The 72089-nt window shown below is 33.9% G+C and overlaps 3 protein-coding genes across 4 annotated transcripts in view; 2 read left to right on the forward strand and 1 right to left on the reverse strand.

Moving 5' to 3' along the window:
* The first annotated feature begins 10593 nt into the window (after window positions 1-10593).
* Window positions 10594-39101, forward strand: LOC138321015 (neurofilament medium polypeptide-like). 2 transcript variants are annotated; one of them, XM_069264392.1, is made up of 12 exons: window positions 10594-10751; window positions 11707-12296; window positions 23533-23719; window positions 28852-28947; window positions 31279-31440; window positions 31701-31826; window positions 32099-32319; window positions 32975-34959; window positions 36660-36811; window positions 37256-37360; window positions 37560-37676; window positions 37965-39101. In XM_069264392.1, exons 2-12 carry the CDS (start codon window positions 11725-11727, stop codon window positions 38001-38003), a joined length of 3762 nt encoding a protein of 1253 aa, XP_069120493.1. In that variant the 5' UTR covers window positions 10594-10751; window positions 11707-11724; the 3' UTR covers window positions 38004-39101. The 2 variants fall into 2 exon arrangements, with proteins under 2 accessions (XP_069120493.1, XP_069120492.1); XM_069264391.1 differs by lacking the exon at window positions 10594-10751 and adding an exon at window positions 10812-10967.
* Window positions 39102-48787: 9686 nt separating this feature from the next.
* Window positions 48788-51174, reverse strand: LOC138321018 (multifunctional methyltransferase subunit TRM112-like protein). Its single transcript, XM_069264398.1, has 4 exons — window positions 51019-51174; window positions 50459-50560; window positions 49908-50000; window positions 48788-49565 (listed from the first exon to the last, which is right to left on the reverse strand). Exons 1-4 carry the CDS (start codon window positions 51136-51138, stop codon window positions 49464-49466), a joined length of 417 nt encoding a protein of 138 aa, XP_069120499.1. The 5' UTR covers window positions 51139-51174; the 3' UTR covers window positions 48788-49463.
* Window positions 51175-51366: 192 nt separating this feature from the next.
* LOC138321019 (DNA-directed RNA polymerase I subunit RPA12-like) overlaps window positions 51367-72089 on the forward strand; it is a 36024-nt gene continuing 15301 nt past the window's right edge. The window contains exon 1 of the mRNA XM_069264399.1: window positions 51367-51599. Coding sequence (XP_069120500.1) covers window positions 51467-51599 — 133 coding nt within the window. The 5' untranslated portion in view covers window positions 51367-51466. The remainder of the gene's footprint in view (window positions 51600-72089) is intronic.

Genomic DNA, 72089 nt, shown 5'->3' on the forward strand with positions numbered 1-72089 from the left:
TCACTAAAGACATAATCATACAAAATATATTACTTTACATATATATTTTGTGAGAGTGTATTACAATATGGTGGTTGTGCTAGGATATATTCATGCATTACGGAATAGAAGACACGAAAAAAACCACCAAACAAACAAACAAAATTAAAACTGAAGTTGAATTTAATCTTCATTTTAAATTAATGGCTTACATTATCTTTGAGGAAAACTCAACAAAATCGGTCACTACCCTTTGGTAGGAAATTCACGTTAACTGGGAAAATGTTTTTATTATCACACTAAAGTCAATGTTATTTTTAATGTGTCAAATGCATGGAGCAATATGCTTCACAGACCTGCAGCCTTTTGCGAATTTCTCTTGATAAACGAATGTGTAGCACGCCACAGAGACATATAGAACTTCTGCGACCGGAAGTAAGGGCAGGTTACTCGATCGTTTTTCGGCATACATAGAATAAAACATATAAAAACAGGAAGTGCATGTTTTTTCAACATCAATAATGAATTGTGAATATGAATTATTACGTTAAGTAATTATAATATGATATTTTTCGGCATTGCATTCAAATGGAGATTTATCAAAAGAAATACAATCACAATGACATAGAAAATGAATACGAGAAAATAAAAGAGAAAAGCATGACCAATGTGGAACCAGTGAATGCGTTGTTCAAGATATTCTATTAACTGAATATGATGTTCCTACTACTGTTTGACAATATAAACAAATTCCGTTTTCAGTATGGTGTTATTTACCGCAGCTTTAAACGCAACAAACTATAGCCGGCCATATACGTGCATCGGACGTGTCGTTTATCTTCTAAGATAGAAGCTAGACATCAGCTGTCAAACGTTGTATTATCATATATATTTAAAACTCGGTTATGAGATCCAGACCTTAAGTAACTTGATGGGTTCTGTCCTCTTCATAGACAAAATGTGCGTATCAAAGGCCGGCTGTCCTGTCACAGTTCGACAGTAACTCTGGCATGAGGCGCACGATAACACAACTCTCCAACAGACGCTGGACAAATTAGTGAAATCAAAACATCAGCTTTCACCGGGATAAGTGCTTCCTAGTGTTTTTAGCTCCATGGAGATGGACATATTAGTCTTTTATACTCTCAGCTGAAAAAACAACAACATGTTTTTGATAATTCCATGGTTAACAACATTAGCTCTTTTTTTTGCAGAAAACGTTGAGAAGCATATTCTTATCGTTGTGTAGGAGTGGCGGACCTATTATACAACTGTGATAACAATCTACGCAAGTGTGTGTCATTTTGAAAATCAAGTTATCAAAAATAGAATTAGAGGTCATGTATGTAAGAGTGATAATCCCAAAGTATCCACATTGGCCGATAACAACATATTCAGCCTACATGATTTATATATCAACACAAACAAAAGGTTATGGTCGTTTACCACAGACGAATATTGGCAGGTCAGAACGTGGAAATGCATTAAATACATATTTAGAGACCTAGCATCAGACAGTTTTTATTTACACAGGAAAGGAAGAAACCATTCTGGCAATTCGATTTAAATAAGACATCATGACAAAGGATAGCCTACCCTATATAAAATTGGTTGTTTGTGTGTGGGAATGTTTATTCACTACAGCGTGGGATAACGAACACGAGAGTAACAACTGGCACACCAGTCGTCCCACTTCATTACGCTGAATTCCAAGCAGAAGCAGACAGTTTAACTTGATTAAGCTTACATCCATAAATGTAACACTGAAGAAATACGCCAAATCCCAGATGTTTGTCATACTGTTTTTATTCCTTCTTGTTAAGAGCTATACAATTTAGCATTTGGTCTGCAAAAATACAAAAAGCATATCCAGTTGCAGAACAACAAATATAATTAAATTACACAGATAAAACTAAATAGGGAATAATTAACAATTAACTGATAACATATTCAGTTATATATAATAGAATTATAAATTATCTATTATAGTTCACACATTTACTTTATACTATATACATTTGTCATATAACACAGAAGAACAGTATGTTTTATAGACAAGTGAATAGTACTCACAAATATACAAACTACAAATGTAGAATGATAACTCACACTAAGCAAGGATTATGGAGTTTCACATTACATGTTGACGTTCAATATAACAGATGTTGCCTGTGAACAAATACAAGCATTCTGTAATGTACACAGATATACGAATAAAAAATACAATACAATAAAAATCTTCACATTATCGGATTCGAACTCACTACGTACACAGCTAGTTCAACACAATCGTCTACCACTCTATCGACTACGCTATCGAATACGTTATCCTTATAGTTTACAAATAAATATACTGATAGGCATTTACAAAAAGCTACATGTCTATAAATATGATTAAACAAAGAAACGCATATAGTACGTATTCAAATGTCGAATCGATCGTGTTTCAAATACATGTATAAATGATCTGATAATTACATACATGTATATATATACGATCAAATATGAATATATCTAAAGTACTTACATGATTCAGAAGCGGTAAATTGTAACTTTGTTCATTATTAAAGGTCTATTTAAGTGCGTGCTAGCTGTCTTCTAGACGATCTGGAACTGACCAGCTCTTACCAAGGAAATATGGTTTGAACTGACCAGTCGATCTGATTGGCCGAAATCTATCGTTACTTTCCGTTGTGTTTAATTTTCTTTAATCTGCTGATTATTTATAATCGTATAAAACTTAAATGTTTACAATTAAAAAAAACCATAGGCTATTATATAAAATAACTTATAACTCATATAGTTTTTGACTGAATCTCACTTGACTATCACGTGACCTTGATAGTCTATATTTAAAATACATATAACAAGTGAATACAAAGTATGTACAATTCACATTGTTACATTTGTAATTAAAGATCTTGATTGAGGTCGCGATTCACTATAGCCTATAGAGACAACATATTTTGTTTAAATCCATCGGTCAATACAACATTTCGTAAAAATGACGTTTTTGCTCCCGATATGAAAAAAAAATCCTTTTGAGTTTTTATCATACATTTGTGTATATACCGAAAGCATATAGGATTATGATACATAAATATATATATATATATATCAAACATTGTATGTAATATTGTTATCGACTGGAGTCCCGAAAAAAGAATGTTATCCGAAAGAATTGTAGATGCATAATTCAGAAGTTGGCAAAACCACGAGGCGAATGATTTCCCCATAGTGTGATATTCTGAGTTGGAGAGGAGCAAAGTTTTTTTATTTACGGTTATAACGTAATTCGATCAATAACTAAACTATTTGATAGGCCGACCCGGGACCTCTGCTGGGCTCCATTGGGATGTGAGAGTTCCAGAATTACTTGACCTCCTTTGTTTCAAACCAAATATTGATTCATTTATTGTTAATTATTCTCCAGCCAATAATAATGTAACGATTTACTTTAACTTGATCGATCAGAGCATGAATCTTCTTATAATAGTATTCTTTTATGGGTTTTGGTTGAAAGTTATGAGCAAAATGGGTTGATACCTGGACAAGTTCGAAAGATGCATACAGGTTATGTAATCCTTCCAATCTTCATATAGATTAGCAAATACGAAATATACAAATATTGCCAGCAAAGCAATTCTTTTATTGATGTTTAGGTTGTCTTTCCTTCAACAATACCATTTTAGTTATCACCAAGCTCTGTATTCATACTCATTGTTTTTCTCCTGTCGTAACTTTATTGTTTTTATTTATTAATCTATATATTTATTTCAGTTGATGATTTTTTTATTTTGTATTACTCATTGTGCACAATAACGTGGCTTTGAGCACATAAACATAGAATGGTCAGGAGCTGATACAGACATCAAATGTGGCTGTCTTGTAGGTAAGGGTGATAGAATTGTGCCTGCTGTTCCCATTGCATGTTCGTAAAAATCGATAAAATTTGAGATCTTATTTTTTTCTCTTCTTGAAAACTGATTCTCTTTTTTTTCCCCGTCTACCTTGACACCGCCTTACTTTTGACCTTGACTTCAGCACTATAAGTCATGTGAGGAAAGCTCAGTTCTATCAGGACCAGGAATCGCCATCTAAAGGTGTTATGGTTGTATTTATGTTTGTGTGAATTTCATTTTAATTGAAATAAAAATATGGACATAGGCTGCTGGCCTCAATTTTCATAACATAAGACATATTACACAGATTAAATGTTGTCAGTGGTAAAATACATTTGAGTTCTAAACTATTGTCAGTAATTACTACATATACCTTGGCTTTTATATGGTTGCCTAGCAGGATTCAGAATCTTGTGTTATTTTCTCGTTCACGGCCGATTTTGACAAAATGTTTCCGATATCAACTACTTTAAATGTAAACGATTTTTCCTGTGGTCTCCAAAACGTTAATTAAATCGCCTCTATTTTTTCTGTGTTTAATTTTAGATAATGTTAATTTTGTTATACCACTTCATGGGTGAAATATGTTAATCCAGGTAACAACTTAAAAGCTATTGGCTGTACATTCTAGAACATCTGAATATACTAAAGTGTGTATGGGCTCCATACACTAACTGCATAGTCTAAATGCAGTCTCAGAAGAGCCTTAAATAACTGTTCAAACACCCATTCGTCCGGGAAGTCAAATTAACTTTTGATAATCCCAATAGCTAAACCAGCTCTCAAATTGGAATAGCACTTATTTCAAGGAAACACAACACGAATAAATTACAGTACTTTTGTACTTTTGTAATACTTGCACATTAATTCAAGTCAACATGAAAATATTTGAGTTTTACAATGTACAAGTTTGCAAATTAAACAATGTACAATGCTTTTGTTATTTCAACAGCGTTTACCATATGTATATAGTTCTATGTTCCATAGGAATTACTAGAATGTTACGTACACGCATAACATTCCTAACAAAGACATAAAATACCTAAAATTGCGGTAAACGAGGCAGAGGGAATAATGTAAACAACGGAAGTGCGATATTACACATAACATTATACCGGAAATTATTTCATGAATAAAACAGTTTATCGGTCGCTGCGCGAATGCTTTTGATTCTCGTCAGCAGCAAACTTAATGTTGTGTTTATAGTAACACATTTGTACTCGTTTTAGAAATATACTGGTACCACTGCATAACATTTAGGTACAACTAGTTTAATTAAACTGGTGAAATGATAATAGACACGAGAAGTTGTCATGCGATTGAAAAAGTATAGATATACTAGCAGAAAGCATAACAACGTAATTACACAATTATAACACACTTTTAACGAAAATACATTCAGTGAATGATGACCATTTTACATTTCTTATAATTAATTCGATTTCGTATTTCAATATTTTTTTTTTATTAATAAATTTGATTTAAGTTGTATTTGATTTAATTGTATATGTTTTACTTCTACCTTGATGAAGATTTTATTTTTTGTATTGTTTTTTGTTGTGGTTTATATTGCTACCGTGTGATATGCATGCGCAAAACCTTTGAAAGGTGTAGTAAGTATTAAAATCATATCGTGTCTTGATGTGATAGCGAAAACGCATGCACATGCCAATTGTTAGTGTTTGGTTGTTATCAATAAACAGATACCTTTTCATGTAACATTAAATTAATAACGGACTAACTATGTGTCATATTATATATGTTATATATGAAAAGAGCGCTAAGTAAGAGCTATTACTACACTTTATACACTGTGTGGTGTCTCGGCCTGGAAACTCATGCCAATACCATCCCCATTGGGGAACATGATAAATTGACCAAATATGAAGGCATGTGATGAAAAGAGATAACAAAATTTGATATAGGATTTTTAGTCGCCTCTTCGAATTATGCCATTGGGATGGCAGCAGGAATATTTTCCAGTCGGAGCAGGGCTTTTCGAAAGTTTGTGTGATCCATTTCATGTGGTCTTATGAAAATCGTCATAAGGATTATATTATATAGATATATAGACTATATTTGTGATAGAGACATTTGTACTGTTTGAGTTATATTTGAAGGTTTTATATTGCTTAACATCCTATCAAGTTATGTTGATATACATGTAGGCATATGTGTTGAAAGTTTTGTTGAGTTTTCGAAGACCTTGGTACCGTAGTACTTTGTGTTACAGTATTATTTCACTGGCGATATGGAGCGGCTTATATCAGATATCCACATTTTACTGACAGCTTGTTGACCCTACTCGGACAGGGTACAAATTCTAGTACCTTCAAAAACTATTTTTTTCAGTGGAAAAATAAACATTTGCATACTGCTTTGACACATCGACGAAGGACCGATGGATTCAATACAGAAAACCTGTAAAATCCAACGCATTTTTCTTTATTTTACTCAATGTATTATTGCATCACTGTGCTTCCATACCATTTTGTACGGCATTTTACAAAGATGATTACAAAGTAAATTATTTGAGGCAAACGCTCGTTTTCTACATGTACTTTACCCACATTATTCATGATGTAATGCTAAAATCGTTGTAAAATATAACAGACTATAATTATTTCCAACAATGATTATGCCAATGTGATGAGGTCTACAATTATCTACAGACGCAGCAACCCGTCTACATGTATTGATTTAGGTGATGGAAGTGGGCTTGATTATGATGGAGACTTCATCTACTAAATGGCTAAAGGAGACACTTCCAGCTGGATTACCACACTTTTCTGGGCAATCAAATCACTGACCACCAGGCCCAAGGTGGACATAATATAAGTAGACACCTGTGTACATACCTATTAATATTTCAGAGGTGGCATATGTTTTAGGTTTATGGATTTATTAATGAACATATCGTCAATACTCTATTCCATTCAAGATATTAATCAAAATTAGAAATATGCTGAGGGAGCATTCATGTTTTTCGATTTATTTATTCTATGGGATTACTCTTGGTTCTGTCCCCTGTTCTAGCGACATAAAAGTCCATAAATAATACTCGGCCCAGATGGTAGGATGCTAGAATTTGTACATGCTGCCTCCATTACCAGTTGTAAAAGGCAACTTAATGTGGTATCCTATTCCTCTCCGTAACTGACATTCCTTTTTCCTACAATTTCCCTTGACACTGCCTCCTTTTGGCCTGAGGTGAGCGTACGACGTCCCTGTTAGGCATGCTCCGAGGATCTCTGTCATCGTTGTTTTATTATTGTTTGAAAAATATCGTTCCCGTTTAGAATACAAAATTGCGAAGAAGGTATGTTTTAATATGAAAGTCACATTTTCATTCTCTCTACGTTGTTTAAGTATATTAAATGAAGCCAGTAGACATGCGAGTTTAGACGTCGATTGAGGGATTTTAATGGCTATAAATGTCAAAGCGTCCTTCATTTCCTAACGCGGGAAAAAGTATTCAGAGTGAAACTACATACTCTCTTTCTCATTTCATGGGAATGCACTCAGAAAGTTGTGGCGTTGTATCATCTTGGGACTGTACCGAAAATTATCTTTAAAACATAGTGACAACCACCAAAGTCTAATACACCCGTCCATCGATTTTCTGTTCTCTGCTAACAACTCTGGTCTGGGTATAAAGGTGTTCCCACCACTGCATTCAGAATTGCGTTAGTAGGAATAGCAATACTATAGAAATTATTGCACACCAATGGTTTGATCGATGTTAAACAAGTCTGTTGAGTAAAAGAGTTGGCGAAGTTTGCCTCTCACGAATGCACTAGTTAATCTTTGATGATAATACCCTTATTTTGCACATAAATATTTTATTTTGCAGCATGTGTTACTGTCTTTAAGGGGGCAATAAGTTAGATTTAAGACTTTATACCCCATTGAAAATGATATATTTCGTTCTAAATTCCTCGTGATTGATAGCTTGGATTCAGTATATTTATACAGGGACGATATGCGAATAATGATTAACCTTGATAACGTCAATTGGCTCGAAGAGGAGATGAAATTTTTGTACAAAACAAATACATAACTTACTTCTTGACACCTAAACAACAGCTTGGTCTTGAAAGTTTATTTTAACATTATTTATGTAATTTTGACACATGCTTTTGTCTAAGTATTAGAAATAACGGCAGGTAGTCGTACCGAAGAGTAAAGATAACACTCTTATCTATAGGACACGTTTGTTAGCTATTACTCATGCAGATGCATGGTCACTTCTAAGAGAAACACTACAGATCACCTCACATACTTAATGTAGTAAACGTATTTTAATGTCTATGTTTTAGCTCATTTAAAAAACTTAAAATTGTCATCGTTAAAGTATCGTATGTAGAGAAGGAAAACAATTCAAACTAGTGTTAATAACTATCAATACAAACATATATTCTTGTTGACAACTTCATCTCTTTATTGTATACATAATCAGAAGCTATATTGAGTTTCGTGAAATAGTCTACTACAAATGGGGAGTTTAACTATTACTACACTATTTCAAACATCCGCAAAATAAGCTAAGTATAGTGCTTTTCGGAAAAAATAGTAATTGATTAATCAGTCAATTTCACTGATACGATAAATTTCTTTTTGTGTATATATATTTCGCGTCTTCAGTTTTGTCAGTAATTCACTAAATCTTGATTTCGTGATCAACAATAACTCTCAAAAATCATTGTTTTACGAAATGTTAATGCATGACAATGCATTTTTCAAGTCGTCGTAACGACGCCACAGTGCAAAAAGACAATAAAAAAACCGTAAAGTTAAAGTGTCAATAATTGTTGTCTCATCAAAACTTAAACATTACAACAGGTTGTGTAATAAATTTAAAAAATTACATTTTATATTATTAGTATATTTTTTTTAATTTAAAAAAAAATCTCTCAGTAATAGCGAAATACGTTAGCTCCACAAAATGTTATATTCGGTAATAGATGTGGGGATATTTTATAAGTGTAAAAACGCAGAGTTGTCTTATTTGTTCTTTATTGAAAGTGAGTCCAAAGTTATTACTCAGCATTCAACATGGTAGCATTGGTATTTCACTTGTATTATTTGATAAAATCAAAGCATGGAATACAATTTATTGAAATAATCAGTTAAATCAATAGCATTCATGGAGTAAGTGACATCATTATAAAATATCCTCAATATAGCTCAAAACATACGTTAGTATTGGATATGTAAAACAATATAGGTTTGCATTGCGACACATTTGAATGCATAAAAAAGCAGAACCATTGGCTCCAAAATACGCATTATCAGCGTTATTGATGAGAATTGCTATATACCTACAGGCCAAACATAAAAACCAGCGGGAAAGGTCATTAAGAACCAAGAATAAGTGTAAATTAAAAACGCATCTAACAGGGTGTTGAAAAACTCGGTAATTATTTCAGTATTATATTATTGAATCCTGGTCCCGATATAGAATAGTTTATTGAACAAAAACAAAACTTGAGTATGATACATGGGCATACACGTTGTTAAAATATCTATGACATTTCAACGCGTTAATGCATTATTTAAAAAAAATTATTACACATGGAACCCAATGAACTGTGACAATATATTCAAGCATATAAACAATAACACGAAAAGAAATAACAATGAAGAGACAAATGCAAACCAATCAATGCTTTATCAAATGCGATTCGTCACTTCCTATTTCTGTTTTTCCTGTCAAAAATTTGGTATATTTTTTCAATTGTCATTCAGATTTGTATACAAAATACATGTTTAAATTGAACATTCTTTATACCTAATTGCTAAATATATTTATTTAACTTATGTTGGTCAAAAGAAAACTCATTCAATTTTATGGTTGAATGGATTAGCAGTATTGATTATTCGATACTTTGAGCTATATGTAGGTAAAGCATAGACTCTTTCCTGACCACTCCATTGAAATTAAAACATCTGCGTATATTCAGCTGAAAACTGTAGTATATCACATGTGGTTATGATAGTTGCAAAAGATCAAATAAATCAATTGTAATATAATAATGAGTTATCCTGCGAACAAAATAACTAAGCAAGTTAAAACAGTCGTTATGTTTTGTATGAATTAATATCCAAAGCCAAACCACAGTTATGACGTTTGACAGAGAAATCGATATCAGAAAATGTCCGCGTCGCGATATATAACCGCTCTTAAAACTTTTACTATATGTTTTTGTTGAAAAATGGTTTTGACCAGAGTGCAGTTAGGTGTTTGTACTACTTTAAGAGTATTGAAATATGAATGGAATCTTATTTCTAGCAACAAACAAATGCCATGATAATATTATCACTTATTTACAAAAACATGTGACAAAGAGCTTAAACGCGTGAGAACAAGTCAGTCCATACACGCGAATACTGTCATGAGCATTTGTTAAATCCTCATCATTCAAACACTGCACACATCGAATGTTTAGATCTCCATATATGGCTGCGTCTGACTCACATAAACTGTTTACAACAGTTAAAACACTTAAGTATACATATACGATTATTCTAGATAGAAATGACCAACACAAGAATAGCCAGACTATTCACTAGTTGTCCCTCCCACCGAGTCCGCGGGCCAGGGAGTTGGTCACTACGGTGAAAGTATGTGTATGATTAAACTTTCTGATCAATGACATGAATTGTCGCTTGTGACATTCCAAATGCAAACAACCGCAACGTAAGCGACATAGTAGTAATGTTGTTGTGTGCACACTACCGTGTCGTCTGCTCTTAAGTGGTGAGTAGTACACCTTACTGACAGACAAACGACAGTGAGTGTATATCTACGAGGGTGGGAGTTTGCCAGGGATTCAGAAGACCCCGGGGAGTTATGTGCTGACCTGTTCGGTAATTAATTGCACTACTATAATCCTACAGCTGAATAAGCGCTGGCTTCACCGTTTGATGTGATGTTTTGCGGGTTTGGAGTGTGAATCACGTGATATTTACAACCAATCCTGATACATTTGATAAATTACTCTCTGTATCCAGCATAATATATATTAGGAGGATTCAGGTGGTTCGGTCACTCTATTTCGATTCTCGAACTGAAAGCTTGGCAGTGTAAGTTCATATTTGGCTTCATGCTAAATTTGGTAGTGCGGAGCCTCTGAATATATGTATATGTAGGCAGTGTGTGTTCGGTGGCCGGTGGATTTCCTCGGTGTATGGTAGCGTGCAGTGAAAACCTTCTACTGTCGATTTTCGTCTGCAAATATTAGTGATACCTTTTACTGGTATAGTGCTTGAGATAAAATTGTCACTTTAAAGTTTACCTTTGGGAAATTATTTACAGGTGGTTTGAGATATACACAAGATGCCGTTGACTTTGTGATAGTTGGTATATTGTTGAATGATGCATCGTCTGTTATGTGTTATGTTCTTTCACTTTAATTCACAGGTTATGGAGATACGTATGAGAAGCATTTTATGTCTATAAAATTCATTTTTGACTATGTAATTTTACTTCTTTGTTTTAACCTTACATAGTCATATATCAGGATAGGCAGCACACCTGTTTTATCATTGAAGGTGGTTTGGATAATTCATTGAATACTTTAAAGCCCACGCTTGTTCACAAAATATTTTTTCTCCAATAGGATGATGCATGTATATGTAAACGTTCACTAGTTTAGCATGTAAGTTGTAAGGGTGACAGGTGTTGTATAATTTTTATTTGTAATTTTAAGCAGATAAAATGATATCTTAGTCAGCATTACTATTAAAATTAATATATATTATTTTTTTATTCTGTTAGACTTGAATATAAACACATGTTTAACTTTATGTTTATTTCCTATAGGCTTTCTGACAAGGCAAGATGTCAAAGTCACGCGAAACCGTTACGGAGAAGAGGACAGTCATAACATCTTCTTCCTCCTCCAACTATGATGATGCTGGGGATACATCCACCACCTCCTCCTTCAAGTCCACCATCTCCCCCAGGAACACAGTATTAGCTCGTTCCCCCGGACTCCCGGGACTTAGGAGCGGGGACTCGGGTACCGTCATCACCCGAACCGTTGAGTATGGATACGGAAACAAACATATGGGTGGCCTCCCATCGGGTGGATACGAACAACGTACGAACACAGGTGTCAACGAAATGAAGCATAATCGTGAAAAGGAAAAGAAAGACATGCAAGACTTGAATGAAAGGTTCGCCAGCTATATAGAAAAAGTGAGGTTTCTTGAAGCCCAAAACCGTAAACTAGGATCAGAATTAGAACATTTAAAATCAAAATGGGGAAAGGAAACAAGTCAAGTGAAACAGATGTATGAGACCGAGTTAGCTGAAGCCAGGAAGTTAATAGATGACCTTACACGAGAAAAAGCCAACCTAGAAATCAAGAACAATAGTCTACAGGAACAGATGTCTGATATGCAGAGACAGTAAGTAATGCATGTTATGTATTTATCTTGTTATTATTTATGTCTACAAATATCACAAACATATGTATAACATGTTAAGTAATTCTACTTTCGTTTTCATTTCTGTGATGCAATCGTGCATCAACACAAGATTTACATTTTAGGAATTAGGTCATTCAATTTCCATTAGCTAATTCGTATTATATAAACATATTTGATTTCGTTTGCGATTAAGATTGTCCGTACTATATCGGTATTCGATCGGACAGCTTTTAAACAATCAGTCGACCTACCTGTCATCCACTGACCTTATTAGCCGTGATTGATTCATTGATATATGTCTGATTGTATGCTCTGTCGATCACAGGTAGGCGGCGCTGTAGACCACTGTATTATATGTCTTGGAGGTTTTAAAGAATGCTAAGAGTTAATGAATGCGAATATCTCTAACGCAATCTACGATTTCGTGATAATGTAAAATTCGTTTATAGCTTAAAAGTAACAGGTACAATACAGTGTATTGCTGTCAGTTGATGCAGAAATTACAAATATTGATATGCATAGAATATCTCGCCTATGTAAGGTACACTTGGTAATTGAATAATATAATTAATTCCTCGCCGTACTTTAAATGAATAATCCTGTGATTGGCTTGAATTTCCTAGTGTTGCACGCTTACAATTTACTACAATATACATGTTTGAGAGATTACAAGTTACAGTATCAATACAATTTTCCATTCATGTAAGTTTCTTGCTGCTGTAATCACATAAAAGAGGATTAATACTGTACCTAATGTTAGAGCTCGCCACTCATGCTTTAGTAAAGGACAACGTCCATGACTCTTGGTAAATACACTAGTAATGATTAAGGGATCAGTATAGTATTTAGTTTAGTTAATCAAGTTAATCATATAACATAAGACAGGGTTCTACCAAACCTAGCATTGACCATTTAATTTACTCAACAATTTATTCATCAGCATTTTAATGATTCATAAGACAAGGTCGACTCTGCCTAGAGCTATATGATTCAAAGCTTTTAAAACACCAAACATGAGCTGCGTCCTGTATTAATTAGCTGTCTTTGAATTTTGAATATCTATTAAAGCTAAACGCGTTGGTCGTCTAATGATAGATACTTAATATAGCAAATGAGGATTAGTGTTGGTATAATACAATTATAAATCATCTAATTCAGATGTAAATTCTAATTCTGTTGTGGCGTTAATGTTTATAACATACTTAGAACTCAATCGTTGTTACACTTATTTTGTAGATGCTTAACTTACATAATGACATAACAACATACAATTTAGTTCCGCTACCGAATGTTTGCGGTTCGTTTATACTTAACAATGATATGTACTAGGTGTATCGCAAACCATGCGTTAAGTATAGCCCGGGTTATCTCTTCTTAATGTCCAACTAACTTCTTTGAAAATTAAGTGGGATCATCACTGCATATTTCATTAATATTTTACCGGAAGAGTATGGTTAATATAAAATACTGAATTTAATTTTCTAATTCTAGTGTTCTCCATGATACGGATAGTGATAAAGCGTGGGGATAAAGCGTATTATCATATCCATCAAACAGATAATAAACATTCTTTTAAAATCTTTTACAAATACAGAGTGGGAGTATGTATGTCATAAATGCAATAGTCTCAGCTAACACACACCTGTATTTACAAATTTAGCATTACAGCAGTTTTTAACATTCAGATCGTGAGTCGTATTAGAGTCGACAAGTAAGGCAATACCACAGTCGCCGAGTACACTGTTTACATTCCGTGCACAAAGAAATGATCCCAATAACCTGATATACCGAACTGATTTCGACCATAACTTCATATTTTTCACCACTCCCAAACGTGGTCTTAACAGTGGTGCAGTGATTATATAGATATATACTTTTATATATGAAGCTAAAACGGTATTGGCGGTCAAGCATAACGCTGCATAAGTGATTAACGCCAGAATTTGCATTGTAGGAGATTCTGTTTTTCGATAAGCTATATAATTTTTCTTTGAGTATCGTCTACTATTTTCTATGTTTTGCATGGTTGCGTATTATACAATTTGTGCTAATATGAATTACTTTAAAAAAGCTCCATTGTAAAAAAATAATCAATAATATTCTGATAGCTTATCACTACGAATAGTTTTTATCACTTCACTTATTACCCTTCTGATGACTAGCGCAATTTAAAAAAACAGTTTGTATTGTCTTTTTTGCCTGTCGAGTCTGCATATAAGATTCGTCAAGCTTTGCAATGCGCAAAAGATCATATATTGAGTAATTATTTGATGATAATAGCCATTGATGCTCCATTAGCTCGGGATCAGGATGACCTCATCAAAAAGGTATATAGATACGGCGTTACGGTTGATTTGCTCGGGTACAGAATCTGCATTGCAGTAGAATGTGTATATAGGATCGACCCAGACATCGGCTTGTTCTATCGTCTGTAATTGCCGAGTCGGATCAATAACTGATCTGCCCTGTTATGCTCAAAACGGCTGATAAATGTACAACAAACGACTTTGTACGCGCCATACTTCCGATACCGCTGATCCCGGCGTAGGATTTCCACATGGTTTTACAGCAAATTTCAAATGTTTAAAAATATTAGATCGGTTTATAAAATAGCTGAAATAGGAAATTCACTAGCGTAGCTACACCATTGATTTAATGCGGGTAATATCCCGTTATCTGTCTGTCCCATAAACCGCCCGATGTCGATAAAACAACACGATTCCTTGTCTTAAAGTCAGCCTAACGTTTAATTTCTGGTCATGTTTACCGTCCGGTTATTTATTGATTAAACATTTAAGTCTGGGCCGGACTTTATTGGGCTCGTCCGGGAATTACAACTCCGTCTATACCAGCGAGGCGTCTCCGGACAGATATCCAAGTACCGGAAACATTATGTAAACTGTAAGGTTTTATATAGCATAGATATCATGTATAGTAATGAAAAAATAATAAAATACTCATTCAGCAGTGCCATAGTATGCGAAATTTTCTGATAAGAAAATAGCAAAACAACGAAACATTTTTTTATAAATTTGTTTTCTGTATAGTGATAAAAAATGCGTAATTGAACGGAAATTTCTTTAACCTATATTTACAAACCTATGCCCCACCTACTTATTGAATTACCAATTTCATATTTGACTTGAATAGTATAATTTGTGTACCTATAAAATAGGTTAATGTACATTTGATTTGTTACAGTTGATTTCAGTATGAATGAACTTAGACGTTACTTGTTTATAGGAAAACGGACTACAGTTATGTCATTTTACGGGTACTAATAAAACATCAGCCTATACAAATGAGAAAGAAATAAAATTTGGGAGGATGGTTTATTTGGATGCGTGTTTAAAGTATACACATCTAATGTTAATAAATAGTAAAGTTATGAAACCATCTTAAGTTACCCTCACTGGGAAGTTAGTGGAAGAAAAAATATATCCTTTCTCTGACCTAGTGTTATTTAAAAACAAAATTCTATATTCTACACAATATTAACTAAATGCGTAGGAGCGTTTGCGTATATAAATTGTTATCTTACCTATGAATGGGATACCTTGCTAAACAGGTTTGGTTTGCCTTAATGTTCAGCCAAGTATGATAGGGTCGCAGTTAAAGCTGAAAGTAACCCACAAGTCTTCACTCCTGTCGAATACAAAACAAAGGTAAATAAAACAGAAACTTATTTTGGTTTAGAAAAAACAATGAATTTGAAAATAACATAAATATAAAATACACTTTTTCTACATGTTCAACCTTCAAACCAATTATATTTCAATCAAAACGCCAAGACTGTCATGCTTGAGTGCACATGTTCTATTTGTATTACACGGGCATTACATTTCGTTCACAGCTGTATGAAAGTGTTGATCGCAAATTTACATATACTGACACCATATCATGGTAATTTATGTAAGTACATCATCATATATATAAACGTGAAATGTTGTCAAGTATTTACACCTTATCGCTTGTAAACATGCTAAGTCAGTCTGCATTATCATCATTCATAAAAGTTTTCTTTTGAATTTTGACATGTGTATGTCCTCTTCCGAATAGTTCATTTCGCAAACGTTTGATAAGATTATTAGAAAAAAAAGAAATATCTAATGTATGTCTGCCTTGTTATTTCTTATACGAATTTGATAGTGATAGCATTTTGCTTGACATATCCAAAAGGCCGCTTATGTGTACGGTAATGCAAACTGCATTGTTTTGAAATAACTAATTTTCTCACAGATATTTTAATATTTTTTTGTGTGTAATTTAAACTTAATCTTTCTGGACGAGTTAAACCTTACTCACCGAAACCGCCATGTGTTGCCTTGTGTAATTTATATTGGCTATTGTTATTACTCCATAAAACTAGTATGATATAGGAATGTGTTCTCTTTAGTGTAAATATACGAGATGACAGAATACCGTCATCATACGGAGCTCTGACCTCAGCATAGCTTTTTATGGTCTCTCCTTTCAAGTGGCTTCCCAGTAAACATTATTTTTTTATATATATGTAACTCTGTCTACGTTGAACGCTTCGTTTATCTAGTCTTTTGCTTGCGTGGTTATCAGATAACACTAAAACATAAGTTGATTGTGAAGAAATCAGGCATGTGATGCTGTCAAGTTTGACAAACATGGTCGATTTTTCTTTCATTTAGAAAATAAAGTGTTTTAACCAAAAGTTAAACATAGGGAAATTAGTAAAACCCCAGACGGTATTTTTCGACAATCTAAACAAGTTAACATTACGTTAGAATGTCATTTGAGATCTTGTTGACCAACGAACCGATGGTGTAAAAGTGGAAATCCAGAGGAGACTGAACAAATATCTTCTTTGATATAAACCACACGTGTTAACGATATATTTTATTCTGATACAAACAGCTATCGATACGGCTTAACCTCCTACACACTGACCTAGGAAAAATCAATAGAACAAGCCTCTTTTTAGCTATCGTGCCGTAGACAGGGAAATGTGCAGAAATCGCATAGTCAGCAGTTTTCATTGAAGCTTTAGATGATACCTCTCGTGTTGCGTTTCCCTAAATTTTCTCAATGGTAAAACATTCATTAATTCTTTGCCAATTGAAGTGTTATATTGAAATGATTTTGTCGAATTATGTACGAGCCAATGTAGGACAACCAAAACAAATAAGAATCTACGATAGGATTGGTAGCACTTCCACTAGGTGATGACTTTGATTAATATCAATTAATCAGTGAGATGGAGTGATGAGTGACGATAGGAGAGATGTGTTGGAATGAATAATGATATTACAGGCTTGGGTCGGTAACTTGTCACGTGCTGATGAAGATATTCCTGCGCCTGTCAGGTCAAAGGTCACAAATGCTGCGCACACCTTCCCGAAGTGTCCGCTTGTGACTTACGCGGGCATCAAAGTGTAGCTTCCGGCAGTATGAAGAGGATTATAAATGGAAGTATAATCGGCTGGTCATAACTTACATTTAACAAGCGAGTACGCCCAGAATGTATGACTGTCCCGTCCAGTTATTAATTGGACAGATTTTTCAACCCGAGAATGTATGGTGACGGCAAACATTGGAAAACATTTGATAGACACTGCTATTGTTAACGTAATGAAGTTACTAATTTAGTTATAAAATCATGTAATGTCAACGCTCTCATCAATCGACTATAATCTAATAATTTTATCTTTTCAATTCACAAAACAAATTTGTGAGATGAAATTGTCAGTCTTTTTATTTTCATGGGGAAATATTTGATCGCAACAAGATTAATTAATTAATTACTCTAAGCATTATTTTGTTCGGTGCAACAAATGGCATTACCCCGTGAATAATTCTCACTCGAATTGCTACCTTTACTCTATAGGTATGGGACGTATGCATTTTCAGTTCATACTTGAGATTTAATATACCTGTATGGTGAACATACATTTTGAATACGTAAATCAATATTGACAATAATTAACCTCTGATCAGAATTACTCAAATATTGATATAGAAATAAGCTGATAATATTTGAAGTGTTTAGCCTACCATTTACCATCCGTGTTAGTTTTCGAAAGGTAAGGTGAATTTGATAATGAAATGTCAAAATTGATTTGCATTGCTATCAGCTATACGTAATACAAACGCACATTTGTTTTACCTGTAGTAGGTCATGCGTGACCTGTTTGAAGTCGGTATGACCTGTTTACAAAGCAGATACAGAATTACAGCAAAGTTCACTACGATACCTCCAGGGACATTGAACGTAAATCTTTTGAGAGGATGGGTTTGCAAATATCTAATACGTTAACGATTTTCTTCATTCCTCTGCCCTATTTTGCGAACAGAAACACCATTAAAGCACATTTTAATTGAATCTTATTGAACGCTATAAATGCCTCTTGCTTTCCTGCTGTCTCTGATCGCCCATTAGATCTTTGCATTGAACATTGATAACATTTTCAGTTTGATATCTAAACGGAATAAAGCAATGCACGGGGGATATTTCAAAATGAAATAGAGTTAAACTAAATTAGGCCAATAAGGTTTCAATTACCATAAAACCCCACTTTATTTCTAAGGTTAGTAACGATATTTTATAAAAAAAAATGAATGGAATGTCAAAAAGAGATTGGGCACACGCATTGGCATTTGAAGCAGCGTCTTTAAGCGTTAACTTCTATAAGGAATAAAGATGTCTTCAGCGGTATACATCATCATTAGACTTGTACAAAATAAGAACATTATCAGCATTAATATTTAAAGAGTTTATAGTTAACACCATAGACGGAAATAATAGAGAATAATAACTGCAACGTCAGTTCTTTTATGTAATTCATTATCAATGGAATTTAAACTAGGAACTATGGGCTGCTATATCAGCGACATAGCTGTTGCTTATAATAATTGATGTTAATATTTCATCAAAAGGAGTTTAAAATCCGAGAAATAGAAATTATAGTTTTCCTTCTACCACACGACTCATTCAAATGTTGAAGTTTCGAGAAACAAATAGTATCTACTGTACATGTCTTTTCATATCGCCCTATTTAAATGCGTATAGTATCTACTGTACATGTCTTTTCATATCGCCCTATTTAAATGCGTAGTTTCTACTTAATATGGTTATCTTTTAGAACTACATGTAGTTGATTCATTTTATAAAATTCCATCTGTGGTAAGCTATCGATAGCAATACTAAATAATAGTTTGATATTTTATGTAATTAACGATTGCGAATCTGGAGGTTTATTGCAAAATGGAGATAAAGACAAACAGCATCGCAATGTTATTTGTTTAAAGTTTAAATTGTGAATTAACGACCACACAGCTAATGTAGTATTCCCAACGCACCAACCAAAGCGTGCATAACATAAATAAAGCAAAATTTAGTGTGATTTGATTAGTTATTCTCAGTTTATTGTGGAATTTCTGTAGTACATTTCTAAATCAACTGGGTTATCATATCACCGTCGGCAAGTACGCTTGACATCCCGGTCAGTCTTGCGTGAAATCTACTACTTTTCAACAATTGTGGATGTAATTTATTTACTTATGAATGTTAGTATCCCTTCAGGTGAATGATTACCTGTAAGATATGTATCATACATTTCTAACATCAGATTATACCAGAGTCAAAGATGGAGTAACATGAAAATTCATATTTAAACGTATACGCTCCAATGATAACGACGTAACCAGAATTTTCTCGTAATATACCTGAAACTTTTCCCATCCGCCAGGTTAGAGGGGTTATAGGTGTTGTATTATACCTTGCGGGAAAGTGAATCGGTCAGTATTACGTTTATGTATTGGTAGCCCGAAAATAATGTTTATTTTATGGCATGTGTATTGACACAACTCTAACTGGTCCTTACCAAACAGAAGATCTACCTCAGATGTCCACATTCAAGCCGTTCTAAGCTTTCGCGAATACCGCCGTATTCGACTGTTAGGTCACTTTCCTGTATTATACTTTAAGGTCCGGGTTATGCAATGCTCAGTTTACAGTAGCACAGTATCAAGTGATAATAGTATTACTGTACGATCCGAATGAGGATAAACGTATCGGCTTGTAGTGTTATTAGGTACAATGTCCCACACAGGTCGGTATTTACATATCGAGCTCAACAGGGCATGTCAGATACAGCCTCGGGGCCAACAACGGACCAGCTTTAACGCCTTAAATACCTTCAAGGTTTAAATTGTTTATATCCGATTCGTTTTAGATAAAAGTATTTAATAGAAATAATTACGACCCGAGATTCTTCGAATAAAAACCAGGTTATGTAGTATTGTAACACTAACTTATATAGCGAAGTAATAAAACACCACATAATGTATAATTTAGCAAAGACACTATATACTAAATGGTAGGATTGATTAGGCCTGTGTAGGATAAACCAGAAAGAATATTATTAATACTTAATATCTAGTATAGATAGTTCTGTTCCATAATACATTTTATATTCCTTCCTGTCTAACCGGTAGAGCTGCTTAGTAGAAACCACAATGCAAATTCCGTTAGCATTACAAACATGGAACATCATATTATGTAAGAAATATGCAATTCCTTCCAATGAGATTCCTCATTATTTTATAACTTTATATAATTTTCGCTATTTTATAGCAATAACGATTTGATGTTAAATTTATGTTGAAATATAATGTTGTATAGATCACATGACGCTGACCTGTCTAATATCATAAGCTGGTGATATGGAAATTCATATGGCAGTAAAGTACATAGACACAAGCATGTCTGTGAGAAAGAGTAGCAAATGTATATTTTGTAACATGATAGCCTTGTTCGTGTTATTACTGTAAAGACGCTGTCATTATTATAAGTAGAGGGTCAAAAAGATAGCGAGACCTCGATCTCTAAAAAGAGGAACCAGTGTTAAGGTTCAAAGATTATGTTATCACTACTCTAACTGTTCTAGGCGCTGTTATTGTTATGACATTTAAATGATCACAAACAAACTATAGACAGGTGTAAAATGATATAGGACTATAGTTATAACCACATTCTAAGTAAAATTGAAAACACAGGTTAGATCACGATTTCCTATGTTTGCTACTTGCGATAGAAGCATTTCACTTTTGATTTGGTATTTCAAAATAGTGTGATTTTTTATGTAAACTATTCGCTTTTAGCAAAATATTGGAATTATACTAGACATTATTTGCTAGATATTAAAAAACAATATAAGTAAACATACTAAACAGACTAGAAAACATGTCCTGATATCCTATAAATAGGTATAATACAGTAGCAGGTCGCACCGCCTGAATACATTGTACGACGAGCTCTGACAAACCGTAGGCCAAGACTTACAACGGCTGGAAAACAGTGTGTAGTGAAGCATTGCCCAGTATTATCTAATTAATTCTAATGTGTGAAACACCGCTATGAACATTCATAATTAGTCTGTACTTTCATGCATGGTTACCTGGATCAACATTACGTAAGCGGTATATACAAATGTACAGAGACATTGCACCAAGAGAGCTCGTGGCAGGTTCACTTGCAAAAACCAACCAACTCGTTAACACTTGTATGTGTCATTCATGCATGTCGATATATGTGGATGTTGCCATCGCTTTCTCCTACCTGTGTAAATAAATTAGTATTATTGTTTTAAAGCTCTCTTTTAGCAATAAATTCCTTTATTAGTATTATAATATTTAGAATGTACTATCCATAAAGAGTAGCTGGTTATCATGACACCTCATTGATTTGATCTTACATTGAGTAGTGTCACCACCACACTATAATACAAGTAAGACTATTCTCAGTACTGAACTAGTCAACCGTGTCAGGTTATGGTTAGGTTGATATATAGATATATAGGGACCAAACGATTATCTCGACCACCTGGTCGCTGACCCCTCTATTGTATTCGGTAAACAATACACTAACAGTGTGTTATCGTGGAACCAGTTTCGTTAGTTTGACCACAATATAAAATCTTACAATCCCGAAGCTTTTCTGTCCTACTTGTCATCATAATATTTGAATTTCTTGTTGTGTTTTGGTCTCGCATTGATTGACTTGACAGGATCTCTAAACTCAAGATATGCTTACTCTATGACCTTGATCACTCCTTGATGTTTTCTTCCTTGCATTTTAATTTAAAAGTGTATCTATAGCAGAAGGTTTAACTAAATCCCATAGAGAACCTCGTAGTGGGCGTTTTGACTTGTTACTGTTTAAATACATTTGCTTACTGTCAATAAATCTTTTCGCCCCAGGCATTCTGTTCTAACTAGCAGCCGCTTATCCTTACTGAAACATAAATAACACATAAAGACACCTTTCTTAAGTCTTTTATAGCGTCTTTTACACTTATAGAAACTTCGGTGCCTCAATAATTACAGGTGTTTTGTGCTCCCGATGTCCTTTCACAGTGTATAAGTATCAATATAACGTCACAGTTAATCAGACACAAACAATTGATCATTGTGACCGGTCAGTTTGAACAGTTGGTAATGACAAACCAACATGAGAAAATCAGTACCGATCATTAATGCTTAGGGCTATATTGCCTATGTATTATTTATACACACTTAGCGTAAAAATGCAGAGGCAACTATTTCTACGAATCAAATAAAATCCTCATGCATTCAAAACGGGATTTACAGCATAAACTCTTATGACAGTATCACGTTCTTAAGATTAAAAAAGGATAACTGGGAAATTGCAAAGCAAAAACTCTGTTCAATGGAGTCTAAAGATAACAAATAAAAATAGAAGAATCAAGTAATCAGCTACAGACTGTCTCTAAATAACATTAAACAATGTTATTTTTTAAAGAATCAGATCAATTTCGACAGCTTCCAATGAGACACATTTTATGAAAAATAATCTAAACAAAGCCTGTTATACTAAATATGATAAAAAGAGTTCTTTTGAGCAAATAACATATTTGTTTTAAGTCCTCGTTTGATATTTTATCATCCTATCAATCACAGAGATTATTTCTTCATGAATATATTTAAATCTGAAAACGCATGGTAGTGATTTTGTTGTCTGAACTAATGTCTATTATACACTGATCAATTTTATATGCTTTTGAGGTCAAACATTAGAGGTAAATTATAAGGATTCTAGGAACTTTTGAGCGTTTCTGAATGCAATTTCGTTTGAATTCTCTCTTTGGCATTATATTTACATAAGTTTATATCAGTTATTATATTAATTAAACCCAATAACAAAAACATCATTTTTGTTTTTTAGGCTTGACGAGGCTAAGAAATACCGCAACATTGACCGTGAACAGATACAGAAACTCAACCAACAACTGTCTGACTACGAGGGTGAGATCAACATGCTAAGACGAACCGTTGAGTCCCTGGAGACAGACAGACAGAGGGATAGAGACCGTATCAGCAAGTTACAGACTGACATGGACAGACTAAGAATCGTAAGTACAACAGGATTTATAGGGCTTTTTGTTGTCGTTGAAGCTGATAACGCTCGCTTGTTAGGAACTATTAATAATTTTATGATTAATGTCCTATAGACGATTGAAAGTCAGGAGTTTGGCTGTCGCCAAGATATTGAACATTAACTAGAGCAATTAAAGGCTTAACTTCTATAGATATAATTGGTGCTTCTGAACATTGTTTTATATTCATCGACACTCGGGGTTAAATGACTTTCTCAAATGAGCTCAAGGGAGTGTTTCATCTAGCTTGTAGGGTAACAATTCAAGACACTAGAAACATTCTTGCATTCTTTGAAATATATATGTATCATCAATATCACATGCTGGTTAAGGAGAATCAAATTAATACAGATATACTGTTCCAATGTCTGCAATCCATACCCTCTTTAGCTGAGTATTTTAGAAAGCTCTATTCTAGGCTTTACTGTGTTTAAATGGGATTTTATGTAACGTTAGTGGTGAAATCCAAGGCCAAGTCCAAGTAGAGTAAAGCATTACCCCGACAGAAGGGAAAACAAAGCACGAAGTCAGTCTTAAAATTGTCAGACAAAGTGACTATATGGTATGGCGCCAACTGTGCACCAATGCAACATCATGTCGCATTTGGGAGGCAGAAATTGCTGTTTGAGTGCCAAGATGCATGACAAACTGTCGCAATGCATTTTCACCTCAAGGTTTCGTTAGTTGGCAGAGCTGTCCCCAAAATGAAAATACATTAATAACTGTAAAAAAAATATATCTTATACATATATACAATACACGATACCACCTACCAGATAAGCTCATAAAAGTACAACTAAACAAGCTAATGAACAAACTTTATTTGCTTCAATACTGAAGTTAAGGGCCATTCATTGGTTACATTGCTTGATTTAATTGCGGATTGTCAACGCAAGAATGAGAAGTTCATTCAATTCAACTAATGATCAAATGCCTGTAAAAGTTACCCCCTTTGAAAAAAGTAGACCAATGTTGATAAAACGTTGTTAGTCATGCGATACACATTAATGCAATGTAGTCATGCATACTGGGTTTTGTTGCCATGCAATAGAGCTTGTTAGCAGTGCGTTCTATCCCGTCGTTGTACTTCATCTGGTGCGTTCGATTGCATACGCCAAACACACGTTACTGCACTAGGAAAATTGCCAGAACTCGCCTACCAATTGTTGCAATGCGACAAAGCTCCAAACTTGTTTAACCAGTTCCAATACATATGAAGTCTGCAGTCTATTTTACCTTTCTAGGTATGATAATTGAATCTGGCGGTTTTCGTGATGCGCGAATTATGTTGTGAAAGAAATTGTTTGATAAGCTACATATACGCTGTCATCATCGATCCATTCTGGTATCTTGATGCTTTTTGTAAAGTCATAAGTGATTGAAACCATCTTCATGGCCAAATGCACGTTAAACTTTCCACTGTTCGCGAATGCCTGCCGGCCTTACTGTTTATGAAGATTTTAAATTAACGAAAGAATAAAATAATTTAGTTTGTCTCTTGGTGTGTAATCTTATAATTGTACAGATATTCGATTTGTTGTGATGAATATTTTACTTTTCTAATTTACTGAAATTCAAGGTCAGGACTGTTACAATAAAGTAAAGATTTAAATTTCTGACACTTTTGTTTTAAAACAAAGTTATAAAAAGTGAGCGTGTAGGTCATAGATGGTTCTTATAGATTCATGTCACTCTTTGGCAACACAGCATTTTCTAAAGCATGTATTGATTTACAGTGCACCTGTATTTGACGTAATTCAGATGATGAATTATTGAATGCAAAGTTATAAAGTATGGCTCCGACAAATAGCTCAAGAACATAGTGCTACAGGGGCTGGGAAAAACAGAACTGGGACAAAATGGCATCAGCTGGTAGATACAGAATCACATAATAAGCTCAATGTAAATAGCATTAACACCTTGCCTTTCTGAGTAAGTTCTGGCCAGGATTCTTCCCCTGTAATGATTATGTATTCATTGTTAGCTGGTAATGATAGAATGTCTCCCCTGTGGTTAATAAAACACTATACGTTGAAACGAAGAATACATTGTCCATAGTCATGTACACCATTAATGGCAACTTTATAGTATACTAGTCCTATCAATACTTTATGATCACGTTTCATGATAACTACACGTGAAATATCCCTGGTAGATTTTACATTAAAAAATACCATATGTTTGCTGTAATATTAGTAAAACTTTGATAAATGAAATTGCAATTGAATGGTGGCATTCTAATTTGCAATTATAATACACTTTATACTATTTTAATCAATTTAAAATTGAAAAAGACAAAATATTCTTAAACACTGTTTAGACTACATGTTTTATGATATATTTAATCACACGTTGAATGGATATATCGTAATTTCATGGTAAACGCTCTATTCCATCGAAACGTTCACATCTTTTATTGAAAAGGATTACTTCTAGCCAAATGTGTTCTTCTGCACGTACTCGGTGACTCTATCTCTCGATGTCAGGGTGCTTACTTAGTTTGAAGAAAAATGTGCTCATATATCACTCAGGGACTGCATTATATCACTCAGATACTGTCTGTTCTATCGCAACCACCAACAAGACATTACTCAGTCCATTTCAAACTCGTAATCTGGCCATGATTCACTGTTGGTTTAGGCTTATCTGGCTCTCAGTGATCTGTCATTTTGGTGACATAATCAGAGGAGACATTTTCATTCTGTCTTTACATGATTTATACTACACTTTCTGTTGTTCTATGTGATGGGATATAAATGAGAAACCAAACTCTGAGATATTTTACTTCAATCGTTAAAAATATTTGGCGTATACAATTTTCATAATAATTTAGAATAATAGAAATATTACTAAATACTGAAAAGTAGCTTTTGTTTAAAGCAATTTATCAAATTATTTATCTGTTTTTATTTTTGTTAGTCTAGAAATTGAATTTGAGGATTTTATTTGATGATTACAACATTTTACACTATATACACCCCCACTGCATCTTGCAAGGTAACAATACTGAAACAAGTTATACCGGGCTGAACAATTACGGACAAATCTACCTAATGCCACGTGATTTATTAGGAGTGTATAGACTAACAAATGATCGAAGAGAAAAACCAGGTGCTCTGTTGTTACATAAACGAGATTTAGTTTCGTAATACACAACAGAGCTGCTCATTTATATTGCGATAGCCAACGTCGATTTCTATTGAGTATCCAAATCACCTAGAATGAGGTTACACTTTTTACTTTTATCTTAATGTACATATCGGTAGATTTATTGACATGAAAGTCCCCTGCACATGTAATTCAAATGATTCTTTGCTGTCATTATAAATAAAGACATGTTATTTATCGATACAATATATAATATATCCAGGTTACGTCTGAAATGAGTCAATGCTTCGAGACTCCAATTACCATGTTGTTAAGACGACAAAAAATCACGTCACTTGCACTTTTACAAAAGCTAACGGTAAACCAAGATCTTATCGTTAAGTTTGGAATATTAAGATTTTTATTATTTTGAACATGGGATGGATCACTGTATAGGATACGGTAAAAGCAAGTGGTATGATTCAAATTTTCAATTCTATATCGTTCTATGATTTTCCATGTATGGATAGAAATCATTTAATTAGCATGTTACGTTTTTACTTTCATAAACGTTCTTCAACCTATTCCAACAACGAGTATTATCTTTGGATTTTTTCTTCAGTATTTTTTAAACTAAACCTGAGGTTTGATATAACCCAAATTCAAGCCAGTGAACATAGCTTTTAGCCTCTAAAAAGCCTAATGAACTAACATCTCCATACCATAGACAGAGCAGTTCCCTTTCCCGACTGCAACTCGATTTAGATTTCCGTGGTCAATAATGTTCGGGCGTACTTGGTTCGTTACTCAGACAATTTCCTCACTTCATGTCTGTCAGCCAGGCGATCAATACTGGTCCCAGCACCAATTCCGCTGACACAGCATTTTTTTCTCATCAGCAAAGCCGTATAAGCCTCTCTACAAAACAAGACAAATAGAATCTAATGATACCTCCGAACGCCTATGCTATTGAAAACACTTTATATGTTTATTCATCCAAAATCGAGTTTTACTTTTATTGAATTTTCTTTTCGTGATTATTTGTATATTGCCAAACATATATAGTATCAACTCTCGCCCTTCGTTAGAGGATCATCACTTATTTCGAGTTTTATTTCCTTACATTCATGTTTTTTCCCGTAAGCTGTGATTAAATGTGTTAGATTCGTTCATAAAACACTTTTTATAGTCTGACACCGGTTGGGATACAAAAACAACCTCATGAAACTTCTATCCTACTGAAACACTAATTTTGAATACAGATTTCATTAATAAAGGCATAATTGTTTACATTGCACACATATATATGAAAATTTGATAAATGTTTGTTTTCCTTTTGACAAATATTTTTTATACGACTAAGATGATGTTATAGGTGCGGGAAGAGATAGTGAACTAATACGAGTAGGTCATCGCTGTTTAGATGAAAATGTGTTTTCTACTTTATAATAGAATGTAATGGTAGATGTTTGTGAGGAAGCCGTGTAATGTGCAATACACTAGCGTCGGTATGAAACTACATTCTTCTGTGGTTTAACAAAACCTGCGTCTTTATCTCTGTAATATGAGAACAGAAAATAAACATACTATAAAAGTGCCGAAAAGGGGGTATATATAGGCGACCAGACAAACACTACTGCGTGTGCCTAATATTAATTGTAATATTTACATAATTATAAAATGCATCATAGCTATAAAGAATAGATGTTGTAAGTGTCGCGAAATGTCCGGCAATGCGTGAAATCTATATACTTATCTGGAAGGATTTCATTGATGTCCTCAACCTAGATACTATTTTGTTTTTATGTGCGTGTTAATGTCATAGCATTATGATAATTATCAGTTTTAGTAGCAGCGTAAAAGTCAATTATACGCCCTGTATATACCAGAATCCCATTTCCAAACCCCATATAGTAAATCCCATATCAAATATACAACATAATGTTATAAAACGGTTTTTGATAATAAAAGTATCTATTCTATATTGTATTAAGTACATAATTTCACTATTCTGCCAACAGGATTTGAACAATGAGACACTGAACCACCTCGACGCCGAGAACCGTCGCCAGACTCTTGAAGAAGAAATGGTATTCCTGAAGAACCTCCATGAACAGGTGAGTGGTGAACACCATCATCAACATCGATTATGTGATATCAGAGGGGATATTTACCTATCAAAATGAGTTAATATCGTAGATAAGTTCAAAACTTTGAAATTATCAATAACCACACTTTGCCAGCAACAGATGTCGTCAAGGATTTTATATGAATACAATTGTAGCTTAATCGACATTTCGAGTCAACACGCGATCGCTATTCGGTTACAGCTACTGCATGTGTATTCTCTACAATTAGTAGTCAGTTTGTATCAATGGCAAAATCTTGAAATGAAACTTAGCTAGCCTTTATATTAGCTGCCGACAGTTACACGGCACTACAATCGTCATCCGTTGTTATAGCATGCTACTCTTAGATAAAAAGCCTTAGCTATTGAGTGTATCAGATTGAACAGTATTCTGAGATGTTCAGAGAACAGCTATAAAAGCACGCAATTTTTGTAACATAAAACGTACCAGAAGTCTTAGAAATCACATAATAGAAACAGATTCGGTACAAAGAGTTTGCGACTATGTAAATTGATTGGTGGTAGACCACATTATATCGCATTCATTAGGTTAATTAACACGATACAAAGGGCAATTTGATAATGTTTTTCATCATTTATTTGTCGTTTTGTTCTATAATGCAACTATTTGAACGTCATCTATAAAATGATTATATTATTTCACCTTAATATACAATTAATCATTGGAGTGGTAAAATAATAATTAACATAATTGGCTTGGGTAAAAAGTAATTTACTTCAATTGGCAAGCACATGCGTTAATGGATATGCATTATATTAATCGACAATTGTGTATATCCAAATATGTTGTCCAGTGCTTGAGAAGGAAATCCAGAACTTATCATGGAAGTATTTTTGCTAGGCAAACCAGTCACTTATATGGTTATCATTTTAACAAAATTTTGTTCAGATAAACACTAGAAAATATATCTGTATTCACGAACGTGCGTCTGTACCTGCAAATGTAGATAAGCTTGTATGATATATGTTTCAATCCTCTTTGTATATCATAATGGAATTTTAATGCAAACGAATTTTCAAAATAAAAAGGTAAAGTTAATGTACTTAGCAATAAATTTGCTGTTGAAGCGAAAAAAACTGCCACAAAGACATCTCAGAGCTATGAATAGTAATCTGATTATCTATTGATGATGTTGTTATGGCGACCAGTCTATATCCCCTGAGATCTGTCTGTATCTAGTTGAGGGCTAACTTCGCGTGGATATGTAATGATTAGGGTATCCCTTGGGCACACACGCACGTAACATTACCTCTTTGGCGACCTAACATTATATCTTTTATGGTCGAAATAAATTATTTTGCGTAAACCAATGAAGAACGATGCCAACTCGGAAGAGATGCAACAACTCGTTTTATTGTTCAGAATCTCCATTGTGCTATTTTACAAATTCTTTCCCCCGCCTGGTGTAAATCTAATTGACCTTGTAGATAGCGGGAATACACGCTACAACAGGAAACTCTCTGTAATAAAAGCGTAGGTGTGTAATCATTAGCAACGTACTCCAGCAAGGAAGAATTTGGCTTCTTATAAATATGCAATGAAATAGTCCTCGTTATATAGTTACCATATATAATGCACAAGTATGCGACTTTAGTACTTTCGCAAGAATGGACGTCACGAATTACCATGAAATGTTCTATTCTATCATATATGCCCACTCTCTAACAGACGTTTGCATGTTCTTTATTCGTTCGAAATGTTCAGCAATGAGTAATTTAGCCCACTGAAAGATGTTCCACAAAATCGTTAGCTCAAATTAAGATTAAGCTTCAAAACATTCAATTGACATCATCTAAATGCGAAAACGTGAATCTCTATCACTGCTGATTACACACTGATCAGTTATAATATGTTGAATACCAAATTGTAAACGTTTTTTTATAAAGGTAAAGCATTAGTTGTCACAAAAAAAGGAAATACGTGTGAAAAGAATATCAGAGATAGATTTGATGATTACTTACAGGTTTGATATTTTCCTTTTGAATATGTTAATGATTAACTGTCTTCAAATGTTTTACGATTTCATTATTTTCTTGTGCTACAATGTACATTGTGTATGCGTGTAATTAAAAATATGACAAACTTACATACAAAAACATCAACATTGATTTTGTTTGCCTTTGTCCAAATACAAATGTTGTTAAAGTATGGAGAAACAGCTAGATGGTAATTGAACATGCACTCAAAAGAGCAACTATAGTTCAAAGATTTGATTCGATTTTAACGCTTAACACGCAGGTTTCCAACTAGCAATTAATTCGAGATAGCTAAAGCAATTATAACTATTTCTCAATCTAGGAACTCAAGGAACTTGCCGCTCTTGCCTATCGTGACACTACTGAAGAAAACCGAGAATTCTGGAAGAACGAATTGTCATCAGCTATCCGGGATATCCAAAGGGAATATGACCAGAAATCGGACCAGATCCGTGGAGACATGGAGGCATACTACAACCTTAAGGTATACATTTGATGGATGATAAAGAATATACCAAATGCTTAATTATTCCATTTTCTATACACAGCCTTTAACATCAACCACTTATAGATGAATCGACTGAATTGTACAGAAACTTCTATGCAAGCATACATAAGTAGTATAATGGCAGTTGACGATAGCGGCTTTTTATGGTTTGCTTACCATTGCAAAAGATAAATATCGGAGTTTTCCGAGGTTCTGGAATGTAAATGTATCTGCAGTCTAAGACATAACCGTTACAGGTCCAGGAATTCCGCACAGGAGCCACCAAGCAGAACATGGAGGTTACCCATGTACGCGAAGAAAATAAGAAACTTGTCAAGCAAATGACTGATCTTAGAGGAAGACTTGCTGACCTTGAGGCCAGGGTAAGTACTCTGATCGGTAATTTAATCTGAAAATGAGATTCATTAAATTTGATAGAAAACAATTGTCTCGCTCCAATATATATATAATAATATGTATTAAAAGAAAACATAACATCGACAAATACCTCGAAATTTCATTCCGATATTTCAAAAATACATGTACAGTGTATGTAGTATGATTCAGAAATTTGAAAGAATATTTTTAACTAATTATATGCATGACATAATTGACCTTAAACATAATGTGCATACATGTGTTCTCTTATTTCAAGAACGCACAACTTGAGAAACAATACCAGGACATGCTCCGTGAATACGAGCAAATGGAGACTGACCACACACTTGAGACAGCCACTCTGAGAGAGGAGATTACAAAGATGAGATCTGAAATGGAGAGCATCCTCCAGGAACTCCAAACCCTCATGGACGCCAAGCTTTCCCTGGAACTCGAGATCCTTGCATACAGGAAACTGTTGGAAGGAGAAGAAACACGGTAATTTATTTCATTTTACACCACACCTTTTTTATTTGATAAGTTCACATTTTCTCAGTCATCAATAATTCCTTTGCACATTCAATGTTAATTATTTCATGATCAAAAATGTTTCAAAATATTGTTGTGGCAATTAGAAAAAAATATCGAGTTAAAGTTGATGGAGAAAGTGTGAACATTGATAACACATGAATATTTTGATTAATGCATTTAATTGTGGAATATGTACTTTTATAACATTACAAATATACAAAAAATGTAATTGCATATTGGAGATTAGCATTTATATTGAAATTTTCAAAAAATATTAAAAACATGTAATACTACCTGTTTCATATAAAAACATTTTAACTTACTTTGATTATTTGAAAAACAAAGTACCCAATTTCAGTAAAACTGCAAATGCAATTATGTTACTTTTATCAATAAAATGCATAAATACAATATGATCAGTGTCATCAAATACTATTGTTTATTGATTTACTAACAAATTACTTATTCAATTAGATCTAGAAAATTAAAATTAATTATCATAATATTTTAATTGATTTGTAATATATGAAATTTAGATATGTGCTTTTTTTGTTCGCATTCTTACCGGTGGATTGAATTATGTGTAAATGATGCCAATTCTTCATCTTACGAACTATCATAGAGCGGACAGATTTCGCAATCTGGTAGGGATGGCCCATACTCGAGTGTCCACACCTTGGAGGAGATATGAGACAACTAGTAGTTACGGCAGATCAGATGCCGATGCCGATGAAAAGGCCTCTGTTGACGATGAGAAAACCGAAAGAGACATTACACCAGAGGATGAGTTGAAATCCATTATCGACGTTAAGGGTGGAACGATGCCAACAGTTGATTCCGCAAGTGACAAGGAAGATGGCGATGATGACGTTGTTGATGAAATAGCTGATACAAAACCAGCGGAAGAAGAAGCTGAGGAGACCGTAGTTGAAGAGACCATGACAGCAGAAGAGTTTACGCAAAAAGAATCCGCAGCCCCTGCTAACGACGATGAAACAAAGGATGATGACGATGCAGGAAATGATGGTACTGTTGAAGATGCAACTGAAGAAAAAGCTGATGGTGACAAAGAAGCAACTGCTACAGATGACGGAGATACCGGCGATGCACAAGAGGAAACAACAGATGACAAAGAACAGAACAAAGACGAGGAAAATGAATCACAGTCGCAAAACGTGGAAGATATATCAGAGGACACAACCGCTAAAGAGGCTATAGAAGGACATGCTGACACACAGGATGCGGATTCAACGACAAGCGTGGAAGCAAAAGATGAGTCTTCAAAAGACACCGAAGAGAAGCCCGCTGATTCTACAGAAGACACAAATGAAAGCAAAGACACTGAAAAACAAACTGAAGAACCAGAAACAGAAGTGCAAGCTACAAAAGAAGAAGCTATCGAGGAAACAGACACAGTTGATGCTTCCGTGGACGAGACATCTGGGAAAGAAAAGGAAGAAGATACCGATGCAAATGTTGAAAATGAAACGAAAGAAGAATCTAGTAGTGAAAAAGATGATGTGAAAGAATCAACCAAAGAAGAAACCGACACACCAGCAAGCGATGCGCCTAATGATACCAAAGAAGATACTACAACAGAACCAGAAAAGAATGCTACAACGGAGGAAGTAGATGATACTACTGTAGACGATAATGATAAAAATAAGGAGGAATCTAGCAAATCTACTACTGTAGAGGAAACAGATGACTCAAGTAAAGCAATGTCACAATCTATTATTGAAGAAACTGAGGAGGAGAAAGTTTGTGATGGTGACAAATCTTCAGATGAAAAAGACACTACAGAAGAAATAGTAGACGCAAAAGAAATAGTAGACGCAAAAGAAAAAGTAGAGGCAAAAGAAGAAGAAACAAAAGAAGTAGATGCAAAAGAAGAAGTAGACGCAAAAGAAGAAGGAGATGCAAAGGACGATCAAACTGATGATTCAAAAACTCAGAATACGTCTGATGATAAAGACAAAAGCGGTGAAGATACAAAGGACAGTGAATCAGAGGAGAAAACAACAGAGGAATCCAAAACTGAATCATCGGATAAAGAAGATAAAAAGGAAACTGATAACCAAAAGGAAGCCGAAAAAGACGACAAAGAAGAAGACGAAGAATCCAAAGAAATGACTGAGGAAGTTGAAACTAAAGATGAAAAAGATTCTGGAGAATCAAATAAAACTAAAGACGCTACAACTAAAGAAGAACTGGCAGGTGATGAATCCAAGTCAAAAGAAGATGGCAAAGACACAACAAATGACACTAATGAGAAAAAAGAAGAGGTGACTGAAACAACAGAACAAGAACCAGAGAAAACAGAGAATGATGACAAACAAACTGGGGAGGATAGTAAAGAAAGCGAGGTGTCACCTGAAGTAAATGACGAATCAACACAACAAGAAAATAGTGAAACTAAAACTGATGGTGAGAAATCGGAAGAGCAGGTAGATACAAAAGAGGTTACAGATTCAAAGTCTGAATCTGAGGAACAGAGTAAAGAAGATCCGTCCAAGACAACAGATGATGCAGTAGATACAAGCGCTCTAAATGGTGATATTGGGGGCGATGCTGACGAGAAGGAAACGACGAATGACGACGATGCAGGTGATTTGTCTTGTCTCATCATCGTTTGAGCAGCACCCCTAATATGATTTTCTTTTGTCTTTTACTCCGCATGTAGTTGCCTTGGCATCTGTTTGTGGTCTTGCTAGTTCACCGTTTTATTCATCCAGAGAGGCGTCATGCTAACGTTGCTTTTCATTTTATATGTTGTTTTTGGCCGACAGATCCGCCTTCGCGTTAAGGTATCGACATGTCCCGGATCCGCATTTGGATCCCTGGGTACATTTAAGGGCGGAACCAGACTACCCTCCCGCGGAGGCAGGTACGTCATCCAGACTATAGCATGCCACGTGACAGCCAAGACATGCTATGATTGGTTTTTGATTTCCCCTTATAATTTTGTTTTATTTTCAGTTTGTTTTCTTTTTTCTTTTCAAACCAACAGAGTAGGACTGCGAAATGTAGTAGAAGAGGCCGTAAACTCGCAAAGCAGAGGGGCATCCCATATGTCGGAAATGATTTCAGGCTACGAGTCAAAGGGTGGTGCGTAAAAATAACACTGTATATGTAAAAGACTAACTGGATATAGTCTGGATATGTAACACCACTGCATATGATATATTAAAAACTAATATATGTAGAAGAAGTATATCTCACACCTATTTGTAGTTAAAAGTAACCATTCTAATCCTTTTGAAAGAAAATGCATTTAGTTAACAAAAGTTCTAACAAACTAACATCACGACAATAACTATATGTATATGTAAATATCTCGGAGTATAAATCTTGCACGAAAGGCATGGGTTAGCTGTATTTACGATCCTTGTTAGGGTCCCAATTAACAATATCTCGGATTCAATTAACCCATCAGTATATCATCGGTATACTGCTTGCTTCAGAAATCATTCTATAACAAAATCCAGAACCATGCATTACAAAAGCATGCTTCGCTTTATTTAGAAGTGAAACGCTATTCTCGTTTATTGCTAAGATATTTTTTGAAAATCTTGAATTTATAAAGCAAATCACAGCAATAATCACTACGCTTATAAATGCAATGTCCCCGTGAGGCTAGATGGAAGTGCTTCGCGGTCGGCATTGATTTCATCTCGCGAAGATATAAAACGAAGATTCAGTGTGCATTAATTTCTGCTTTGAAAGAGTCTGTTTTCTGACTTTCTGACTACAGCACATGCGGCTTCAGGTACCATGTTTGTTACGTTCCATATGCATGCAGCATCATTTGCACTTGTTTAATTTCTCATCCACATCAATTATCATTTTCATCCTTTCGCTCTCTCGTGTTATTTCAATGGTCTTGTTATATGTAATTGTAATTTGGTGTCATAAAATTGATATAATAATACTAATTTTAATATGTTAAACTGCATCCTGTTTGTTAAATCCCCTTTTTAAATTTCATTTTTGGAGTAATATGAACTCATATAATGATATTTGCAAATTGTAGAATTATATGTTAAAGTTCACATAATGTATATATTGACATTCATAAACACGATTTCGTTTTCATTACATGCAATTATCGTTTTCATCATATCACATTAAAAGCATTATTCCATTTCATTTGGTTAAAAACTTATATGAAATCCATTCAATGTCAATATCAGTTCTTTATCACATTATATATAGGTATAAATGATATGTAATTTTGCCTTACGATAATTTTATAGACAGGTTTTAAGCAATACATTAATCGTATCTGGGTCTATGTTGTGTTACAGATTCCTCTGTAAGCATGCGAATGATGCGCGGAGAAGTATCTGCTAAAACAACCTACCAAAGAACATCTACCGGTCCCCTCTCTGTAGCCGAAGTCAGCCCGGAGGGTAAATTCATAGTCCTGGAAAACACTTCATCCGGTAGTAATAAGAGGGTGAGTACTTCCATATTGGCAATGACGTATATTTGTATAACTGAATATACAACTAAGAAATATTAGAAATATAAAAAAACTTATGAATAATACATTTTTAAATTATGAAATGAAAAAGGTCTATTAAATTTTGTATAATGATAAGTGTTAAAATACCTTTTTATTTACGATGATTTAAAGTAAATGGTGTTCCGGATTCGGAATATGAATTTCCGGACTAGTGAGTATAAATAACGTTATACAATGTAGTTATCCGTGTCCATGACATTTCCGTCCGGATTGTGAGTTTTCCCGACTATCGGCGTCCGGATTATAGGGTCCACTGTATAACGGCATCTTCTTGTTATATCTTCGTGTTATAAAAATGTTTTGAATGCATGAAATGTTTTGCTATATTTTGATATGACGTTTTAAAATATCAATATGTTTTTAATGTTTAATTAGGAAGTCGATTTGAACAAATGGAAGCTGAAGAGGACCGTTGACGGCAACCGTGACTACGTCTATGAATTTAGAAACTTCAGCCTCAAACCAGGAAAGAGCGTAAAGGTATGTGTTTATTTATTCTAATTATTTAAGTCGTACTTTTATTAATTTGTAATTTAATAACTTATTAAATACTCTCATTATACTGGGTCTTCTGGTCAATTGTGCGTGGATATGTAATACATGTATTTCTCTTAATAACTTTCAATATTACATTTTATATGTTAGTTGTAACCCTATTCTTACACGTCATGCTTTGTAGATCTTCGCTCGTGGATCTGCCGGTGAAGCTGGCCTTAATGACCTTGTGTTCCGTGATGAAGAGTCTTGGGGAATGGGCGCTCAGGTGTCCACCTGTCTGTTGAACGAGAAGAATGAGGTGCATATAGAATTAATATTACCTGGATATCGATAATCACGTTACCTCGTTAGGCCAAAGTTCATCATGCATTAACATAGATATTTTCAATGCGAAATGTATATCTTTTATTGCTACACATAGACAAAGTGTACGTTTATATTATTATAAATTTCCTATATCGAATGTGGCAATTGGCTTCACTGGGAAGCATGCAATGAAATATTGATATATTGTTCCCTAAAAACGTTTCCAAATATCGTACATTACATAACAGTTACATTACTCATATCACTGTTTTCATTTCAGGAAAAGGCAACCCACACCCAGAAGACCAAGTACCAGTAAGCCGCCATCTTGCCATGCCATGACGCCAACAACTACTGCAAATTCTGTACCAACTGTAGTGCGCTTCCTACCATCGACTGCTGACTTCTGTTCAAACATTCTGTTGCGCTGAATGTATGACTAACCAATCGGTGTTCGATGTTAAAGCTTTCTGTTAATGATTGGTTAGCCCTTTGGTGTTCAATGATTCAAATGTCCTCAAACAATGACTATATCTCTCTTTATTTTCTGGTGTTTTCGGCTTATTGTTGATTGGTGTTTTAATTGACTTGAAACCAACACCCTTAATAATGCAATGGCAAAAGCAATAAGTGTTAAAATAACTATTCATGGAAATTTTGATTAGATGATACATTTGTATCTTAAATATCTATGAAAACACCAGGCCATCTTATAAAACAAAAGTGATAAATTTAGATCCGACAAAAATAGAGAACTTTGACGGAAGTTATAAATTCAACACATGGACATATGTTAATTAGTTCAGTACCGGTGCGATCTTTCTTGTTTCTTGCTCCGGTTACATATTCTCGCTTAGCCTGAATACCTCCACGAGGAAATAGATTGTCTGATGAATGTACGCTGGTCCATGTGGAATACAATAGCTGTGAACTGTGATGCATATTTGCTGCTTTTGTAGCATGCCATTCACGAAACATAGATGTGAAGTGATGTATGTGATTTTGGATAACTTTTATTACTGTACATGTTATTGGTGTACCAAATGAGTATTTATTCAAAATTTCAATATTAATGAGTATTTGTATTTTTTTTGTTTTTAAGAAATTTAAGTTGTAGTTTTATTGTGTTCCACCTCCCCTCCCTTTACTCGTCTTCTCAGTTAAATAATTAGTTTTGTAAATTTTTATACATTTTTAAATATTGTCATAATTCATTTGACGAACTGACCGTATTGGTCCGTTGATGCAGAGGAAAGAAAAGTGGTTATGTCGAGCGAAAGTTTTTAACGAGAAGATGAGTAACACAAGGGAGATTTATCAACAAAAGCATTCGGATGGTTCCGCTAACACAGCTGTTTGTAATATGCTCGATTTTATTATTTATGCAATTTTCTTTCAATAAATGCTGTATTTTGTATTATTTTTGTTTTGTTCTTATGTTGCATTATTTACGTTCAGAGTTCTTGCTTGTTTTTGTTCTTAAACCACATTTATCAGAGAAATAACAATATACAAAATGTATAATCCGTGCATATACTTTGAATCAAATATTACTGATTAAGTTTCACTTGATCGGATGGTTTTGTATCAACATCTCTTGTCTTATATCATCATTGAGTCGTGCCATGCTTTAACGGTGGAGAAATTCTCAAATTTACAGAGAAAAAATAATTGATTTTGAAGTAAGATTTAATAATAGAATAGTAATATTAAAACAGATTTAAAACAAACGTAATAAGATGTCAGGTGTTGACTCTTTACAATAACTTCCAAAAGTAGTTACGTTTGATGAAAGCCCTGACATGGAGTTCCATTGTTACATTAATCTACCGCCTTAACATGATCACATGGCATTTATACTATTTCTGGGCCACTCCTAGTTTACACACTGATCGCCATTGCAGTTTTAGTCAGGTTGATATCCGTCCAAATGCTGTATCTACTCAATGTTATTGAAAGACTGATAAATGAAACAGTGATCAAATGATGTGAACGATAGGGTTATAAGATGAAAGGTATAGGAAAATACTTCTGCATAAGACAACATTTATTATAACTGACATGATCTTCGTGTATAGGCGAACGTTGTCTTTCACTGATATTAAGACCCACTGGCTGAACTTGAATAGTGAATCTACGAGCAAAATAGACATTAATATTACCAAGGACAAGTGAAAAAAGGAATAAAAATAAACTATTTTACACATCGTCACGTTCGTTAAACGAACTTCATATCAACAAAGAAATAAAACAACAACAAATGATTTCGTCAGTGAAGATAATTAATCAAAATAATTGTAATTACAGTAACATCCGTTCTTGCAGACTTTCGCTTAGTTTTCTTTTAAAATAACGTGTATCCAGATGAAGGATTAAAAGTCGATAAACATAGATGGATTAAAAGGCTTTTTATGATTTAAAGTTTTTCTTTTTCTATACATTATATTAAGTTTACCATTTTATTTGTTTTTTCTTATTATCGTGCACGTTCTTTACTTTTATCTATTATACATCTATTGTAAAGCAAAATGGTATAATATGTAGGAAATGGTGTACAAGTACACCTAAATCATAATGAGTGGTCTCCTCATTACAAATCAGGAGCAGATCTTTATATAGGATTCATTCATAGTTCTATGAATACATCATAGGTAGTATGGTAAGACCAAATACGGAATGTCAATATCTGTATGTATTAGAATGTGTATGTATTTACAGCAATATGATCAAGCAATTACTGATAGCGTTAATACTTTTGATATGTAACATTTTACTTACATGATTGTAATTTCATGACGCGGCATATAGAGTATATCGTTATATATATTAAACACCCCGTATAGGGCATTTTTATTGTTTTTAACACTAATGTTATGAAATGTTGATTATATTGTACATACAATTAGCCAATAGAACATATTCATGTATGAAACACCGGTGACCTCCATTTTATTGAACGATCATCTGCCATCTCTAATACACTAACCATCTAAAGTAGATAAAATACGTCAGTGGTATTGGTATTATATCAGAAACAAACTCGAAATTCGATGTACTAATCCGGTACTATATTTGCAACAATATTGCACGGTACATTTTACATGCATTAATAAGTGTAATTAATTTGATTAGGATACAAGGTGACTCAAAGTGTTTTGTCACGTACTACAATAAAGGTTAATCGTTCTCTGGGTCATACATAATATCTTATCTACTTATAATTGGAAATGAATATGACATATGGGGGCAAGGAATGATCGACGCACAAACATTCACCACCGCAAAGAACAATAAGAAGGAAATTGTACCATTGTTATCGTGTATTATCGTATTTTATGATTGCGAAACATGTAAAATTGATAAAAACCCTTTGTAATAAAGTATCGTTAGTGTGCTTTAATTACTTGTTTTACACTCTAATGATCTGTTCTGTTGTAAATGGTATATGTATAAATAACATCTTAAAACAAAGGGTCAAAATCAAAAATACTTTAAATATTTCTTTCATGCCATCACATTATACTGTCGATAGTTCATGTATAAAATATTGTAAGTAAAGGTTCAATGCAAACTTTGTCACATAAATTCTATTTAGTTTCATAGCAAATAACAAGTAGTGTAAAATCCAATAATTTCCGGTAAACATCAACACAATATGATTTACTGAGCGTTACGAGTGTGAATTGTGTACAATGACTAGAATTGTATTCCGTCCGGGACCACGACCAACATCAACCCTGGCAAGCCATACCTGAAGTCCGTCAGGGCCACAAACGGCACGACAAATCATGGAATGGTTCATTTTTGAAATGATATTGAAACGTGCTTTTGAGTTAAGAATAGGTTTGATTGATGGAATAGTTTAATATTAAAAAGGTAGGCTATTCCATTGATCGGTGTGTAAAGGGGTGATTGTGTTTGATAACTTATAGTAGATGCGATGTATGTGTGAATGTGAGAGTGTCTGAGAAGTGTAGTTGTATTTCACTATATATACTCGATATGTGATATTTATAATAGTTCTCTTGTATCAAGACCAACGAAAATCATCTCCATATGCCTTAGTTATGCCTGACTCAAATGGTCTGTTTTGTCCCTTCATAGATATTACTTAAATGTTCACAACACTTGTAAGAATGAATATGATTATTCAATGTCAACTTATAAAGAGCATATCACAATATCTTGTTTGTAAGATAATACATTCCACACGTTATAAAGATTTATCTTGGTAAACATTACAACACTAGTAAACTAGTGTACGTGTAGTCTATAAAAATAACTTTGAACTCGCGTTTTTCAGACATTTTTCTGTTTTGCGATTGTCTAGAAGTTATGGTGATTGATTACGACAAAAATACATATCTCATATAATCAAGGCGGTTGCTAGAAGTCTGTTATGTATCGTTCGTTATAGTGTAATCCCACTGAAATGTTATTTGGAGGTGGTTGATGTCGCCAGGTAAATATGGTGGTCACTGGGTTTTAGTTTTTCACTTTTTCAAAACGACGGGATCACTGGCTATGCATTACACGATTTAGATCTACAGACGATGTGTCCGGTACTGGACAGTGGGTGCGACCCAGTCTCTGTACTGGACAGCGGTTCTTTAACTCTTTTATCTAATATCTTAAGCTCGTCCAATCAATGTCTTACATTCTACTATATGTTTTTCTGTGATATTAAAATTTAACACTTCAGCTTTGAAAGTGGTGTCTTTTTATTTCTTACATATATGTGATACATTAACACAATGATACAGTATTACTATATAACCTTCATGGATAACAAGATAAAACGTAAGTAATCCTGCAGTACTGAGATCATACATATATTATAATTGTAGTGCTAAATGGCAATCATGGCAAAAATGACCATCCAGACCAGTTTTTACCAAAGGATTCTGACGAAATATTCTCTTGGTGTTCATTTTCCTCTACCCATCTTTAGCCGACATTTAATGTGATATGACTTATATGCCATTCACTTCTACAGAATTTCCTTTTGAACAATAACTGAACATCCCAATGAAGTTTCATACAATGTTACTAATATCAGGGATTTTGAGAAATAGCTCGTTAGTTGTATTGACATTATTCCTGGACAGAGAGTTCAACATTAAAAAAAATAAAAAAAATCCGCTAACAAAAATAATATAAAGTGGATAGCTAACTCGGTTAGGAGAACAAATTAACTAACGTTCTTATTGAGGACTCTACATTGACGTTTATAAATTATACGAAATGAGACACCTATTTTGTTTTACTACATGCCTGTCTATCTTTATTCTCGATATTCCAGGGGTTCCAATCACTTACGATCTCTACACCCCTGGACTAGCTCATAGTAAAATTGGAGGCAGCTCAACGGAAAACATTTGAACCAATCACAGGCCTGCAAAGATTTCCTTTGAAGACTACTAAGAAAGTGACTCCCTACATCAAATCCACACAGCCAACCAAATAGTATACCGTTATGTGGCTCCTTTGATGTAATCAAAGGACTAAATTACCTGTTCTGTTCTGTTGCCCCCAATTTTACAATAAGATAGTCCAGGGGTGTAGAGATCGTAAGTAATCAGAACCCATAGAGTATTGAAGATGGCCTAGCTTATTCTGCAATACCCGTTAGCAGGACACAAATATTGCACACCCAAAACAATAAAAATACATATTTATAGGAAATATAATAAGACTGCCGTCGAATTGCAATGATTTCTATGAAAACCAAAATGAAAAAAAAGAAAACAAATGTGAAAACAGGAAATGCCCAAATAGTAGAAGTTTAAGGGAAAATGGTAATTTGTATGGAAACAAAATATCAATGAGGTTTAATTTTCCCTACTGTACATAGTGTTCTGATTTAAATCTTTATTGCATGTTACGGCGATGGAGATACATTGTACATAAATTATATACTAGCTCTAAATAAGTGGCTAGGAAAGAGATGAAACTCATTTATGACCTCATAGATTATGTGAATAATCCATCTTATCAGAAAACATCTTCAATATATATCACTCGCCATGCTCACGGATGCAATCTGGTTTAAGTCATGTTTAGAATTGTAGCAATACAGCAGAATCAACTAACTAACTCCCAAATGAATTGTCACTACGCTATAGTTAGCTTCCTTGAAGGTGTATCTTAAAACAGGTTTGATATTACATTGTATCAACATTAAAAAGCTAAATAACGTACAAGAATCGCATTGCATTGTGTGTAAAAGTGGATTCAACGCAGAGTAAAATTGGCATAGAGATAGGATACAATTAGAAGACGTACGTATTCTTTATTGGCCATTTATATTTTAAAAAATGAAACTAGAGCCATAGGATATTATTATGTGGCAATGGAATATGAAATTATTCTCATTTAGCTGTGTTGTCCATACGCACTGTCCACACAATGATGACTTTAATCATCGAAGATGAATGCGATGATACGGTCGTCACGTGAACTCGATATAGAAATTTATGTTGTTGTTTTTTTCTTATGAGAGCAGCATTGTACACATTTGTCGCCTCGTCCACGCATCGATCCTTCCGTTCATTTCCTTCTCAACCGACAGTCAGGTTTCTTTCAAACCTCATATTATCTGCAGGTGCCTTTTTACATAGTAGAGTCCGTTTATGTTGACATACAGCATTCATCCCCATATATTCTTTACTTACATGTAATATGATTACCATGCACAAAGGTACATTGTATGGTGTTTAACTTTTTGTATTCGCGAAATCTTTCTTGGATATGATAGAGAGCTAGTTATAATACTTATATTCGTATGTGCACAGTAGATGTTGCCTTTTAAATATCTGGTGACATCTTGTGTAGAATAACTGATCTTGAGATACATTTTATTTAGAAGAGGACTAAGAAAAGGAAAACAAAAATGGCGAGTCTTCAGCCAACCACCTTTTTCATAACTAATGTATCCCCTGTCGAAATTGCGGCATGTAATTTAAGAGAGTTCTTTAATTACCTAAAAAGGGTTTGTTTAAAGATGCCAGTATTGCTGCAAATATGTCCGTCTTTCAATATGTTTCGCTTCAGCGGTAGCTCAGTGGAATGGGCGCACGCTTAAATTCTGCATCTGTTTTTTATCAGTGCCTAGACAGCAGTGCGAAATGAATGTATTGATTACATTACATGCATCACAGAGGTATTTTTGTTGATGATTTTAATTCATAGAGTTGATCAAGACGTTTTTCACATGTCCAGTGTTTTTTTTATACTTAGTGATTAGAAAAATTATTAAGAATTTTTTTCTGAATAATAACGTCAGCACAACAAAGGGCAAATAAAAACGAAATCAGCACGTGTTGGATCCGCAACTTCTTATACACGTCAATTGTCAAAGAAACGAGATGAAACGGTTTACTAAACCCTCAGAGAACATTCATATCACGTTACATTTATTTTACCAATTCATCTAAAATTACTTCACTTAAGACATCCGATTTATAACTTGTACATAAAATTAATTCATTCGTTTTGAACACGACATTGATGATTTCATTGGCAGAAAGTAGCTACTAAGTGCCCAACATCGAAATTTGAAAACTGTAAAATAAAATATCAATAGAATTGATAAGGAATTGTGCTTTAAGTTCTACACTGTGTCAGTACATACAGTATACTGCATGGTACAATCACAGGGGGCCAACTCAATGAAAATGGATATTGTCATACATTTTTTGTATTTGGTGGATGGACTGATGAATATATATAACAGTCATGTGATTTTTTCAGAAAATACGAGATTTGAAAATTTATTAAAAAATCGGGATATTTACTTGTAAAATATCCCGATTTTTTAATAAATTTTCAAATCTCGTATTTTCTGAAAAAAAATCACATGACTGTTATATATATTCGTCAGTCCATCCACCAAATACACAAAAAAATGTATGACAATATCCATTTTCATTGAGTTGGCCCCCTGTGGGTACAATGTGTACTACACGTTAGGTTGTACTAATATGAACTTTCGTTTCGTTGTCACGATTGACAGATGAGTGCGACTACTACCTCGGTTGAGTTAAAATACACCTCATAGTAATACACGTTACATGTTCTTGGTAAAATCACATGGAAATTACGTTTATTTCAACAATATTCGGGCCATAAATTGTCTCCAAATATAATCGCGCTGCTTTAGTTTTCTCTATAATTATATAGTAGATTTAACCATTGCAAAAGAGTACGTATTTCCTTATATTTCAAAAGTGTAACATGTTCAAAATCGGTTTTAAGCTAAGGTTTCATTGACCAAAATAAGTTCATTTTTATCTTAATTTTTCCGCATACTTCTATTCAACCACAGACACCTGGCACGAAATTTTAACCAACAGTATTTATCTATATATAGTGCATTTGACTACACATAATGAAACTTGCATTACATACTCACTCTGTTTTTAATTTACATAATGTGCAAAAACTATTGCTTAGGAAAAATAAAGGAATTTTCATTGTTAAATTGAGTTTGAACATTAAGACACAAATATTGTATGAATAAAACATTTATTCATCATTTTCATAATAAAATAACACTGGAAAACTCATCTTCCCGAAGTTGTGGAAAACTCCATCCTCGATATTCCAGGGGTTTCACTTACGATCTCTACAACCCTGGACTATCTCATAGTGAAATTGAAGGCAGCTCAGCGGAAAACAGTTGACCAATCACAGGCTAGCAAAGATTTCCTCTGAAGACTACACAGAGAGTGTAGAGATCGTAAGTGAACCCCTGGAATATCGAGGATGGGAAAAATCTACCTTACCAAATTGATATCGAAATAAATTTAAAGTCGAGTAGGAATCAAAGGAAAATATAATAACAAAATATACAGGAGATCCCAGAGGGATCTCGGCGCCTACCAAAGAATGATCTATAGCTGACAAAGGAAAGATGGATCTTTTCTCTACTTTTTAAACTTTTTCAAACATACATATAAAATTTTAGACAGATCGCTTCAGTACCTTTTGAGAAATAGCGGTAACAAACTTCAACTATCAAAATCTAAGATGACTCCTTTGTGCCCATCTTGTTGATCAATCGGTCCCAAATCACAATATGCACAACTAGGGCCCTAGGGGAACCTACATGTGAAATTTGAGAAAGATCCATTCAATACTTTCTGAGAAATAGCGATAACAAACTTTGAATATCAAAATCCAAGATGGCTGCCTGGCAGCAATCTTGTTGACCGATCAGTCCCAAATCACAATATGCACAACTAAGGCCCTAGGGGAACCTACATATGAAATTTGAGACAGATCTCTTCAGTACTATCTGAGAAATAGCGATAACAAACTTTAATTATCAAAATCCAAGATGGCGGCCTGGCTGCCATCTTGTTCGTCGATTGGTCCTAAAATGCAATATGCACAACTTGGGCCCTAGGGGAACCTACATATTAGAGAAAGATCCCTTCAGCACTTTTTGAGAAATAGGGATATCAAACCTTAACTATCAAAATCCAGCCATCTTGTTTTTTCTATCAGCCTCAAAGTCTGTATGGCACAACTAGGGACCAAGTGTAACTTCCATGTGAAGTTTGAACAAAATCCCTTCAGCAGTTCTCAAGAAATATCGATAACAAACTTCAACTGCCAAAATCAAAGATGACTGCCTGGCGGCCATCTTGTTTTTTTCGATCAGCCACAAAATCTGTATGGCACAACTAGGGACCAAGTGTAACTTCCATGTGAAGTTTGAACAAAATCCCTTCAGCAGTTCTCAAGAAATATCGATAACAAATTTCAACTGCCATCTTGTTTTTCCGATCAGCCTCAAAATCTGTATGGCACAACTAGGGACCAAAGGTAACCTCCATGTGAAGTTTGAACAAAATCCCTTCAGTAGTTCTCAAGAAATATCGATAACAAACTTCAACTGCCAAAATCAAAGATGGCTGCCTGGCGGCCATCTTGTTTTTTCCGATCAGCCACAAAATTTGTATGGCACAAATATGGACCAAGGGGACCCTTCATGTGAAGTTTGAACAAAATCCCTGCAGTAGTTTTTAAGAAATAGTGATAACAAGCATTGTTTACGGACGGACAACGGACCACGGACGCAGGGCGATATGAATAGCTCACCATCATCACCACCATCTGATGATGGTGGGCTAATAAATCTGCACATGAATGCATGAAATACACAAAATGCTATACAAGTTGTCCCGATATTCTCCTACTCACCTTTGACATTCAACAGTACGATGCTAGTTCCATACCTCAAGTGGGGCAAGTGCCTGGTATTGTCTGTAAAATGTAGGTAGGTGGGTTTCAAATTTTTAATTATTCGGAGAAAAGTTCGACCTTACGGTATATTCAGACTCTTTCAGCTTAAGTGAGAAGTGGTCAGTGTAAGTGGTGTTTCCAATATAGTATTCAGCTGAGTCCCCTCCATATCCAAAACTTAGCCACACACATCCAGTCACTGACGTGAAAACCAAGTTAGCCAAACTCAGCTAACTGGTAGAAATCCATTTTGTCAGTTTACACTGAGCACACGTAAAATTGCTAAAAGTTACCAGGTCCTTTTATTAGCATGACCAAGACACAGCTCCTCTGTTTACTATCTACAGAATGTACTGCTTAAAATATAGCACATTATGGGCGATAACTCTTATTAATTATTTTGAATCATAAACAATGACTTGACATGGAAACCTACACAATTGGAAAGCACGATGGAACAAACTAACAAACATTTGACAGACAAAAAGCAATTAATATCTCCTACACTACATATATAGTGCATGGATATATCTGAAACAATGGCTAGACATTTTGCCACATCATTAGACTGTGAAGGTTTGAACAAAGTTTTACTATTACAAACTGTCAAAAGTAGTTTTTTTTATTTCTAAAAAAGATATTGGGCAAAAGGCTATGCTCATATTAGTCCTCTCTCAGGAAAAAAGTTCAATAGGATGTAGTTTGTGTTTGGTTCATAAGGAAACACAATGGTTTCTTTTGCTGTACATCCACACTAGTTATAAATACATTGTACATCTAAAATGTTCTTGGATGGAAGGTGGCAGCACATTGAGATTTCAGTGTTATTCAGAATAAAATCACAGACAATTTAATCAAATTCATATTTTTTTTTTATTTTACAAGTATTCTCTTACATATATATCATACAAACACCATTTCAAAACTACACTCGCATACATACAACACACCAGCAAACACTTGTACACAACATAACGAAACATTCAGATGACAACAAACTTATACATGTATGCCTTGAAATAAAATGTGCGATCACCTTGAAACACTATCTTATTGCTGTCACAGTTCTTTGTAGTTAAAATAACTAAATATGCATTGCATTGGTGATGATTAATGACAGGTGAATTGTACCAAAATTGAAGGAATATTTGCTTAAATAAAGAAAGTCTCCATGAACATGTCATTTTGATGTTAGAATATTCACCTTTTTTAAGTAAGCAAGCTTAGAAAGCTAGGATTTAACTTCAGACAATACGAACTTAGCAATATTGTTTAAATTTTGTACCGTAACTAGAAAATTGAACAGTAAGTAAAGATATTATTAGAACAGCCAAACTGTAATACTGCTGACCTATAAATGATAAGTACAACCATCGAATCCAAACTGTCCTATTCCAATATTTGAGGATATTACTTGGCATTTTACTGTACTACATGTGTCTTTCTTGTAAATTACTTTGCAGTCCACAAGGAATTTTTTGATCATCTACACTACTAGTCCAAGAAAACAATTCATGCCCAGAATTTATCATACTTCATCTTCGTTTAGTAACATGTTTGGAATTCCTGAGCTGATGGGAAATTCACGGCCTGATTCGGGACAAACAAGATTCCCTTCTATCACCTCTACCTGAGAAAAAAAAATATGAAAAAAATTGTACAAACTTTTGTAGCAGCCCAGAAAATTTAATTTTCTGTTGGAGTTACCTCCCTTCCAACGTCAAAATCTTCATAACTCTATATAAATTTATGATTTAAATTTAATCTTAAAATCATGATTTAGAAGATCCTTCAATTATTTAATGAAGTGTACATTATTAATAACTTGACTATATATTACATATTTTCTGAATTCAATGTTATTAAAGTTACATTATGTCATCAACAATGCTTGTTTTATTTGTGTGTTTATTGTTTACTTTTGTAAAAAAAATAGATGACAATAAGACCATAATTTACAATACTTATTTACCTGCATGAGTACATGATGCACTGATTGAAGCAAAGCCTCATCCTCTTCATAATTTTCTTTGAGTGTCTCTGGCAAGCCATCTCCGTGTCCAACCTTAGTCCAAAATTTTGGCATTATTATTACAAACATCACATTTTTCATGCCAATATTGAAGTTTATGTTTAGAGAACAAAAAAATCAAAAGAAATCAAACAAAAACTAATTATTGATGTTGATAAGTGAGTTAATATTCTACATTAATGTAGATTTAAGCCCTAGCTGTATAATATCATTTTAAATTCAGAACAATATTTTCACCAAATTTAACCAGAACGCCAACATTAACTTGGAGAAAACACTGAAAAGATATCCTTTCTTCAAATCACTGTTTGACAAAAGAATTTAGATACATGTGTAATAGGGGATCAAAGTGGTATTATTTGTACAGCAAAACTTGGTAAAAAAGAACAAACTGTTGTTCATTTTATTGATACAAATACAATACAATTTAATATATATGCAGACACATGTACTGTAAATGTATCAGGTTATATTTCTACAGGTGTACTTACTGATTGAGCAGCCTGATATAGGGCTGGCCAGTCAATCTTGGGCAGCATCCGTGTGATAAATTCTGGGTTGAAGTCAACAGTTTTTACTTCAACTTGTTTTGGCTGTTTAAAATTAACAAAGATGAATTAAATTCATTAAAGTCTTCTATTACAATACACATGTGTGCAGGTCAAGATGTCAATGTTCAATGTACATATACAGACTGTATACAAAAATACAGTTATTCATAAATATATGAAATTATCATATCAAGTCATCAACTACATTACTCGTGTATGGATATAGGCTAGTTGTCTGTCGTCTCTCCTTTGCATACATCAGTACATGTATATACATGTGCTTCTTTAATCTATAACCACGTGCAAATTACTATGCATGTAAACGTTTTCCTTTACAAATGTAGTGTACACGTACAATCAGAAACATATATACATGGCTCTAGTACATGAGTACATTATTTATATATACATGTATACATGTTTCTGGTCCACTACAGTACCTGTTCATATTTCTTCACGTTATATACTATCTAATATAGTATGCCACATGTCATACTTACTACAATTTTGAGTGGATAACCGTTTGTCACACTTTTTATGATATTTGAAGTCAACATATTGTGAGTAATTAGCTTCATTTTAGCGTTTCCAGTCTTCCCCATACGTTTTTCCTTTACCATGTGGTGATGTAAACAGGAAGTAGATATAAAATTTAACATCTATAAAACAAGTGGGCACAATATAAATAAAATAAATAGGTTTATTAAATTCATGATTAATTGACGAAGATGTAAACCATTTCTTGATCACAAATATAAAACACATTTAGATATTAGCTTCAATGAAAGCCCACCGACGTATTTATTTTCTCGTGCGTTTCGTTTTATCCAATGATTGAAACAACAAAAATCGATTAACCAAGATGTCTGCGCCCTTGGAATGACGGCATTGTTGTACAGGAATTCACGTTCCACAGTTTATGTTATTTTTTAGACTTTCTAAAGGAAAATGTCGTCTAAGAAAGCACGTGTGTTTATTTCGGATCTAGATTTCTGTCCTGACTGTGGGTCAGTGTTGCCATTGCCGACATTTGAACAGTTCGTCGCCTGCAAAACGTGTTCTTTCAAAATTGATGTGAATGGCAAGTATTGAAAAATATCTCAATCGCCGATTTCTGAATCTCCCATATACAGATTCGGTTTTGGTTATATTTGGTGAGGCGTCTTATAATTACACGTATTTACACGGTACAGGTACAGTGTACCTCGCAAATTGAAACGATATACACTGATCCATGTACACAATCTCGCTAGTTACATTTTGTAGCTCTGGGAGGTGGCTAATCCCTATTGAGATTCCTCCTCTAGACTCTTTTATATTCGGACGTCTGATAGATGTCTCTCGTCGGGAGACATCTATTTCATTTCAAAATATTTTATTAACAAATACAAGATATACATGAATCATAGAGAAAGATAATATATTAATGTAATGCCAAATGGATTGGACAACAGGCAAAGCCTATATAGGTCCTCTCCAGAAATCCGGTTTATTTAACTAATAAATAGATATAAATAGTGTTGTATCAGTAGAAATGAAAAGAAAAAAGAATATTAGGAGCATACCCAAGCGGGGCCATAGAAAAGAAAATAACTATAGAGACGCCTGATAATTGTTCAGAGATCCATCATATACATAAACATAGATAATCACCAGTGTCCCACAGCCATAAGCTCACATACCACACCAAGTGCAGAAAGTTGTCTCGACCTCATCAGATCGACTCTTCCATGCGTCGCAATGCCTCACATATATAAGACACTCCTAGACATATAGCCGCCAACACTAAATTAGATTACATGACTCTCTCTAGGCATCTATACAGAAGCTAACAATAATGTAATTTTTAATTGTGAGCTCATGCTGATCTAGTTAGTATGATACATTTGTGACGCCTACACAATGAGATCGTCTAGACTCTGCACAGCAGTGACTTCGTGGCATAGTGTCAATGTGTTGTGTGTTTGTGTTTGTGTGTGTGTTCTGTGTTGTGTTACAAGCATGTCAATTACTATGGCTGCTTCTCTTTGGGAAATTTATAAATCTGAAAAACAAGCGGATAATAATCCAAACGATTAGATCAATAACGCATATGCCTAACCAGCTATTTTTTATGTATTTATATGTTTAATTAGCTTAGAAAAGGTAGGACATCAGAAATAACAATATGCAGGAAAACTATCCCCTCAGCATAAAGCAGATCTCCTGTCAAACTCCAGACCTCTACTAGGCACGACGCGCTATCTAGTGAGTTCCAAAGTTTCATAGAAGAAGGGAAAGGAAAAAAACTTACTTATTATAGCGCTGCGCTTCCGTCCTCGGCTCTCCACCCCGCCCCGGTGGGTAACGTTAACCTGACCTAAAACATTTAATTTCTAAATGCATAATTATTATTAGTATTTATGAAGGGATGTTATATTGTCATATAGATAAGTAGGAGTATGGTTATTTAGGATTTTATATAGTAATGTTAGTTTGTGTTGATGTCGTCTATTCTGCAATGTTTCAAGTTGTGTTTCAGAGTAAAGAACATGATGAGAAGTGCCTCTTCTTAAACCAGTAATAATTTTCATAGCTTCTTTTTGAATAGATTCTAAAAGATCAGACTCATTTTTTGTACAATTATCCCAAACAATATCAGCATATTCTAAAATTAGCCTAATATAAGATATATATAGTGTTTTTAAAGAGTTTCTATCAAGTTTTATGTTTAAGAGTTCTTAATATATTGAGTCTGGATGATGCTTTTTTTCATAGATATTTGATATGTGTTCTGACCATGTTCCTTTTCTATTAAATGTTAGCCCTAAGTGTTTGTGAAAGTCATGCTGAGATACGGGTTGGTTATTAAAAATAAGAGTGGGATGTAGGTCTGCTTGTTTCCGTGAGAAGGTAATACTGACAGTTTTTATTAGGATTAAAAAGAATTTGCCATTGATCAGCCCAAGAGGAAATAGAAGTGAGATCATCATTAAGAGTGTCTGCTGGCGTTTCAAGATCATCATCATCATCATCAACTATTACATATAAAGAAGTATCATCTGCAAATAATTTTATATTGGATGTAATATTTATCTGTGATGTCATTTATGAATAATAAAAAAAGAAAAGGACCAAGAACAGACCCTTGAGGTACTCCTGCATTTACTGATTTCAAGTTTGATTTATAGTCATCAATGATTACTCTTTGTTTTCTGTCAGATAAGTAAGCTTTGAACACAGTCAAGTAATTTACCTTTTATGCCATATTTTTGTAATTTATATAAAAGACCTGAATGCCAAACTCTGTCAAATGCCTTACTTATATCACAGAAAACAAAGCGCACATCATTTCCCTTATCTAAATTAGAACTAATAATATTAAAATATCAACAATGTTGATTAGAAGTAGAATCTTTGGGTAGTAGAAATCCAGATTGATTTTTACTCAACATGTTATATCTAGTGATATAATTAAAAGTATATTTAAAAAATATTTTTTCTAACATTTTAATAAATATAGAAGTAATAGTCCATTTTCCATCATGACGGAATCGGACTCTCCGGTTTGGTTTTCACCTTTATAATCGCCAACACCAGACACAAAACACTTCCGGAATTACTTTATTTACAAATGGCAGCGAGCAATGACTTAATATATTTAAGCTTTACATCAATGTACCTATCAGTTAGGGATCTCTACGTACAATTTTTAAAAAGTTGAGCTTATTGAACTGTGTGAGGCAGTGAAATCACCCGATCTATTATAACATTAGATCTAGATTTTACATCTCGATCACCAACATTTATCTTGGTTATGATATTTTTGACTACCGTTTATACACAATCGTCTGATTACTGACAAAATGAGACTCGGAGCATATAGGAGTTGTGAGGTCTGCCGATTATTTGTTGACAGCCGGCATGCTAAAAGTTTGATCTTCAACATATACTGGCAACATTTGTATAATGTTCCTGGCTAAGGCGATATCAGATCTTCATGAACTGGAAATATTGCCTATTTATGGTTTTCCATAAAGAAATCCACGGGAGAGGTCATGTCAGCCAACTGCATTTTTATTGACAGGTTAGTAAAAAATGTAGACCAAAATAAAAAAATATATTTCGTTTATCTGATAAAAACAATCATGTCGTTTTATAAACAGTAATAAAGTATATGTTTAAGAAATCATTTGCAAAGTCAAAATATATGTTTTTTAATTATCAGCTTGGAAAAAAGCTCCTCAAACAATAATTTCCTCAGGATGACTTTTTTTGATAACCAGGCTGGAGCCTCTATTGCAGCCCCTTTTGTTGTATAACTTTTCCCAGTTGGGAGGTGTGGTGGTAAAGTCATATGGAATTAGGTATTGATTGTGCAGACAACAATAGCAAAATAAATCATTGGTATATATTTATTTTTGTGTTAGTTTAGATGTAATATAAAATACACATTTAATCTTAATTTATTGTCCAAATGATAATAATTATTTACGCTCTGTCGGCGATGAAGCATCTTTAGTAATCAAACTTCATTTTCACTAGATTTTTTTATATAGGTCATAGGTTGAAAGTACACATACAAATTTACAACAAGTATATAGCTGAAATGGATTAAATTACATTACTACTGTACTTACTAGTACTATAAAGTATATCTGTATTTTTCTTGGGTTTTTTTTTCAATATAAGAAAATGCATTACAGATGCATTTGGAACTGAAAAAAAAAACATAAACCTGTAGAAAATGTATGCATAAGGTATGTGCTGAACTTATATTTATCATACTTTACAGGTATTCTAGCTGTATTGAATGATCTGATCATCATGGGGTGAGAAAGAATACTTTGGACACCTACGATCCATGTCTTGCCTGTGACAGAGAATCTTTGGACATAAAAAACTTCACTGCGAAAACTGAAACAGGTACAACTGGCGGTATATGCAGGATTTTTTTATGCTAATAAATGCTAAGAAACAAGTTGCTTATTTTTCAATATTTGTTTTACTAAGGTTTGGATTAATCAATCAAACCAAAAGATTTGGTAACCTTATATGAAATCTTTTCATTATCAATGGGGAGGAGGGGGGTTGGGTTGCAGTGGTCGAGTGGTTTATGTCTCGACATACTACTACAAGCCTCTCTATACCTCTGGTTTTGCAAGCTAGAATCCCATGTGGAGCAATTGGTAGGAAACTGACCACTTATCAGTGGCTTTCATCACACAAATAAAACCTGACATGTCGTTACATGACCTTGGTTATTAATAGGGTGTCAAAAAACTAAATTAAAACCCAACTGTGAAGGAATCACATGATCAAATCTATAAATCTACTAACATGTTGTTTCATGCGAAATTAAAGTGCTCTTACAGATAATTTATATATGTAATGTAAAACTAGCTATTCCTTACTGTATTGCAGTAAGTGTTGTTCCTACAAAAAATGTTTGTATGAAAATGTGTTACGTTAGTGAATGTACAGAATCTAGAAGGACAGCCTAAAATCAAGTTATTTTATTCATATTTCAGCTGCATCCAGACATCAGAAAATGGATATATTGTATGAGAATATGGATGAATCATTTGAACAGTCACAGAGGAATTAGACCACTTCATGTCTTTGCCTATTCAATTGACAATCAGATTAAGAACAATTAAATGAGTGAGATTTTAAATTCAACCTTAGAACATAATTGATAGTGAATCTTGGAAAATTATGACACCAAAAATTGTGAGGATATCACACGAGACCACCCCCTGTGGGAAGTCTGGAAATTAAGTCTGGAAGATGATGCAATATGGCCCGACTGGACAGCTTTTAACTTCCACAAGATTTGTGAAGCAATATGATTGTCATCACTGTCCACAATCATTGCTCCAAGATCTCATCGATGAGGCTGAACAGCAAGTGTATTAAGAAACTTTCAACCCCGACCAAATATAACATGGTGAATCCGAAGAAAAACAAAAAATTAAACCAATGCACCGATATAAAAATCAAAATATAAATCCCATGTTAGAAGTTCATTTTGATTTCAGCAGACCACAGTAGGATAATCTTTTTTCAGGGGAACAACCACAATCTCTAATAACCCTTGGCAGGTGTCGCTCCGATTCAATGGGCAGCCATATTTGTGGCGGGGTCATTTTTTTGTAAATTCGGGTCATACTAAATTCTAAGATACTGCTATTCTGTCCTCGGCTGCACACTATGTCTGGGGAGCTCATACACGTAAGGAAGTTCTTTCATTGTGTATTTAATGTTGACATAAGTTGTTTTTACTTATAAATTCGGGCGAAAATTGTACCGTGTAAAAATGCCAGGATTGAGCTTTAGTCTATATTTAGTAACTTTGAAAAGTTGCGTGACACTCCTATACCATAGTTCCACAAAACAGTCTCTTTTTTATTTAAATGTAGCTACAGTCTTTGGGTAGGACAATTAAAATATTAAATTCTAAAATAATGAATCTACATCCGCGTACAAATTGGATTGTATTATCGAAATGTAAATTTCATTGTTTTCGAGAGTAAATGTTTAAAATGATTTATTTTTGTTTATAAGACCTTACTCAGTACGTATATGGCTCTGGAGTCGCATCTCAGTATTAGGAATCTCGTCACGGTTCCGCTACGGGCATGAAGATAGTGATGTTCTTTTTTTCTCAAATAATTCCACCTTTTCCTATAAATGAACCACACCCTATCATATCATAAGGAACTGTCTACGTGATAGATTAGGATGTCTATTTAGAAACATTAATTTCAGACATGTGGGAAAAACGTTGACGTCCCATTCATGTTGATTCAACCTGCTTTAATAATATGCATCCTTAAATCCAATATATCCACCCTTTGGTATGAATTACGGTGGCAATTATCAGGATTGACATTAATAGTGTCAGTAATGATCAAGTACCAAAAAGTTCTTAGAACTATATTTGGAGACAACTATCTATATTCAATTTAACTTTATGAGTTTACATGAATAAGAACTTAAAAAAATCTTTGTATCATCAATTTGCAAATCAAGCTTTAAAAGAAATAGGAAACATTGAGTGACCATTTAAAATGACAAATCAAATTACTCCGTGGATTCCAATAACGTGAAACGTTTTAGGATAAATAATAATGGTATTTAATGTTCATTTATGTTCTTAATACTGATTATAACTCATTACTCATCAGAGGAGTATAGTCCTTGCAATTCTTCTCGACCATTGGACTGTGTCATTGCCCGTATGGTTTTTCATCATATAGCGTAAATGGGAAGCATTACCAGATTTTTTCGGCAGTGGTCGGGATGTCCGAACGACATTGCAATACTAATGGTGAAGGACAAATGAGCGTATTGGGAAGTTACGTCTGCGGCCATCTCCCCTAAATTCGTATAGGAGCAAGAATGGTCTGTTGGTCTGGGGTCTGGGTTTTCGTGATCCTGTAAGAATCACTGGTTTGGGGGACTTAAACTTCAAGGCTCAAGCAGCGTAAGAAAAAATTCACTGGACAATCAGTTGATGGAGAACTTCTGAATTGATCACATTAAATAGATAAACTTTTTTTAAGTGAATATCTTTCCGCAATTATTGAAAGACGCGTAACTTTGATTTATTCTTTCATCCTGAAAATAAAATATAGTGGGTATAAATGTTAAGCAGTTTTTTCACGGAAAAAAATACTACCTTGTAAACTCACAGGTTAAACGATCAATAAACACAATTTAAGTGCATAATAAGATAAGGATGTTTAATTATATCCAACAAATGTATGAATGAAATTTAATAAGAAATTCAAAAAATAAACCATAAAAATAATACAGACCTCGATCACAATAACATACTTTTAATGATAATAATCTTAATTGATAAGGTATTTGAAAGGTCTATGAATAATTATGTTTAAGCAGTAATTTATTATGAAAACTACGTAATTTTAACATATATATAGTGATCATTATCTCAAGCTTAGTCGAAAACGTTGTCGATACCGTTTATCATTTATAGCGAATCTCCTTTATCCTAATCACATTCAATCGTCAGTCACCATTTTTATGATTCCTGGTCCAAACCCCATCGATGATACATTATATTTAACGTAAATTACCTCACTTAAAATCCCCGCAATAAAAAATATTATTCTTAATATGTAAAAGCCACTACAGAAGTCATGTGGACCTACATATAAGAAACATATAAAGATCATTTAGATATCAGCTGGGATAATGACGTCATACATAAACGCACGTAATTGATACAATATATATTTTTGATGAATTATCATTTCATTTTCGCAAATATAATGCAGCCTACCAACAATATCTACAAGGGAAACCTAATGTTTAATTTGTTTGATTGACGGATTCAAGCTGTGGTATGTATTCTGGGGAAACAATTTAAATTAAAAATCCCTCTACATATTTGTGTTAGCGGGAGATGGGCAGTGGCGCTTGCAACGGTAAGGATTTACACTCGGTATAAACTGAATAATCATTGGTCCAGAGTGCGTTTCTCATTCTTGCTTCTTTATAAATGGATTGGTTGTTATTGTTTTTAAATTACTTACACGATATTGTCCTGTAGCAGAACAGTGTAAAATAAACAAGTGTTTGCCATAAATTAATTTTTGGGTATGTAGAGTTTAGAAAATATATGGTGATAATGATTTGTATCCAGATATCCTAAATCATTGTAAATATTCACGGAAGGTTCTTGTTAGTTTATGAAATTGGTTTCTTTCACAGGGGTGATATCGGTGGTCCGTTGGTGTTTGAAAATGAGGCAGCCGTTGACATGGAACTATTGTTGGAAGAGACGTCCCATGGAGGCGCGTCTGGCTGCAGCACGTCAATAGAATCCCATCTGTGTAGTACTGAGGGACATCAAACTCACTCAAGAAAATTTTCGTGCTTTTAACCTCAGAAACGAGTTATTAAAACAATAACCCAGTGGATTTTGTCTAAGTGTCTGTTTTAGAAATAACATTTATTGCTATGGTTTCACAAAAATGTTGTTGTTTGTTTTTTCACTTTCTTAAACCCAAATCCCCACCTATTTGTATAACCCAGGCATTTTTTGTTACTTTATTTGGACAAACGGGACACAGAGGTAGTTGGCCGACAAATAGGAGCTCAACGCTCTTGACCGTTAACATTTATTTTTTTCATCGAAATTACAACTAAATGATTTTATATCAATCATCATTTGCTTGGGTAAGGACATGCCAAATTGATTAATATTCCACAAAACACCATTACCGTCTCGTCGTGTTTCAGACTCCATAAATCACTAGAAAGTAAGAAGAAGAAAGTATTCGTCAGTTATCAAACCAGCATGTGACCCCGTGAACATCTCGGCGCTATATTCTTTATGATATTTGATTAACGCAAACAACTATCGATTAAAAATTGAAAGCGTCGCACACGTTCGTGAAAAAATAGGTTTGCTTTTGCTTAATATCTCAAATATTTATGATATTTTATAATATCAAAAAATAAATTCTTTCTACCATATGTTGAAACGTTTTACGGTATTGTAATAAACGTATCTCAATTTATTCGGGTTAAGCAAACACACAACGCAATGTTTGTAATGAATCAATCATCAGTGTATGTAATGTAAGTCAATACTATAATCAAGGATTTTCTTAAATTGGTACGTAAAAATTTCATTTTACAGATCACAAACTTTGTAATTCAAAATGTATCAAAGATACAGACTACAGGAAACTAGTTATCTAAGTTTAAAGCTTATTCGTTGCTGAACTCCTCGACAAAAAATCCGAAACTTTTATTTTCTGTGTGTGATTTTCTTTCATGATTACACGAAGATACCTGCTTATTAGAGCATGAAATTAAGAGTATTTGAAACATCGGTTTCACTCCTTTTAGTTATTTATAACGATTAACTTCACTCAAAAGTAATCATAAAAAATCGTTGATTAGGCTTTTCCCTGTGACCGGTCAGATGTCAGTGATAACACATCCGTTATAGTACAGGCTATAAGCCACGGACTAATTTTATGGACGCCACAACGGTTTAGACAGAGCTATAAAATATCGCATAAATCGGACGGTCAGAATTTTGGACACTCGTATATATCGATGGTTTTTTTAACAGGTTATTCCGGTCGCGCGCGCGGCTGGGGGGGAGAGGTTTCTACACGTGCTAATAAAGCCATTTCCAGCTATAAAACTGAAATTATCATTTTTGACTGCACAAATCCTTTAACTGAACAGCATTGGATTTATCACTTGATTGTTCGTTCTGCAATATGACACACATTGCACAGACTCCATCTTGATAGCCATGCAAAGTGAGGAAACGCCTTTCTCTTATTGTATTTTACGATGTGTCTGACATAATGGAAAGTATAAAAACTAAAACTGCGAAATATATAATCAAAACTAAAGAATAGAACTTTTAAAATGCGATTTAATGACTTTATAAATTATACATCATCAGTGACTTTGCTTAAACCAAGGAACTCCACTTCTATGATGCTTGTAGACCTCGTACAGAACCAACGGTGAAATGAAAACTGTAAAACTAAAAAAACAAAAAAACCAAAAAACTAATTAAACAAAATAAAACTAATTTATTTTAATAATATTGATTATAACTGAATGAAAAAAACCACGCAACAAATAAAATATTTTGAGCTGAGTATTACTACTTAAGTGACTGAATGGTATGAGAGGATACAGGTAAATTTGGATGTAATCAAGAAATAAAAAATGAAAACTCACACTTATGCGCATACCTTGATATCTCATCAAGTGCTGTGTTCGTCGAATAAACCCATTCAAGTTAGAAAGTTGAGATATGTGAAGTCAAAAAGAAACGCCTGAATATAAAACCATTAAATAATCAAATTCATTATGTATGTAATGGAGAGAAAATACCATTCGATTAGTGAGAAGCATAATTTAATAAAAGATTCACAATATCTTAATGGATAGAATTGAAGTGCTCTCAGTTCAAATGACATCTCAAACAAAACCACCTGGTATCTCTAATCAGAGGCGTAGCCAGGGTTAAAGTTCAATGTGGGATGCAATGGCATAGGTCTTTTTCCCTGACTAATGGTACGGGCATACACACACCCCAAAGGTACCCACACCCGGGGGCCCAACCAATCCATTACCTAAAGCACACCTCCCAAAACAAATAATGAATATATGAATCCTCTCTGTAGAGATTATCCGTTTGTATGCTAAGATCAAAATTACTTCTTTGATGATTTGAAAATATGACTTAATATAAAATTAGATCATTCCGAATGAAGAGAATCAGACATTTCTTGGTAAAATTCAATTGAACTTTGGATATATGTAATATATTATACGTACCATGGTTAGCACACATTTTGTAGCAAATAGAAAATAATCCACAACTTTTCAAATGTTTATTTATTTTATTATCCATGTCGTAAAAAAAATGTGTGCCTTTTGTCGAAGGGTCAATTTTTTGTGTTTTATGGTGTTATACCACTGCTTTTGATTCATTTTTTATTCTACCATGGCAGTATATAACACCGATATTGACCGAATCAAAGAGTTCCTAATCTTTATATTGAATAATAAGTTTTCTTTGAACACTTTGTCATTATAGGATTTTTGAAATGAATGCTACTTTAACACATTTTGGCCTTTGGTTGAGCGCTCGTCCCTATGAGGTAAGACTTTTGGTTTCTGTCCCCTAGCCGAGGACACACCAAAGCCTATAAAAAGTGGTATTTTCTCCTCCTGCTTACTGCTCACATGTCGCATTTCCGGGAGAAGGACGACTGATTTACCCTTTGTCAGTATAATGACCACCGGAGAGGGGTGTGTTGCTTGGTATCTTCGGCAGCATCAGTGTTATAGCACTATTTAAAAGGGTACAGAGTTTCCACTAAACAATTGGAGACGACACAACACGAATATACCGAAGTTCGTTAAAGTCGACTTATTACATATCCATCAAATTCTGGCTAATGTGTCTGTCGTAGGTTAGAGCCTAATCAAATTTTGCATGTTGTCTATCGAATACCGTAAATTGGGATATTTTTGGCGTCGCACGTCTTGCGTGATTTTTTTTCCGTTGACAAAAACATACCTTGAATTGTATGTTTTATGTAATTGTGATTGAGTAATTTACCTCTCTATATAATGTTCGTTTTAATCAAAAAATAGATACGTGGCCAAATTTCGTGTGTTAAACGATTGCATGCCGAAAATAAGCTACAATATGACCACATCCACAATATTCCTATTTAACGGTACAAGTATGAACGAGAGTCATTTACAGGTATCACAAGAGAAAATTAAAGAAAATGCAATAAACTTTGAATCAGTTTGCTTGCGTTTTAATTGGCTTTAAAAACCAAATTACAAATTTTGAATGAAGTCAAATGTTCACGGGATCTCACGACTATATAACTCTGTTATTGTCTCAAAACTAATGCAGTAATTGTTTATCAAAAAGTCCCTGTAAGTGTTAACCTCGGCATACACTAGACGGATAGATCGTTAGACAGCCAGATCTGCGCTCCCCATGTGACGACACTCCAACAAGATCCCATGGGGTATTGCCATTTGCACACACAACAAAGGTCCACCACTGTCCACCCCTGTTACATGAAAACAATGATACAATATATATCTTCCTCCGAATATACTGATTTAAAAAAAATCAAATGTTAATTCCTTACGAACAACTAAGTTGATTTTAAAAATTACTAATTACCTTTCTCATTATTTATATCATACTCTATTATAAAAGTTCTTATATAACCACACATATACGTACTTTTGTGTGCCAAGCAATAACATTTTACAATCCTAATTTTAATTGATAAAATACATGTATATGAAAATATATCCTTACATTACATGCAGCTAATTGGGGTAGCACCATCTTCTGCTTGAAGACAAATGTGACACGTGTTACATAATTCTGGAGGATTGGCGTCAGGCCTTGGACAACCATCATGTGTTAGGTGCAATACTGATGGAATTCTGTCCAAGGCGTTTTGACCTGCATGATGCCTGGGCTTGGTAGTGTCACACGTGTGTAAATTACAGCTGAAAGTTGATCTTCGCCGATATGGGCCACCATTAGAAAACAATTACCTGGCCTTTCAATATATTTTGTGATTACAGCTAGTGAGCATTACACATCAAAAACAAACACAGCTTACAACTGTAAATGATTTACTACGCGTTTTTAATGTTTAATAGGCCTAACTGTCCCCCAAGTCACAAAGGTTTGCAATCGTAATGGCCGCCCATTTTTGATAATTATAATAGTTTTGTTGGAGCCCGGATCGGGTACAACTATCAGGAATTCATTAAAAATCATGTTTAAAAAATAAGGAAGGGATTTTTTTCCCAGAATTTTTGTGTACATTTTTGAAAAAAATACATTTAATTTATGAAAATATATTAATAGTAAATATATAAAATACATTTTAATCAATCAAAATTCAAAGAAATTTTCACATTTTTTTTTCTTTCTCTCAAATAAGATATATATATTTTTTTATTATTTCAACTGATACTGAACATAGTTTGACAATTATTTTTTTTTTTAAATTTAGTACTTCTTTGTGATGAAAATTTAAGTAAATATTTCCATTCAATTAAAGCCCAGTAAATTTTTTATATTATATATATATTTCAATAAAAGATATATTGAGAAATATAAAGGTATTAGGATTGAAATACATGTTTAATTGGCATTTCTTAAATGTTTCCCCCTTCGATTTAATCAATATAAAAGATGATAAAAAATTGTCCCCGTGAAGAATACCCAGGTAGGATCGACACGCGACCCGCAAATTTCAATTGGCGAATCCAATTTTTGACCCAGAGCTAGGGATGCCATCCCTCCACACAATCTGCCGCTGGGGAAGCCTGCAAAGCCTATGGGCTGGATGAGTGCTGCAATTCAGTCTCATTGAGCAGCTAGACTCAGTGACAGAAAGCCAGCGGATTTCGGCTCGCCCCCAGGGTCAGTGACTGGAAGCTGGCTCAGAAAGGGAGTTCCTCAGGCGGGTCCCCATAGTCGGGCCCACTGATTTTTTAATTATTTTTTCTTAATGACATTTTTATTAGCTTTTTAACAAACTGTGTATTGTATAAATATGCTGATGACAACACTTTATCCTACATCAGCAACTGCCCAGTCCAACTAAAAAAGTACCTGGAAAATGAAAGCATATTATTTTGAATTGACTGGGATCTCCAGAAATGGAATGAAAGCAAACCCTAGTAAATTCCAGGCAATATGTTTTCGGAAAGAAAGTCGCATGATAAACATAAAGTCATTTTGTATTGGGGACCAGAACATTGAATAGCGATGACTCTGTAAGCTTATTAGGTGTAGAAATTGATTTCATTTTTGAAGTGTCGACAACCACCGACATTTCCAAACTATGCAAAAAGGCCAGCTCCAAACACATTAGCTATTTTGAAAAGAATATGGAGGAAACCTTTACCAAAATGGGCAAAATGACTATTTATAAATCTTTTATTACTTCAAATTTTCATTATATTGTCCCTAAGCATTGCGTGGCATTTTTTATGCCTCAGCAACACAAGAAAGATGGAAAAGATACAAGAAAGAGCTCTGCGTTTTATTAAAAATGATTTTACCCTCACCATGTGATAGATATTTTACGCAGAAACAAACTTACATTTTTACATGTCATCAGAATAAATCTATGGCTGCAGAGTTTTTTTAAAATTTTAAAATGGCTTTAGCACCAGGAGATTTTTTAAGTGACCCTAATTATTAAAAATGACCCTATGTATAATTTCAAAACAGAGAACACAAGACAGAAAACAAGAGTTAACTCATACACTCATATGGAAAAAAAAATCATTTCGTTTTTGAGGCTGCCCAGGTGTGAAACAGTCCCTGCCGAATGAACTCCGGAAGGTCGATAATTATCAGACGCTTCGCAGAATGTTGCACAAACATAATTTTCTACTCTTAGTGCTTTTTTCATATATCACATGCATATTGTAAACATTCTATGTCTGAAATCCTTTTAAAGTGCTCACTACTAAGATATGATTTTTTTTATTAAATTTATTGTCCTGTCTCTGCTTGTTTTGTCTTATTTTATAATCTGCGCTTTTATGTTTTTCTTCTTACTATCCACATTGTATGTATTACAAACGTGCTTTATTGTGTTTTAGGTTCTGCTATATTAGCATGTATTCTGTCAATTTTTAATCCCTATACCATATTTGGTATTGTATGTATATACGAACCGTGTCCAGCGTTTTTTTAAATTTGGTTTGGTAGAATGTAGCATGGAACTGTTTAGCTTTGCTTTTTTAACATGTCCCATAGAATGTATCTACTATATATTGTGTGTTTTTTCTGTTTTGAAACTAAACTACATGCTGTGATAAATTTAAACTATTCATAACTTGACAATATTATTACTATCCTATCATTTACATTAATACAATCTCCTTTTGTTGTTATAAAATGTTTATACCTTTGTTTGTCGTAAGAATAGCTCTACAGAGCTAATGTTATTTCATTTGTATGCATACAACACTAAATAAAACCTCTTGTATCTTGTATCTTGTATATGTTATTTCCCCACGTGTTCTTGTACGTACTGTCCGTCAAAATCTTCACATCAGTACCCTTGAAGGGTTTTTCCGGAAGAGAGAAATATGTGTACGGGTTTTTAGAGTGATTATCATCTACTATGGTTTCAATGCCGTCAATATATATTAAATACATATCATAGGAAGACTTTAATACAAACAAAGATTTCAACTGTAATTTAAATATTCCGTATTTGCACATTACAGATTTATCTGTCTCCTTGCGGGTAAGTATTGATTGTGACGTCATGTGTCCAGTAAAAATGTCATTCTATGATTCGTTTCTACAGTCATATTGATAAATGAATGTGGATTACTATAATGATATATACGTATCTAACTTTTCAATGCATACATGCCGATATACTCAGCAGTATATTGGATTTTCACAATCGTTTTTGTTTTTACCAGAGTTACCATCGAGATAAGACACATGAATTGATGACAATATTAGTTCTCCACCTCCTCGTTGGAAGCAAACGAATTTTTTGCAACCAATGAGGGGAAAGATTCTGATTCATTTCAATGAACATTTCAAGGACAATGATGTTATTGGCTATTTATCTTGAAACAAATCTACGAAATTTTAAAACCATCTTTTTCTAACAATTTTAAAGATAATCACATCACGCTTTGCAACAGATGGAAGAAGAATGAAAAAGATCATTAATAAAAAAATCTTATCATATTAAAACAACAAAGGTCTTAAACATGTCATTGATTTGACGTAATCTTCTTGGAGCATTTTGGATAGTGCGATAAAGATAGTTGCAAAGTTTATGAATTATATGAGGAAAACGAAGAGATATTCCAACTCAAACTAGTAATCTCGACTACTGTATATAGCTCTTTCCAAGTTAGGAATTATCCTGGGTAGTAAAATGCAGCAGTGGCCAGAAACAATTATTACTTGTGCCTGAAGTTTCGTCCCCAACCGGTGATTCTACTTGTCAATCCAGCCTATGCTCCTAGAATTTAGGGAAATGCCTTCCGCGTTACTATCCAAAGTTATTGCATTCCGCGTTCTATCCAAAGTTATTGCATTCCGTGTTACTATCCAAAGTTATTGCATTCCGTGTTACAATCCAAAGTTAATGCATTCCGTGTTACTATCCAAAGTTATTGCATTTCCGCGTTACTATCCAAAGTTTATTGCATTCCGCGCAACTATCCAAAGTTATTGCATTCCGCGTTTACTATCCAAAGTTATTGCATTCCGCGCAACTATCCAAAGTTATTGCATTCCGCGTTACTATCCAAAGTTATTGCATTCCGCGCAACTATCCAAAGTTATTGCATTCCGCGTTTACTATCCAAAGTTATTGCATTCCGCGCAAACTATCCAAAGTTATTGCATTCCCAGTTACTATCCAAAGTTATTGCATTCCGCGCTCAACTATCCAAATTCATTCCATTCACCGACAGTACTCTGCGATGTCGTTTCGGAAATTGCCCCAGATTCTGAATTGAGTAGTTTTGGATGATATAACAATATAAATATCAAGATTGCCAATGCCAAAATTCGAATTTAAATGCTCAAAAAACATAACGATAACACCCATATACATTTTCTTTGAAATCACTGTTTTACTCTCATCAATGAACTTTTATTGAATGTACTTTTCAACTGCATATCATTATTTTTCTTTATAAAGCTTAAATCAGGATTATAGAAATTCCTCCATCTAAGATGGGATTTTATAGATATGTATGGGGTTGCTGTTTTTTTGACGCTTTAGTTCATGATTAGTTAGCTTCAATACAGTGGGTACATAGTCAAAGTGCGAATTATAACTCTCGATTTATAAACACATTATTAACACTGTTTGATACATAATACATATGAAAATAAGGACAGAAATTGATTTGGTTATTTTTATATCATTACAGAATACTAATGATGCGTGCATATTTTAGTTAACAACGTCAGTATCATGGAGGACACAATGCTCACCATGGTTACTTTTGTGACTGTGGTTACGGATCCACCGCTTAGTCTATTTCCGCTGCCATACCTTACGAATAGGATCCACCGCTAAAAGCCAAATACATTAATGTCATGATTAACGTGGTTCGTCAGAATAGAATGCAATGAGAAAAGGTGAATCTTCATTTGTTTGATATCTGAATACGTTAAATGGATTTTTTTTTTTGTTTAGACAGAAAACAATGTTGAAAGATCTTGAACATAGTCAATTGTAATATTCGTGAAAATGATTGCACGTGTTTATCATATTAGTCTTTTATCATTTAAATCAACATTAACGGTAAACTGTGCAGAGATAAGTTTGGCTTAACAAATTTTGTCGCTGATATGTCCTGGTAGTTTTTTACGATGTGTACTGTTTCTGATCGAACAAGATTGAATATTGATGTGCCTTTAGAATTTTTTATTTTTTTATTAATCTAATCTCACGGTATCGAAATACAGTTATTTTTGTGCTAGGGTCAAATTTATTTTTAGGTTTTGTTCTCGTAAAGTAGTATTGATAAATAATAAAAATATTTAAAACATTTAATATGTTGATACAAATCTCATCGTTCTCAGGCATTAGTAGATGAGATTTGAATCTATCGTATGTAAATACATTAGAAACAGAATAAGAGCCTTAGAAAGAGTACTATTATCCAAACACAGAAAGCCAGAAATCGTCTGTGGTAGAATAAACTATTGTAAGATGTTAAAAGTGATGACTTAAGATGATAGTCAGCCTATCTGTGTTCTGATATAAAATGGTACAACGCGGTACGTATAAGGACGACCCGGCAGTATCGTATATCTTCACCATAATTGATAAAAAATGTGTCCCCGATAATGTATTGCAGAATACAAAAATTATGCTTAGAGATAAGTGACAGAGAACATAAGCCATACAGAAGTAAATTGAACTTTACATTTAAATTTCTACAAAACGAGACATAAACAATATCTGTTCGTAGTCACAGATAAAATCGAAGAGCATCAGATCACCGGCGTATCACAAAAAAAAGGTTCCATTAACATTTACTTAGTTATAAGAATCAGACAATGGTCCCTAACGAAAACTATGTCGACCTCGTGACGCTAGAAAGTTATCAGTAATAAGTCAACAAATAAATAGTCGTGAGCGTATAAAATAATAATGCACGTGATCAAGTAATAATTCCTCATATACACGTGAGTAATATTGAATATGTTCGATTTTATATCTATCATCATTAATTAAGTTTTTATTGTAAGCGACAAATATCAGTTCCTGTAACAGTTCCGTCTACACAAGATTGCGTGCTGGTTATAACAGCAGTAGAATATAGGATGCTGTTCGCCGCGCGAGATAATGACGTGTGTACTCTGTAGCGTGGAGGTGATTACGGCTAGCCAGGGATATGTCATAACCTGTATTTGTTGCATTAAACCGCCGTTTGTACAATCCTACTAAAAGTTATCTAAATTAAATATTGGACATATTAGTTGACTAGTATTTTGTTTTTTATTCTTTGATTGTGTTATAAATGCAAAGGAATAATATGTCTATCTTGGATTAAAGAACCAATGTCTCCACTTAGAACTATATAGATGTGTTATTAGTTATGTTCTGTATTATACAGCCATTATAACCATCCTACTGTAGTGTTATTTCAAGCATCACTGTTGAAAATGTAGTATAAGACACACAGTAAGATATGATCAAAAGTAACATTTGACGACAATATACGATTTTGGCTCCAATACGGAATTAAGCAGGAATAACATATAAGCTGTATCCATATTAGACCCGAGCCAAAGTCACCTATGTATAAACAAATGCAAACCAAAACCACAGAGAGTTGGTGAAAATGTATATTAAAACACAACATGTACATCTCAATATACAATTATAATTCCATTATTTTATTCATCTGATATCCCATTACTTTGTCGATATTTGTTATCTGATTTCACAAGTGTAAGATGGAGAACGTTTTATTGGCTGTGTCAGTGTGATGAGTTCGTGAAGTGAACATTAGTGAACAATGACGTGACGTCTTGGAGTTAAGAAAGCCTTGATAAAAAGGCAACATATTTGATGTTCGTCGAAATAGTTTGTTGTAGCTATTGTACAGTAGAGAAATGAATCATTTTTAGGAAACATCTTATAACTTATATTTTAATGGGGCCATTCATTGAAGCTAATTCTGTTACATAACCATGAAGCAAAATATAACATAAATGATTTGTTCTACATTCCTTATGAAACATATAACAAGAAATATTGACATAATCTAGACATTGTTAAGAATTTTGATTGATAACGTTGAAATTCCAATTCGTTGATCAATACGATTAAGCAGGTATAACATGTAAGCTGTATCCATACCCGAGCCAAAGTCACCTATGTTAAACAAATGCAATACATAACCACAGAGGAGTTGGTGAAATTATATTTAAACAAAACATGCACATAATAATGTTAAAACACTACTGTAAAAGCGATTTGAGTAGTTCTAGACAAAAATTTCTATACTACACTGGCAAGGACCAGGGTTCGGCATACAAGACGTCCAAGCACAATGTGTAATGGCGGACAGCAAGCGAGTTTAAACATTTCACATACATTTCACTACAGTGGACTTTTCTGGTATAAGTCAGTAAAACCAACTAATCTAATTTCCATTAGAGCTGGTTTGTTTCCGATATATATATGCAAATTTTAATGTACTCTTAGACTGAATTGTTCCTTTAATGTACATATCACTCACTGAGTAAGTAATATGATAAATGTTGAGATATTCTGAAGAAAAATGGATCATATGCTATTTACAGTTTAATTCTTAACAAGCAATAATTTAGTTATTTTTGTTTTCAACTATAAGACTTATATTTGAATAATGGCTACAAAATCCACGTTCAAGCGATAACACATTCCTTAAATGTCTTGCACTTGTCTTGTTGAGATAAAAGAGAAACTAGCATGGATTTAGTATAAATAGCTCTACATATCTAAATATTTTTGTTTTTGCAAATTAATTTGAATCTACAAGATATACAATTTTGTCCTAATCCTATAGGTCAAAAGGCTTTTTAAATGGATTAAATTGTAATGATAATGGCAACTAAAAGCAATCAATTCCATTGTCTTCTTGTTGATATGATAAGAAAGGAAACCCTAAAATGCATCTGCATCTGCACCATCTCACGTCCTCGACGTCCACACCTGTCAAATTTATGGAGTATTCAACATGGTAAAAACACAAAAGATAGAACAAATGTGAAGTCTATGTATTTTCATTGACGTAGAGTTGGCAGCTGTTTTATGATGTTATATGATGCGGTAATATATCAGTTGAAAAGAAAATATAACACGTCACCACGTTATCATGAATTTTTCTGGTGGCTGGTAAGCCCTCTATATTTGACGGACAAGTATGCACTTGACTATATGAAGAAGCTAATGTAAATATAATTTTACTTGAGAGATTCGGAAAGGGATATCAGGCAAGAATACTAATCGATTATGCAATTGTTCTACCTTTATATTGTAATAAAAAGTATATATCGTTACTGGTTTAAACACGTACACGTTACAGTTTACTCACAAATTTACAGAAAATTCTTTATTACGTTTCTGTTGTCTTTAACATTACATACAGATATATATCTAGGATCTCGAAATTCTCAAACTTACGTTAGGTGAATAATGCATTACGTACAACGTGTAAAATATCGTTATAATAGCACATACTAAAACAAATATTGACTAATTACTTTGTCGAGTTCAATCTGCTTACTGAAATTCAGTCGCACTGCCAACAATCCAAATGTATCTGCTGGTAACGTTACAGTAGGATGTCGTTATTCCTCTATTAGCTATTTTCATTGACACACACTCGTTTATACCCCGACAAAGACAGAATGAATTAAAAAACGAGGGGTGTATATAAGCACAGCACCGAATCTAGGACAGTATACGATATACTGCATGTTATATCAATTATATTTTTAATAGTCTACTCACCCTAC

This window comes from Argopecten irradians, chromosome 4 (genome assembly GCF_041381155.1).
Source record: "Argopecten irradians isolate NY chromosome 4, Ai_NY, whole genome shotgun sequence".
Classification (NCBI taxonomy): domain Eukaryota; kingdom Metazoa; phylum Mollusca; class Bivalvia; order Pectinida; family Pectinidae; genus Argopecten; species Argopecten irradians.

Excerpts from the sequence above, each read along its gene's own strand:
- LOC138321015 (XM_069264392.1), top strand. The coding sequence starts at position 11,725 with ATGTCAAAGTCACGCGAAACCGTTACGGAGAAGAGGACAGTCATAACA. Across the intron at positions 28,948-31,278 it reads TGAAGAACCTCCATGAACAG|GAACTCAAGGAACTTGCCGC; the intron begins GTGAGTGGTGAA and ends TTCTCAATCTAG. Across the intron at positions 37,361-37,559 it reads AACCAGGAAAGAGCGTAAAG|ATCTTCGCTCGTGGATCTGC; the intron begins GTATGTGTTTAT and ends CATGCTTTGTAG.
- LOC138321018 (XM_069264398.1), bottom strand. The coding sequence starts at position 51,138 with ATGGTAAAGGAAAAACGTATGGGGAAGACTGGAAACGCTAAAATGAAG. Across the intron at positions 50,001-50,458 it reads TATATCAGGCTGCTCAATCA|GTTGGACACGGAGATGGCTT; the intron begins GTAAGTACACCT and ends TTTTGGACTAAG. Across the intron at positions 49,566-49,907 it reads TGCATCATGTACTCATGCAG|GTAGAGGTGATAGAAGGGAA; the intron begins GTAAATAAGTAT and ends TTTTTTTCTCAG.